Genomic DNA, 70,421 nt, shown 5'->3' with positions numbered 1-70,421 from the left:
CTATGAAGAAACCAAATGCCAAATCCACTGTAACTGCACCTCTGATGGCATCCTTTTTCGAAATTTTAATTTTTCCTTCATACGATTATAGGAAAAAAATTAAGCAAAATAATTGAAGCGCTCCATATTTAATCTAAAATTTTTATTCTATCCAATTTTTAATGTTGTGTGGTATATAGGCAATAATCAAATTGATATGTTTGAACATGTGAAATGAAGACGTAGGAGTGGCCGCAAATGAAGACCTAGGAGTGGCCGATTTGAAGATAAGATGAGTGCAAATTGCATAAAGTGGTTTGGAGCCTCCAATTAAATTATTCTTGTGTCAACCTTCTCAGTCTTTATTGGCTCGAGGCTCTTGATTTTTTGTTCTATACACATATTTGTCATGTGAAACGAAGACATACAAATGCGCTCGTTAGAAAATGCAATTAAGAGATAGAGACTCAAGGCATAAGGGTAGAGGAAGACCTAGGAAGACATTGGAAAAAAAAAACTTTAAGGAAAGATATGAAATACTTCGAGCCAAGAGCGGATCCACTATTGGACCCGGGTGGTCCCAGGACCACTTGGACGTCCGAAGAAGCGCCTCTGGAAACCTCTGAGGACCACCCAATGGTCTAGACATGTGGTGGAAGAGAGAAGACCACCATCGCTTTGCTCTTGGACATTGGTTACAACGAACAAGAAAGACTTTTCCTCTCCATTTCCCACAGGACCAATGCTCTTTTCTTTTTAATTGTTGTCCAATCAGGTTGTGCCACCCTAACATTTTAATTAGCAAAGGGATGATGTATTAATCAACCAATATTTTTAAACCATATGTTTGACACCATTATTTTTTTTTAAATTCCCTATAAATTCATACGACCCCTGAAAAGTATTTCGTAGAGTATTATGAACTTGTCGTCGCTTGCACTTACATCTCGTACGATCAAATTCACTAAAATACTAAAGCAAAAATTCTGATATTTTTGTATGTTGTATGTTGAATAATAAACCTCAAATTCGGTTAGCCCACTTGAGCCTTTGCCTAGACCCCGTCTAGGCGCATAGGTGCCCCAGTCTGCTGTCAAACTAGCACCTAACGTCCCTTGATTAGGACCACCCGAAGTTATAATCATGGATCCGCCACTGCTTGGAGCTAACGAAAAGCTAAACACAAAACTGAGTGCAATGGCGTTCTAGGATTTGTACAACCAACCATGTACGATAAAGTTTTATTGTTGTTGTTGACCTAGGTGACACGTACAATCGATGAAGAGGTCAAGTCTATTTTATATAGATGAAAACAATACTTTTATACTAACCCAAATGGTTATCGAGACCAAAAGTAGATGTTTACTTGGCCAAATAAGATGATTTTTGTCCCCTAATCTGAAAATTTTGGAGATTAAACTTAAATATACTGAATGCCAAGTGAAAGACAAAGTTGCCTCTTATAGATCATGTATACACAGATCAAGTCGTTTCGTTGTGTGTGTGGCTGTTTTTAAACTTAACCGGGGGATGCTGTAAAATAATTTGGGATCTAAGCTAACCAGTAGTATGTATTTAATCTTATGTGCCAATGATCTTCAGAATTCTAGGGCAGACCGGTGATCCTCAGGATGCAGATCGGTGAAAGAATTCTATAGAAATGGAGATTGCACAATGATGACAGAGAATTTCGCCTCTAATCGCAGGGTTAATTTGGTTTAGTACGATTCCCCACAGAGGAGAGCTTGTAATAATTCAGTTAGACCACCTCAAATTAGACATAAACAACGGGTTAATACAATAGATAACACATACTTTATATTACAACCCTTATTTTGATTCCATTAATAACAAAAGTACACAGTAATACACTGCTGAATACAGACAGACAGTACTTAAATAAGGGATACTACTAAAAAGTAATTAATATTATTTCACTATATACATCCATGCCAGTAGTCTTTAGTAATACCATATATATGTAGAATATTATTAGAAATCGTAGCAATTAAGCTACTAGCTAGGGTTTCTCATTCGTATTGTGAAGGCCAAAGGAAGGCTCCCATGGCAAACTTCCTCTTTTGGTTGACATCCCCAATGACTGGGAGGCCGTACTGCTTCATGAGGCAGTCCAGTTTCCATTCAGGCATGCTCTCATAGTCACTCTTCTGGTACCTTGGGTAGTGTAGAGGCATCTGGAAGTTGCTTGGGGTGTTGTTCTTGCTAGTTTGCTCATTTACTTGGAGACCGCCGGGCATGGTGAAAGCGGGGTTGCTAAAGCCAGTTCCAGCGGTACTCATCTTCTCAAATCTGCTGAGAAAGCTGGTAACTCATGCAGAGTTGCTAACTTGGTAGTTGGTGTTCTAAAGTTGGCCTTTTATAGGCATCCCAAAGAGCATGATAGTGGAAGATTACTCGAGTATGCGCTTGAAGACAAGACAGCAATCAAGAAAACATTTAATGCGATGAAAGCTAAATCACTTTGAAGAATGTGTGGTGATAAACTTTTGAGTGTGACTGTTACACATTTACATTATCATGTGTGTTAGTGAAACACATATTATAATAGTTAAAAAACTAAATTATAATCCCTAAATAAGATCTATTTTTCATTAAAGTTGGGTGTAAGATTAAATACTGATTTTGGTCCTTTGACTTTATATGTCACCTAAAATCTAGCTAATAATTATTAACTTTTGTTTTGTTTTGTTTTTAGTATTATAAATAGAAGATTTTTACTTAATGTGTATTCTATATGGGTACAAAAATTGTTAAGCGGTAACAATACATATATGTTTATATGCATGTGTGTGTGTGCGTGTATATATATATATACATAATTTGTGTACCTATGCAGATGTACATAAATATATATTTATGTACCGAGATATATGCACTTATATATACATTTGTGTACCTATACATATAAACCTATGTATATGTGTACCTATATATATGCATCCATTCATACATTTGTGTACCTATACACATGAACCTATGTATATATGTGTACCTATATATATGCACCTATGTATATATTCATGTACCTTTATAATGTATATTGTTTATTGTGTCTGCATATTAATTTATTTGTTTGGTTTTGTGATTGTCTGTATAAATTTTTATATAGTTTAATTCTCATTAGCAAAATGACTTAAAAAGTCTTCCATTTTAAATTACTAAATTTGATATGTAGAAATAAAAATTCCTATTTTTAATGTCTTATTGATGATTAAATTAGGAATTTTAGGAAAAAAATTGAAAATAATAAAAGTGGGCAGGGGTATTTAATATGATTGATTATGGGTTTGAAAGTTAGGGACTAAAACTAAATTTATAAAAGCATCCCGGTTATAATGAAAAAATAATCTTCTTTAAGTCCTTAAGTCTAAATGCCAAAAATTAGTATCCGGTCCCTAGTTACCAATCTTCATTGACTGAGCCTTTATTAGTTTTCAAAATTTTGATTGAAGTCCCTAGCATTAATGTGATAATGAATTTACATGTTAATTTTTTAAAATAAAAATTAGTAATTGATTTAGGATTTTAATACTCACACCTCTATTAAACTCCTAATTAATTTTCGATTCAAACATTTTCAAAAAAATAATAATAATAAATCAGAATAAGTTTGTACCCATTACTATTTTTTTTTTAATAAAAAAGATTCTCAATTTTTTAATCTTAAATGTACCCATTCACATAATTTTCAATTTTTTTAATCGTAAATGTACTATTCTTAAATATATCAATTTGTTATATGTAAAATGTACTCATTTTTAATATAAAATGTACCCAATTTTTCAATATAAATTATATCGGTACATTCTTTTTCGTTGAATTGAAAATGTATCTATGTCAAGTTTAATCGAAGAAATTTACTAAAGCCTAATATCTTCTTTTTTTCTTGTGGTTTTTGAAGAATGTACCCATGTTTTGGTACAATAATTTTTTTTTGTTTGTTAATTTGATGAATGTACCTATATGTATGTATGTATGTATGTATGTATGTATGTATGTATACACACAATACAATAGAGAGTATAATTTATATTTTATTATTTTTAGTCCCACAAATTATGGGTTTTATTTAAAATCTCATTAATATAAACAAATACACATTTCAATTTTTAATTTAAAAATTATAGTAACTTACATTATTACATTAATATCAGAGACTTCAATAAAAAACTAAAAATCGACAAGGTTTCAATCAAAGAATATTGATAGTTAAGGACCGCATCCAAAGTATCCCATTATAAATCATAGATAAAAATTCATATTTTATGACTCATGAAAATAGAATTAACAAATAATATATGTTATGTACAATATAAGTAAATTAAATGAATGTTGAACGAAAATAGGGATAAATGAATGTACAATATAATTCATGATGAAGGTAAACTTGGATAAATTTGGATTCTAGGCCTCGTTTGATATTTAGGATTGGCTAATTAGTTTGCACAATCCATTTCAATGAATGTTGATCGAAAATAGGGATGCCAACTTGCATATTTTGTTAAATTAAGGTAGAAGATGGAGAAATCATGAAGAAATCATGAAGAAAATTTATCCTTCAAAATTCCCATGAAAATGGTAGAATTGAGAGGGCCAAATTTTCTTCTTGACTTTTCCATCTTCGACCTAGTAGGCGGACGTGGTTGGGTTTGAGAAGATGAGTTTTTGGAAGAAAATATTTAAGGGATAAATTTGGGATTTTCTGCATCAAATATTTTAGTTTGGTGTATTAATTTATTTAAAAATTGGGTGCCAATAAAGGCACCTGAAAAATATACTTAGCAAATAAATTATTGGACCAAAATACTTTATGGAACCGTTGAATACATGGTAATATTGTCATTTGCCAAGGTGGAAGGAATTAGTTGTGATATATCTAGTGTTCTAATAAAATTGATATTGAGGAGGGAGTAATTGTTGGAATCAAATTTGTGCACTAGCTTGGATGGCAGAGGCACAAATTCGAGTAACATTTAAAACAAAAAAAAAACTGTGAGCAAGCCTAAGACAGGGCTAGGTGTGTGTGCCAGCCAAAGGCTCTCTGACGATCAGGTTAGTAAGCAAGTATAAGACTAAAGTAGTGGGTAAAAGAATTAGAGAGCGATGATTGTGCTACCAAAGACGAACCCTGCTGGGTGTATTTATATCGGTTGAGAAAGAGACATTTTTAGGATAGAATCTTTGTGCTAAGCCGAGAGAATCTTAGAGGATATCTATGAGTAAATATTGCTATCTTCTTAGAAGTGTGATTACTTGTAGCCCAGGCTAATTCCTAGATTGTAGGAACTCAAGACATATAGAGGATATGGTTGATTTCGTGCTGGATCATATCCTCTTATCATGCAAAACAAGTATGGTCATTCTCAACGAAGTCGCTCAAACTTCGCTCACTACTCTGGAATAAGATGATGGTGGTACCACTGCTCCATTTGATTCAGCTTCGCTCAGAGCTATTGAGTCCATGACCGGACTCCTGAAGTAATTGTATTCTAATTAGCCTTACTTCAGCCCTGGAAAATTAAAAGTAAAAAATAAATAAATAAATAAAAAATAAATAAATAAACCTCAAGAATAAGAGCAAGCAGATGATCTCAATCACTTGAGTAATTGGTCCTTGCTGAAATGTATGTAGTTGTAATACTGAAATATGCTAATAATGCCAAAATATCCTGATAATGCTACTAAATGCCAACAAAATGCTTTTCCGAACAATTCTAATATATTTTCTTCCCTGATATCATAGCAACTTGATCAATGTCCCTCCTTCAATAAATCCCTGGCCTTGGCCAGTTGGTCGTCTATGCCAAAATTGGAATAAGTCCTCACAACTATTCAATGATCAAGTGAAAATGTTGAGCATATGTTGTCCAATGACAAGGATGCCAAAGCTCCAGTCCTTTTTTAATGACATATAATTGTTATAGCTAGTTATACATATGCATCACTTCATGAATTCAGATAAACAACAGCCAATCAATCTCACTCGAATCGTTAATTTTTCTATCCGAAAATCAATGAAGCGCAACAACAACTAAAACTACAGTACATAATCCGTCCCATTCATCTGCCTTCATTTCAAATATTCAATCACGTTATCGCATTGCATTGCAACCAGAAGAATCGATCTGCCATCTTTTTCTCAACCCTAGCAACTTGAATCGGTCAAGTGGATAAACTGTGTGCGTGTTTGCTGACCCTAGAAAATGATCTATAATCTACGATCTATCCTTGTCTCTAGCAAACCGAAGCGATTAAGGAAAAGGAACCCGAAATACAAGTGGGATTAACTAGTTATAAGAAAGTCAAAGTATTCGGATGTTCACAACGATCACCAGATCATGAAAAGACAGATTTCATGCTCATTAGGGCAGCTGGAGCATTCTAGTACTACCAGTGAGATGATACAAGGTTATGATTGATCCACTTCAATCTCAGGTTGTGGAGTTGAAACGTCATGCATGCATGGTGGTATGGTATTGCCGGAAGATGACCGACTGGATCAAAAATAAATAGAAGGGAATTGATTATTTGAAGGGCTGAAAAAATTGATGATTCCTGCTAAATATTTGAGCTTGATCGGCAAGTTACTCCTACTACTCACTTTTCAACTTGTTCCTATCTTAAACCAATAAAAACTAGGGTTAACTAATCAATTGGTTTTCTAAGATAGGAGTCAGTAATATCAACTGTACACGAACAAATGAGATGCATACATAATCAGCTTGCAATAATTATGTTTAATCATTATAATTAAACAGAAACTTAAAGATTTATCCTGTGTCAGAATTTGTGTGCCGTGGATGAGAGGTCATGTGTTGTTTTCATATTTATTGAGAAAACCTACTGTGAAGAAACTTCATGCCGAACCCACTTCACCTCTGATGGCATCCTTTACCAGATTTTTTAGTTCTCCTGTTCCTTAAAATGAGGAAGCAATCCATTATCTCTTTAACTTAAATAGTTAAGAGCGTTTCCTCCTTTTACCCAACAACGTCAATTCTTTCATTCTTTTAATGTAATTTTGGCATTGATCAAACTGATTTAACAGCCGATATAGAGGGTCGAGAATTTTTTATTTTATTTTAATATATGGATAAAACCAATTGCAATGTTGTCACCCAAATTATATCCATGAGCAAAAGTTCTTTTGGTTTACAATAATTATTGTGGATTATGCACAAACGAATTGTTGAATGTAAGTCTCACATCGGATAATTAAGAAAATAATATACAAAACATATGTTTTCACTCCTAAAATCAATGCCTTTTCGACAAAACCTAATACCTAGTAATAGGTGATTAAATTGGGACAATGTATAAAACTAACTTCTGTATCGAAGTGATGTAGAGCTAACTTGGTTGAATTAGTAATATGCCTGTAGTTGCTTGCATTTCGTTTTATTTGAAGAGAGGGATTTCGATTGTGAGATCAATCTCTTCTAAAAAAATGGATATCACTATACTAATAGCTATTAGTTACTAGAATAACTTTTTGCCACATGATCCGTCACAGATCGATGTACACCAACAAGGAAGCAAAAGGGTTCTAGCTATGGAGACTACAAGCCAGATAGACTGATAACACAGAAAATTTTCACCTCAAGTTGAAGAACTACTTCGGTATTTTGTACTATTCATTCCCATCCGACCTCGGAGAAGTTTCTAAAATGTCAATAGAAGTATGTGCAAATGCTGTTCCAAATGTTAATCAAAAGCAGAACCGGAGACAATTTTTTTACCAGTAAAATTAACGTAACCATTAAAAAACAAAAGGTCATACTCCGAGAACAACCTGAAGAAACTGTCGGTGTAGTCATTCACAATGAGCACCCCCTGGTAGTCGTGAAGGCACCATTGGGTTACATATGCCTGCGGCCAACAACGCCCAGTACACTAATTGTGGAACCACATCATCGTAACCATTCTTCTCAAACTTACGGCCTATTTCCTCATAAGTAGCCAGCCAGTCCTTCATGTTAAAGTCATCGTGGGTGACAACCAACACCTTCTTGATCATCTGCTCTGGCTTCAATATCTTATTCACAGCTTCTTGGAGAATCAAATCAAACACCTTGTTCAAATTAATAGGTAATGAGAAGCAGTCGTCGTCTTGTCCCCAAAAGGGAGATGCGTTTAGACTTGAGAGCGTGGCCTTTTGTCTTATGGAGCTTAAGAGGTGTACGAGTACTCAAAGGGATGAATTTTCCCTTCTAGGGTTCATCTTTGAGTTGAGACAACAACATCCCAAAGCTGCCGATAGATCCCTGTCCTGGTCAGCCATGTCAATCAAGAGGTTACATACAGGCAAGCAATTCTTCAACTTGCCTTTGTCGGACAAGTCCTCCAAAAGTGTCTTCCATGAAGTTCAGCCACTTGGCCCACGTTGGGATCGTCGTCATCATCCACTTATCAGATGATCTCACATGGAAGCAGCGGCATTGTATTTTTCACTCTATCTGTTCCATTAACGACAAAGACTGCAAGGTGATTGTGGACGATGAGAGTTGCAAAAATTTTGTGGTAAAGAAGTGGTGAAGCGCTCTACCTACTGACCCAACCCGAAATCTCATTATAGGGAGACAGGTCGCTAACGATCGTGGATGTCTGCAAAGATACAATCTGGGTGTTCTCACATTGAGTGTAATATTGCCAATGGCAATAGAGGAGTGGCCATTGAATTCGATAAAAACCTCTGCTCGACGTCTCCTGCCTTCCAGGTCCATATTCTGAATTACTGAAAGCTGAAGGAGGTTGACTATGACACCATTATCCACCATCATCCGGTCAACTATGGCGTGAGCCAGTTGGACAGATATCACCAGAGCATTGTTGTAGGGGAAATCTACTCCTTCAGCGTCCTACTCAGTGAAGTCGATGATTGGTGCTTACTGCCTGAACCTGGAAGACCAATCTCCTCTGCTAGATGTTGCCCTTCTTGAAATTGTTGGTGGCCCTAAGTACTCAGATTCAACGAAAATATCGTTGATTCGAATATTCTTGGCAGGTGGTCCTGCGTCCACATTTGTGTATTTCTGGGTTGTGCAATTGGCTTGTCCAGGTATATGTCGCACTTGCCATCTTTTACCAACTTCTCAAGGTAGTTTTCCCTGTAAAGTAGATTTCGGTCTTGTGACCAAGAACTCGGTGGAGCGTTCAGTATTTAGTGTGATCCAACTTGGTGGTATCTTATTTTGTTGGTCTGTTTGACTAATCTAGACCTAGGCTGCAATCGGTCTAGGAACACAGAGCCAGGTCGATTGAATAGGCCTAGGACCGGTCTGAAGTGGAGTCTAAGTCGCTGAAGCTAGCTGGGTCTAGTCACAGGCGTATGGCTGCTAGGCTTGGGCCCTAGCAGCTGCAGGGATTGGATTTAGCGCCCCCTTTGCACAGGCTAGGACAAGCGGGCCTTAGGCTGCACATTGGGCCTCACTTGGGGTTGCACCCTAGGCTTACTGCTCTATAGTTCCTTCATCCGGTCCATATTCTTGAGCATAGAATGCTCCATTCATCGTGGTTTTAGAATTTCCCCCATTGTATTTCTTCCCCATGGCTATTCAAAGAACTTATAAAACAAATCTAGAAATAGGAACGTGTAGGAAAATTTACGTATATAACAGAAAAATTCGGAACGTGAATGCAAGAGCCTTTTTCGAGTGTTTGAATCAAGCTGTCGATGAAAGCACCAATTTGTGGTAGCAAGAATCCGTCATCTTCAGTCTTCATGAATTTGTACGTACAAAACAATTATCCAAGTCAGTAACTCTGAAAACAGTGAGCATTTAGAGTTTGTATGCGTAGCCAAAACCTACAAAAGTTTCGTGGAGATGAGGTATTTATAGGGAGATGGCTAGCCTAGGTGTAGGGTTTTGCCCTACACATGGCAACTTCCCATAGATATTAATTAGGAGATAATATCTTAGGATAATGATGGAGGTATCCCTGATTGATTGTGATGATGATTCCTTACTTGTTTGAGTTGATCTTTAATTGAGAATGTAGCAAACAAAGGATTTATTAATTAATCTTATCTTAAATGCCTTTGACTTTTCCATGTCACGAGCAGGGGAGACTAAGCATTCGTAGTTCGCTGCTTAAACTTCCAGGGATGTTGAGTTGTACGTGAGAATATTTGTGTGCCCTATCTATTTAATGAAGGCAATCTAATCTTCTTAGGGATAAAATAAATGTGTTCTCTCCAGGATTTGTGAGATTATTTTTGGTTCCACAGGTGGCAATATGACAGTCAGATAAAAAAAATTACAATGCAAAACTTCTCAAATTGCAAACTTTAGATTGAAACATATCTATTTTTAGATAAATGCACAAAGATAGAATGATTAGTAGTATCCTATCCACCGCCCCTATTTTCTAGATCTTTCAACATTGCACTGCAAAGTGGAGAAAATAATGTCCAGCCCAACTTGTTACTTTTATGTTCATGCGATACTGTGTACGTATCGAGTTTGCAGTTCATTGCTGTAGCAAAAGTCTTGAGCTCAATGTTGTAGGCTTGTACCAAAAGTCTTCATGTTCAATCTTTTAGTAGTGTAACTGGTGTTGCCAAAACATGGACCAGAGTTATTACTTTTTGTTTATTTTGTAGCGATATCTGGAAAGAGAATTCGAATTTGAGACTCATTTCAAAGTCGGAAGTAAGCTTCTATTTTTTGGATTGAACAATATAATTATACTTTCTTTTAAACAAAATAGGGGATTTGAACTTTGTTCCAATAAAGTTGAGAAATATATCTATATGACTTCTTTAGTGCAAAAAACGCAAAATTAGTCTAAGGGGCTCTCTTTCTAATTATTTATTAAAATGTCCAATATACTGTAACTGATAAAATGTTAGTGTATGAAGTATAAGTGGAGATGGACAAAAATATAGCAAGGGCTATCATTGAAAATGATATTTTGAAGCACTAAGCATCCCAAATTCACATAAAGTTGAGAGTCATCTCAACACCTAGGGATTTTCTATTATGCTCAACTATTTCTTATACAATAGGATTTTTGGCTCTTTTTTTTTTTTTTTTGGTGAAAGAAACGATTCATAGAAACAGAAAGGCACAAAGCTAAACAACGGACAAAAAGCTTCCCTGCAAGCCTAAGGAGCAGAAACCAAGATAAACAAGACACCAACGTTATCCCATTTACCTGTTCAAAAAGACTCCCCATCCTTACAATGGAGGACATAGAAGACCGTCTTTGTTCAAAATACCTACAAGTGAAGATGGAGGTTTTACAACCCAGCCGAAGCCGCACATCTCCGGTGATATATTCCTCGCGATGAAATCTGCTGCCCTATTTGTTGCTCGTGGAACCCACAACCAGGAGCATGGTTGAAAACTTCTCCCAATCTCCAAAACACGGCTAAGAATTAGGAGTAGGTCCCAATCACAACTCAGAGAAGGAGAATTAAAGGACCGCATAATAACTTACGCATCTGATTCAATCACTACCTCCTGCAGTTGCAAATTTTTTGCCAGTAAACACCCTTCCAGAACAGCAAGAGCCTCCGCCATCTCAACAGTAGATGCATGCACCCTTACACTCCACATCGCGTTACAACCCGAGGAGCTGTCTCTGACCACAACCCCGACATTACCGCATATAGAGTTTCTCCTCCAACAAACATTAACATTTACCTTCCTCCAATTAACTGGGGGAGGAGACCACTGAGAAGGTCGATGGACACCACAGGCAAGGCTAATTCAATCAACAGCCGACAATCGCATAGATGAAGAGGCCAACTTAAAAGATTCCATGGCAATGACCATAGCCCGAATAGTTCTTAAAGGAGAAGGATGTACCTCATTAAAAATTGTGTCACATCTGGCCATTCAAATAAACCAACACAAAAAAACCAAATAGGACAGAGTACGGTTGAGGTCCACCTTACAGCCTAAATTTTGATTGACAACCGAGCATAACCAATCACCCAAAGTTATGATAGAGCATCGATCAATCTGAAGGTGCAAATGACCTTTCTTCCACACCCTAGATGCCCACGGGCAAAGCAGAAGAATATGTTCTATAGTCTCATCACGTTTTGCACAAATGGGGCAAAGTGGGGATATAGCACATCGACGTCGATACAGGTTAAGTTTAGTGGTGCAAGCATCATGGAGAGCACTCCACAAAAAGTTTCTCAATTTTGGAGGGGCTTTACAACTCCAAACCCAATCTCACACCCAGGGATAATACTTCGAGAAGTGGAATGACAAATGAGGTTCACAGTAGGGTGGCGGTTGTAGCACCACCTATATCCAGACTTCACTATGAATGAACCATTCCTTTTGAACGACCAAACAAGTTTATCCAGTCCCGTAGCTGGCCTCACATGAATGTGAGAGATGGCTACCCACTCTTCCTCTGATACAAGATTGGAAAGGAGATCAATATTCCATTCCCTCGATACCGGGTCAATGAACTCCACAACTTTACACTCCCTGTTTATATTCGTGAAAGGGGAAGGGGTAGGATGCCCCTATGGGATGCCCGGGACCTAATTATCCGCCCAAAACCTAACCTCCTGTCCTCCCAAAACCTGTCATCTAACACCCTATAAAATGAGATCCCTCCCTTCTAACAGACTCTCCCATGCCCAAGAGGCTCTTCCGCCTTTCTTTGCTTCCAGGAAAGAAACATTTGGGAAATACCTCTCCTTCAGAACACGCGCCCATAGAGAGTCGGGATCATGTATCAGTCGCCAACATTGCTTCGCGAGCAAAGCAATGTTAAAGTCTTTGAAATTATGAAACCCCATACCTCCCTTTCTTTTTGAGCAACCCAAATCCTTCCAATTAATCCAGTGTATCCCACGATCCTTGTCTATCCCCGCCCACCAAAACCTTGACACAACCGTGTCAATTTCATTGCATAAAGTAACTGGCAGTCAAAAGAAACACTTTGATACATAGGAATAGCCTGTACAACCGCTTTGATAAGAACTTCCTTCCCCGCTTGAGTTAAAAATCGTCGCTTCCAACCTTCAATTTTAGCCAAAACCCGGTCCTTGATATACTGTAAGGTCTCCTACTTCGATATCCCCCAAATTGTTAGGATTCCCAAATACTTACCTGGATCATCCACCTTGGGCATATTTAAAGTAACACAAAGCTCCAACGCCAACTGGGGCATAATATTTGCTCCAAAATACACAACCGATTTCTAAAGGCTAACCTGTTGTCCAGAAGCTCGGCAATACACGTGCATAAAGGAAGATAAGTTTATGCAATTCTGCTTGGTAGCCATAAGGAACATTAAAGTATCATCAACAAACAAAAGATGTGAGAGCACAAGTCTCAAAGCCAAAATCCTAATCCCTTCCAAATAACCCTATTGTACTGCCTTATTAATCACCAATGAGAGAACCTCACTGATAATGAAGAACAAATAAGGGGATAAGGGATCCCCCTGTCGAAGACCCCTGGTTGGTTTAAAAGCTTTCCCCGGCCTCCCATTAATAAGAATAGAAAACTCCACCTTTTTGACGCATCGCATAACCATATCAATCTACCTTCGCTGGAACCTAAGGTGTCCCATGACTGCCTTAAGGAAATCTCACTCAACCTGATCATAAGCTTTGTTCATATCAAGTTTGATCCCCATTTCGAACTTCTGCTTGGTTTTCCTTAACTTAAGGAAGTGAAAATTTTCATAGGCCAAGATAATATTATCTTGGATTTGCCGACCATGGATAAGCGCATTTTAACTTGGCGAAATTATCTTTTCCAACATAGGTTTCAATCGATTCACCAAAATCTTAGACAGGACCTTATAAGAATAGTTACAAAGACTAATTGGCCTAAACTGACTGACATTTTCCAGGTTGAAGACCATATGGATCAAAGCAATATTGGTGGAATTAATCACAAAAGGGCAGCCATCGCCCACAAGACACTCTGCGACAATTCCATGGACCTCAACCTCAATAATATCCCAATATGATTGGAAGAAAATGCCTTGGAACCCATCTAGACCAGGCGCCTTAGACCCTCCCATATTGAACACTGCATCTTTTATCTCCATGTCTAAGATAGGACTACATAACGCCTCATTCATGTCATTAGTTAATACCGAGTCCAAACAACCAAAAATGTCACCCCAATTGCGATTACCATCAGACGTAAATAATTTTTTAAAATGATCTTCCACCGCCAACCTAACCCCGGTAAGGTTCTCCTTCCAAGTACCCTCATCATTCCAGATTCAAGCAAATTTGTTCTAACGGTGCCTTAGGACAGTAGACTGATGAAAAAAGGTAGTGTTCGAGTCACCAGCTTGCAACCACCAGATTCTTGATCTAGCAACCCAATATGCTTCCTCTTGAGCCTCCAGAAGGTTGATGGTTTCCATGAGCTCTCCAATTTATGTACTATTTTCCACCCAATTCTGTTGGAGATGCCCCAAATGCGAATTCAACTTTTCAAGCTCATACTTTCTATTTTTGAATTTATCAAAGCTCCATCTTGTCAGACCTCTTCTAGTGCAGTTTAACTTCGATTGCCACTTTTTCACCCTCCTCTCTCGTCCTTTTCCACATTCCAACACCTTTCTACCGTCTCTCTACATCCCTCCCCTTTGCACCAAAAGGCCTTGAAACGAAATAGAGATTTACATTTAGGAACCAAAGGGTCAGTATTAAGAATGAAAGGGAAATGATCTGAGGCCCTAACATTTTCATGGATGATCACCGAATTTGTACATCGAATTTGTCAACCTCCATTAATCAACCTAAGATCCAACCTTTCTTGCACCAAACTACCGTTTCTAGTTCCTCTCCACATAAATTTAGGCCCCGAAAACCCTAGATCCACCAACTCCAAATTGTTTATAACAGATTGTAGAAATGTTGTTGTCGTCCGGTGTCGTTGGTTCCCTCCAGATTTCTCATCATCTTATAATATCTCATTAAAGTCTCGAGCGCAAATCCATGGGACATCCGTCAGTCTCAGCTCCTCTGAAATCCATTGCCAAAAATCATTTTTCTCATTTTTGTATGGTGTACCATAAATCCACCAAGCATAAAACCACTCATCACCTGTGATCCTTATCTCGGTATGAATCAGATGCTTATTAGACGACACCATTTTGACTTCCAAACTATCATCCCACCATAGACTCAACCCTCCTGCTGCTTCAATTGAAGGCACATCATACCCATTTACAAACCCCAACCGCCTACGAACTCCAATAATTATGTGGTTCTTCATTTTTGTTTCAAATAAAAAAAAAACCACAGAGGGTCTATATCGTCTAATGAGCCCATGTAAGGCTCAAACTACCGTGTCCGACCCAAAATCACAGCAGTTCCAAACCAGGTGTATCATTGCTGATTTGTGGCTGTTTCGGGCTAGCTACCACCACTACCACATTTGTTTGCTAACCTCTGTCCCCTCTTTGCTGCCTCCTCATCCATAATGTCCTCAAGGTGAGGCAACTAGGACCTCCAACAAATTGTCCTCTAACAAGGCGCTTGCGTCCCGCACCTGATCTCATTCGAACCACTAGTCACAGCAGCATCTCCTCTACGCCCTTCCTTCCTAGCACGTACACTGGGCCCAGTTAGTCTCCTTGTCCTTTTAGTCGGCCTTTAGGCTCTACAGCTACTCACATTCTACTTTAGGCTCATCCTTTGAAATAGGCCTTCACCCTCCGTTTAACCCACAAAAAGATTGTACTGTTGTTGCACCACAGCCAGATGCTGGCTCATCCCCTGCTCTGTTTGATATTGCTACCTCTCATTTTATATTCTCACTAATGGGTTTTGTGAGGTAGACCCCACAATGTTGTCCCTCACCACAGCCTTCTTCCCGATCCCCTACTTTTTCTACCACCCACCCGGTTTATACCAACCATCTCACCTATCTGCTTCCCTTCACCTTTATTTCCCCTGCCCGTCAGCTGCAAGCCATCAGTGTTAAGATCACCTAACCCTCCACTCGAAGCATGAATAGGGACGCTTGCCGAAGTCCTTGCCACTACAATTGATTGATGATTATCCCTCAATCTACACAGAGCAGTTATTTCTCTCAATTCCGATGATGACCCTATTCTTCCACTTCCAACTGTCACTCTATCATCCTCTCCTAGAGTATTGTTTCCTTTCCTAATCTGAGCCAGATTCCCTCCCTTTCTACTAACCCCCGCTTGTCCCTTCCTTCCCTAAATAACATTTATCATCCTCGGGGCCTCCAGAACATCTCTAATCATCCTAGTTCTAGTCTAATCACCATAGCCTGCCACATCTCCACTACCGTCAGGTGCTTCGCACTCAAGGCTAGCATGTCCAATTCTTCCACACTTATAGTCGAAATCCTAAAGTCATTCGTACTGAAACTCCACCCAAGACTCCTTATTCCTTTCCCTTATAACCCAGCACCCCATAACCAATGGTTTAGTGGTATCCACCATGATTCGAATCCTTACGAATCCCCTAGCCTTGGTTAGATCCTCCACCTCCAGCAGCTCCCCAACTTTATCGGCCAGGCAATTTATATTTCTTCCTGAGCATAAATACAGTGGAATCATCTTCGTTTACACCCAGAAAGGAACCAAGTGCATGGGAACTTCTTCCATCGCAAAATCCTCTGTCCATCTTTTCACAGGTAGGTTTTGCTTCATTACAGCCCAAGGCACCTGCTCTAAGATACAATTTGCTCTCATCCCTTACTAGCACCACATACAGATTTTCTTGAACCCAATTGATCTAAAGCTCCCCAAACTCTTTCCAGGCACTCTTCAGAATGTTCCTTACACCTCATTTATTAAGTTGTTGATCCACCAGTACCTTCGCAATAAGCTTCACTCCTAGTTCAATGTTTGAGAGCTCCATTCCACCTTCCAACTGAATAGCCAACTCTTCCACTTCGTTCGCCATATTCTCTCTGAAGTTTGTTTTCTGTTTTCGCTTCCTGTATAGTTCACCATTTTGCTTTCTTAGTCTCACAACCCAGTGGAAAAACCTATATTCTTGATTTCGACTGTATAAAATAAAGAAAGAATACCAATTGTTTTTCTGGTTGGTAAAGGCATAGTAAATGCGCTCCCTTTCCTTAATTTCAAATCCACCCCCAAACTTATCAAAACCCACAAATATGCACCAGATCCGGACTTTAACCCTAACATCTACCCACTGATCTGTTGTAGCCATTTGAGCTCTCATTAATGTTGCCATAAACCCCATAGTTTCTATCCGTTCCCCATTGAAATACCCATTGATAACCCTCATCAATGCAGAGATGGAGTAACCATCCGAGTTGTCGACAAAAGCAGACTGTTGAACAGGTGTTTGATCTTCTAATAGCAAAAATATACAGAATCCCAGACCCTAACTACATCCATACCTGTTATCAGTTACCTTAGTTGAGAACGTACCTCGATCCATGGTCCCAATTAGTAAAGAAGTCAAGCGATATAGATTGCACTCGACCTGACAGAGTGTGACCATCCTCGATCTGACTACATCCTCATAAGAGAGTAATTGTCGATTGGCCAGAACACCAGCCAACAAATAGGAATAGGTGAAAACACCCAGGCCGCAAAGAGATTTTACCAAAGGAACGAAGTAAAGAGCAACCACTTCATCAAGTTCCCAACTAGAGAACTAATTTAAAAGGCCCAGAAAAGTTGGTAAAGTAAAGGAAAGTACAAATTTCAAGGGAGTCGAACAACTCTCACCAGGAAAAGTCGCAATCAAAGGTCATCTCGTTAACAAGGAGTTGTTAAATCAGAATCTGAGAACCAACCATTTCTTCTGGTCACAGTTTAGATGAATAACAATTAAGAATTTCAATAAATCAATCTCCTCATCATGCTTCAACAAGTCACAATTACATATAAACTTTGAACAGGCAAAGCGAGCACATACATACAGGAAAAATGAAATTACAACCGCGTGCAAAGCAGTCAATCTGTTCAAGTACATGATCGAATCAGTTTCTCTCCAACGTCAAGAAGAGTAATCCCAGCGAGGCTTAAGGGCTGGTTTGGTATTGATGTGCTTTGAAAAAAAGATGCTTCTGCTGTGCTGTGAGAATAAGCAGCTGTGAAATAAAGCAGCAGAGTGTTTGGTAAACTTTTTTGTAAAAGTGCTTTTGAAAAAAAAAAGCAGTATTAGAGTGTTTGGTAAACTTTTATGTAAAACAGATGTGAAAAAAAGCCAGTTTTTCAAAGCTAGGTTTTGCAGCTTCTTGTTTTTGGCTTTTTTTCATCCAAAACTGTGAAAAAAAGCTGAAGCTGAGGGTTTACCAAACACAAAAACAGCTCACAGCTTTTTTTGACAGTAGCTTTTTTCAGAATCACCTCAGTACCAAACCAGGTTTAAGTGTTCTCTTTGGCAGAAACTGCTGGTCCAAAGAAGAATTGAGATGCATAAAGAATGTTTCTGATTCAAGCTAACCTAACTATATTATCCTCCTGTTTGTGCAATTCAGTGCAACTTCCAAAAGTATTATCTGCCTTGAAGAAAGAGACCATCACGAATCTGATTTTTGTTCGACTGAAACTTCTTTCAGACTTTCAGTGGTTGCTTTTACAGGCAACGGTAAGTTTATCAGCATGTTTGGAGGGGCAAAGTACATGTGTAGTGACATCATACAGATAATAATACCCAAGAAAAGCTGCAACAACAAAACGAACGAGAACCAAAGTTTATTAATAACCTAATCGTAGTTTCCAGAGAGAGAGTGAGAGGGCAGTCGGTGCATGGAACATACCTGCAATGTGGGCTTAAAAGTGAAAAGGTATACTGACAAAACCATTGTCAGCAGCATTGCCATTGAGGTGGAATACACCTGAAAGAAGCAAATAAATGAACAAAGAGAGTAAGTTGGAAGGGCTAAACAAACTCAGGTCAGCAGCCGGTGGTAATTGATTTTAAACCAAAGAACACAGAAAATTTTATGCTCTATAAAAGGGAAAAAAGGAAATTACTTAAAAGGATGCTAAACTCTATATTTGATCTTGCCACACAGATCGCTTTACACTAGTATAATACAATGTTGCATTGATCTAAAATGAAAATAACACTTATTATATGAGAACGATGGAAATTATGCCAAAGGTTCAACTAATTACCTTCACTATGTTGTCAGCATACTTCATCAACCACGAAACAAGCAAGCCAGTAGATCCAAGATTAAGCACGACCAACCAAGTTGTAAGACTGTATCCATTGAAAAGGCGTTGCCACCAAGGTCCATTCTCAAATTCACCCCTGAAATCATCGAATCCAAGCCGTGCTATGTTGAAAATCACACCAAACCTGTAAAACGATTGTCATTGGACTGATATAGTGTGTATCCTCAGAAGAACAGACGGTTAATCTTTTTTTCCCCACTCTAAATAAACAGTTAATCATGCTGTAAATAAAACTCATGCACATATCTCAAACAAAGAAAGTTTATATGCTAATCACAAGACAACACACTATAATGAGTTCGCAAATGATGCTATATTTTCTATGTCGTGATCCTAAAAAGTGCATAAAGAGGCCTGACTTGTAGTTGTAATATATAAGAAAGTCCACACAAAAATTCTTATTGAACTAAATGGAAAATGAATCGCTGAGCTTTCAGATAGTAACAATCATGTAACTGAAATTAGTCACAGAAAGCAAGGCATGGTGGGGAAAAAAGATACCTACGTATACAATTGTACATTCTGCCAGTACAAGCTATCATTGTTCTTCTTCATGAGAAACTCTGTATAAACACCTGCTAATGCTGACATACAAGCAGATAGAATGCCAAGCATGTATCCTTGGATTGGTGCTGAGAACAAAGAATCACATGACGCTTCTCCACAACCTTTAACCTACAACATTAATTAAAAGTAAACCAACAAATAAGCAGCCGGTCGTTCTAATGCACAAATTTCATCAACTTTAGAGCTTATTAAAACTGCATCACTCAAGAAATTCCTGAATCACATTTTCTTTTATCAGACAATAGTAAACAAGAACTTAAGTTAAGCATATACGCTTCTCAAATAATTTCACTTTAATCTTAGGAGGTCGGACAAAAAGATCATATTTCTGAATTCTACCAAGAACATAATAGAAAGGTCAGATGATAATAGACAACAATATATCTTTAACATGCTCCATCAAACAGCAGGTAACACTACAAACATCTATCTTTGAAACAGCTCTGAAAATGAATATTCGACAAAAGAAAACCCAATGCAATAACCAAAAAAAAACAAACAGCTTCTGTTATCACCTGGCTCGTGGTTGTTCCAACAGCTAACAAAACAATTGCTATCCATTGCAGATTAGACAACTTCTTTCTCAGGAATAGCCTGAAGTATCATATGATACAGATGAATCAATCAATTAATAACGAAGATATAAATGGAACAAGTAAAATTACAAAGAGAAATTAAATAAAAACAAAAAGGAAAACCATTCAGATTATGTGACCAGGAAATCTAATAAAGTGGGCACCTGAACAATATTCCAGTAGTAACAATCTTCAGATTACCCAATATCTGATATGTGGAAGTATCTACATAAACAAGAGTGGCAAACTGAACATTGTTATGAATTAGATATATGACTGACGGAATAGGATATAAGCGCACACTCCTCCAATCGGTAGTTATTCGCACGGAAGGTGATATGCGACACTCTCTCCAAAGAAGTAAACTGGAAACTATTAGCTGTAATTTAAAGAACCGCAATGAAACATATCAGTACAACTAGAAAACGCATCAAATATTTGAGGAAAGGAAATGAGTCATTGTGTAGTGGAAAACTATCTCTAATTTGGTGGCTTAAAGAGGAAAGCACAGTGACTTTACAAGCAAAATGCTGCAATGAGTACCTTGAATACTTCAGCAAGAAACGGAACAGTTGCATAGTCATACTTATATTTTCCATTGCTTTGAGAGAGAGTTGTCAAGATTCCCTGACGTTAATAAAATTATAAATGAATGAAAACTCATTTATCACAGAACGAAAAATGAAATAAATGTTTATAACTAAATTTTTAAACCAATACTGTCAACCTCTGCCAACACAACACAAAAAGAAAGGCTTGAGCCAAAAGTTCTCTCAGTCCTGATATTCCAGATATAAAAAGTTAAGAACAATATTCTGTTGGAAAATGTCTATAAAAGTTTATCTAGACAGCGCTGCCGCTGATTGCTATAATGCCAAAAAGGCAATGAAACCACTTTCAGAAAATAAAAGCGTATAACTATCCGCTCAGCACGGGAAGTCGCAAAATTGATTTCCGTGTGTCAAAAACTGAAGAAACCTTTTCTTTAACAACACTCAGCAATCCATAATCAACAAAAACAACAACAACAACAACAACAACAAAGCCTTATCCCACTAAGTGGGGTTGGCTGTATGAATCCTAAAGCGCCACTATGCTCGGTTTGTGCCAAGCCTTCCATTAGATCTAAGTACTCCAAGTCTTTTCTTAGAGTCTCTTTCAAATCTTCCTAGGCCTTTCTCTACCCCTTTGACCCTGAGTCTCTGTCTCATAACCGCATCTTCTAACCCTGAGCGTTTATAAGTCTTTGTTTCACATGTCCAAACCACCTTAACCGATTTTCTCTCATCTTATCCTTAATTTCAACTCCTCTTACTTTACCTCGGATATCCTTGTTCTTAATCCTGTCCTTTCTCGTGTGCCCATGCATCCAACTAAGAATTCTCATCAAACACCCACCATTCCATGCCATAAAGCATTGCTAGCCTTTCTACAGTCCTATAAAAAATTTCCTTGAGCTTTAGTAGTATACGACGGTCGCACAACATACACAATGCATTCTTCCACTTCATAATCTAACTTGTATTCTATGGTTGAAGTCTCCATTCAATTCTCCCTTCTTTTGCAAGATAGACCCAAGATAGTGTAAGCATTCGCTCTTTGGTACTTCTTGATCTGCAATCCTCACCCCTAACTCATTTGAACCTGATTTCCCACTAGACTTGCACTTCATACACTCTATCTTGACCTACTTAGGGGAAGATCTTTAGATTCCAACACCTCCAACCAAAAGTTAAGCTTCACATTTACTCCCTCCTCAGTCCTGAGTTTCATCTATCAACCCTATATCGTCTGTGAAAAGCATACACCAAGGAATATCATCTTGAATATGTCCCGTTAACTCATCCATTACCAATGCAAAAAGGTAAGGACTTAACGATGAGCCTCGATGTAACCCTACAGTTATAGGAAAGCTTTTAGTTTGTCCTTCATGAGTTCTTACGATAATCCTTACTTCATCATACGTATCTTTTATATGCTACTCGTACTCCTTTCTTTCTCTAAAATCCTCCACAAAATCTCTCTTGGGACCCTATCATACGCTTTTCCAAATCTATAAAGACCATGTGCAAATCCTTTTTCATATCTCCTATATCGTTCCATCGATCTTTAGAAGAGATACGTTGCCTCTATGGTCGAGCGCCCTAACATGAACCCGAATTGATTGTTTGAGACCCATGTCTCTTAACTCAATCTATGCCTAATCCATGCTAAAATAAAATACCAACTTGACTGCTGTCGAATGATTCATACAGAAAAATGAGCATTTCCTCGAGTTGTAACTAACTGATTCAAATTTGTAAATAAAAAACAAATAATTCTGGTATAATCTCACTCTCTTGCAAATGAATGTTAGTTTGTACTCCAATGTGGTTCATAGGATTCTTCCGGGTCAGAAACAGCAAATTGATCCAAAACCAGCACTTACATCACAAATCCTTTACGACATTTCCTAAAACATACAAATTATGAATTGTTGAAGTTCCATTTGACCCCTTACCGTGAGTGCTACAAAACTACATGCGAGTTCATCCATCCTAAGATCTCAAGAAACAACTCATATCGTGTACAAGTTTCGAGCATTTTCACTTGAATTACTCAATGCTCAGAAACTTGGAATTGGAAAAAAAAAAAAAAAAAAAAAAAAAAAACAAAAAAAAAAAACACAAAACTGATTTCCTTTCATATTCATTTTGTTCTTTAAACAGCTCGAGAAATGTAGCGCCCGCAGTTGTACTTTTCAGTGCTCAAATATTAGCCAAAGTTTAGATGATATAATTCCATCAGCACCTCTTTCAGTCAACATAAGCAGGCCAAACTACACAATAATAACAATTCAAAGCCCCATTTCAAAAATAAATAATAAAAAATAAAATCAGTCGGAAACGGGAATCAATTCGCCATTGTCACTAATAAATTCACATTTCAAGTATTGGGTAAGACGTAATTACACAAACAGAAAGCTGCATATTAAATAAAATGTAATAAAAAAAAAACTCCAAAATAATTATTTCGGTGAGAATTAAATTACAGCCACACTGAATCGATTTGGGCTGAACTGGAACAAAAATTTCTCAAATTTCGTAACTCGGTCCAAAAACCAAACATTGTAGAACCCAGATTCAGAGGATTGAGAGCGAATAGAGATCCAGAAAACAGTGAAACGCAAAGGGTAGTAACAAAACGACCAGAAATCGTAGAGTCTGAAGGTTTACTGACCTGAGAGCTGGTGAGCACGGTGAGCAGCGCGGCAACGAAATACCACTGCATCGTCTTCTTCCAAATGACCAGCGGTTGCTCGCGTAAAGTTTGGGGCTTTGCTAAGAAAATGTACGAACTGATTCGGGCATTGGACTTTCCGGTTACATGTGTACGGCGATGATAAAATCAGCGTCGATTTGGGTGCGAAACTTGTCGGCTGAGAGATTGGCAGTCTGGCGGCATTGCTGATTAAGACCGGTTTGTTACTGAGGTGATTCTGAAAAAAAGTTGCTATAAAAAAAAAAACTGGGAGTTATTTTTGTGTTTTGTAAACACTCAGCTTCAGCTTTTTTTTCACAGTTTTAGGTGAAAAAAAGCCAAAAACAAGAAGCTGCAAAACCCAGCTTTGAAAAACCGGCTTTTTTTCACATCTGTTTTACATAAAAGTTTACCAAACACTCTAATACTGCTTTTTTTTTTCAAAAGCACTTTTACAAAAAAGTTTACCAAACACTCTGCTGCTTTATTTCACAGCTGCTTATTCTTACAGCACAGCAGAAACAGCTTTTTTTTCAAAGCACAGCAATACCAAATCAGCTCTAAATCTCCTTCCACTCCAACCTAGAACTGGCAATCGTGTCGCCTTTACCATGTTTTTGTTGATTTCATGACATATGTCGTATCTTAAATGAAAATAGTTCGTAACGATGTGAACTTGACCCATTAATCTAAGACTTATTATCGGTTAAAAAAAATATATTTTAATAAATAATTAAATGAAAAATATCATACTAAATTTACACAATAACGAGAGATTTTAGATTCAAATAATGCTCATTGTGTGACTTCTTCAAATTCTTTATCTTCTTAGTATAAAAATATCAATATACTCATAAAAAATATATACAACAATGGTGTCATTCACACACTTTTTTTACGAATCAGAATCATCTCCGAATCTGTTCTTTGGAGATCCGGAGGACCACATCATCCTCGCCTCAAAATCGTGCGGCCAAGATTAAATTTACTTTTTAAAACTTGAAGCAAAACCGGGGTCGATGCACCCTGTTTTCCTCCTCTTTCCTTATATCTCAGATCCCGGCAATCGACAAAGCACGAACATGAGTTCTTTCATGTCAAAATTTCACTGATTAATTACTGAATCAACACTAAATTTTGAGTCCTTTCTCAGTTTCTCTATTTGCTTGGTCGAATTTCCGAGCACGAGAAGAGGAGATGCAAGTGTTTTCACTTCAGCCATGGAGTGGATCACCTGAGGAACCACTTCAGCGGCCGGAACACGGTGGTGTTGCTTGCGATTGAGTGGCCATTTCTTTTGAGAGAGCACCAGGAAAGGAGCAGGCTTGAAGCGGCAAGGAAAAGAGAAAGGGAGACTAAAGTCTTTTGTGATTGTTGCTTCATTTTTTTCATCGGGGAGGGATGGCGTGAAGAGGAAAGAATGAAGAAGGTTCATCTGGAAGAAGAATAAGTCTTTCATTTTGGGTGAAAGAGTCGAGAAAATTAAAAAAGAGTGAAATTACTCTTTCGTCGCAAGATCTAAATCAAGGGCCAGGGTGAATTGGTCCGCCGGATCCGCAGTGAACGATCCGGAGATGATCTGAATTTTCTTTTTATCTCTCATATACTCTTATCCTTTCATCTTTTTCAATTCATTCGATTTGACGGTCAAAAATTGAGAAGAATGTGTAAGAAATGACAATAGATGTGTGCACAGCACCCCCTATTTACAAATCATGTTATCACTAAATTAGTATCCACATATCCTAAACACTAAACCATAAAAATCCAAATGACGATGTAATCATCGTCAAAGCTAGAGGATGAGATGACGGCCATTGGTATACTTTTTTTCACATTTTTCGCACTTATATATGAATTATTATACATTTTCAACTCCACATAAAAATGCTATTCACGAGGGTTTGGAGGATTTTAAAAAATGAAAACTAATGAAAATGACTTGAAAACTTTGAGTTTTAATGATAAGGACAAAATAAAAGGTAAATTGAATAGTATCAGGATTGACTTTTTAGTGTAAAAATATGGTTTTTTGTTAAATAAACAGTACCGGGAGCTTTTCGTTAAAGTTCATTTTTTAAAATGCAAATGACGATGTACCTATAGTCAAAGCGCAGAGGATGATCACAAACGTATCAAACTTTCACACATGTAAATTATTATTATTAACTACTTTGGTATTTTGTAGGAAAAATCAAATTACATTATAAAATAAAAAATAATCCATAATAATTAACGTACTAGTGTGAAAAATGTGGAAAAAAATATGCAACACTCGTGTTTACATCCTCTACACTTGAATGATGGTTACATCGTCGTTTGGACTTTTAAAGTCCTTCAAACCCTCATGAATAGTATTATTCGTTTGAGTGCAAAACTTATAAACATTCATAATAATGATGTGTAAGTGTGAAAAAAGTAAAAAACAAAAACTCGTAATAACAAGTTTTACAACTTTTATGAAGAGGCCAACTGCAAGATTTGACATCATAATTCATAATCCCTAGATTTTTATTTAATCGTTGATTGTCGTTTACGTTTACGGTTTATTCTTTTCATCAGATTTCATTTTTCAAATTTTTTTTTTAACATGAACTTTTAACGGTTGCAAAAAGATGAACGGTTTGGATCGTTGATATCACTTTCAGATTTTTACGATTAGTGAAAATGTTGCTCAGAATTTATAGTCAATGATCCGAACTGTTTATCTCTGCATCTGCTATAAAAATCATGTTTTAAAAAAAGAAAACATGTAAAAACGAAATTTGGTGAGAATAATGGAGCATAAATGTAAACGATAATCAAGTTGACCCCTTCGCGAAAGTTGTAGAGCTTATCATTATGTGCATTTGTATATTTTTGTTTACATTTTTCACACTTATACATCAATCATTATGAATTTTTATTAATTTTGCACTAGATGATTCCTTACTGGATTAGGTTTCCGTGTCTTGTGGAATAAGTATGGTTAATTTCAGCGAAGTCGTCGTTCTTCGCCTATTGCTCTGGAACAGGATGATGGTGGTGTTGTTACTTCGTATGTGCAACTTCGCTACAGATGTTGTTAAGTCCAAGACTAGACTTCTGAGATATTCATATTTCAATCCCCCTAAATTCGGAAGGAAAATTATGGTCCCAAAGAATATCTTTTTAAAAAAATCTTTAAATGATGATAAATAGAAATAAACAAGGGTGCTGTTAAATTCACCTCATTGTCTTATTTCTCCATCGACATTTTAATGCAAATGTTAATGACTTATTGAAACCTCCACCAAATTTTGACAAATCTAATTATTAATATTATTTTCATACTTTCTTCAAAAAAAAAAAAAAAAAAAAAATTAGACAGTTTTATTTTTGACTTATCATTTTGAAGGTGTTCATGATAAGTCAAATATTATAGCAAATTAAGGTAAGTAGGCCCCATGAATAAAGGAAATAGATGACAAAAAACAAATATAGCATGTACTTCGTAAAACAAATATAGCATGTACTATGTAACAAAAACGAAAAAAACTATCAAATAATTTCAATACTTAAGAATGAAGACATATATTCATACACACACGCACATAATTATATCATTCGGGATGAATTTAGAAATAGATACGGATCGGAAACCAATGTAATCATATTCAAAATTGTAATCGAATAATATTCATAATTTAGAAATGATTATCTACAGTCATAAATTTAACGGGTTGGATTGCTATCTCCATATTAGATAAAGTTTATGCCTTGTCGTTGACTTGTACCAACCGGTGGACTTGGTGTTATTAGTTTTGTCTTTTGATTGGACCGTGATTTAGGGCATGATGCACCCACGGGATTTTCGCGGAAACATCCAAAACATTCTTTCCCTCTTCATTTGGTCACTACTCTCTCTCTCTCTCTCTCTCTCTCTCTCTCTCAAGTCCTAAAACCGCCATTACCGACGGCAACCCCGGCACTACAGCCACCTTCTTGAAAACCCCCAAATCCCCAAATCCAAAACCCTAAAATCGAGTATAAACATCCCCCCACCTTCTTCAATTCTTTGCAATTTCAGACGAATCCGTTCTCCCTTTTCAAGCTCGGAACTCAAATTTAAGGTAATATCATTATATGAGGTCAACTTTCAGTTTTTAGAGTTAGGGTTTTTGTTTAATTTCAATATCAGTGAGGGGTTTTGTAGAGGGGTTTGAATTCAGTTGGGGGTTCAATTGCAATTTCCTTTTCAGGTTGCAGTTAGGGTTTTGAAGGGTTTCAGTTTAAATTTTGGCTTCAATTTTATTAGTGTAATTGTACAAGAACAACAACAACAAAAAGCCTTTTCCCACTAAGTGGGGTTTATTAGTGTAATTGTAATCTCTCTAAATTTGTGTAACGTAGGTAGGGGTTCTTGTGTTGGAGAAGGAGTTGACCATTGAATTGGGGGCTGTTGCTTGCTTTTGCTGCACCTGCAGGTTAAAATCTCAACCTTTTGCCTTCTGTGAATGTATTGGTTGCTCGCTGTGAATGTTCTGGTTGCTTGCTGTTACTGTGAAATGGTGAATTGAACTTTGAACTAACAAAATTAGAATGTAATTTATTAGATTTGCACACTAACAGGATTACTTTACTCATAAATTTATTAATATATGCAGTGGAAAAGGTCGTGAAAACATTTAAAACAAATTCAAGGTATACTGTATTCAGTTTCAAAATTTGGACTTGGAGTAATAGAAAAATCTTACATGAGGTGGACATGGTTGAGAGAAGGGGAGAGAAGGAAAACATAAAGAAACTAAGGGGCAATTATGGTTTGAAGTGTACTTCTATTGAGTCATCAGTTGACGGCAAAGAAATCTCCCTCCAACATTATAGGTGGTTGGCCTTCATCTCTATGTATTCATTTCGAGAGTTCTTAGCAAATGAAGAGATGTCAGAGGGGCTTACCAGAGACAGCTTAGAACCATTAGGCCTTTTCCTTATATACTGAACCAGTGTTCTATAACTTGAATTTCATAAAGATTAGTCAGTCTTCCAATAATTTGAGTTAAGATCACAATTAAAATTTTGCTGGAATGAGCATTTCATTGGTATTGATTAAGCGATAGAAGCACTGATTCACAGAAGCCTGTGGTTACATAGGGGTAGACATAACAGTCCTTGCCTAATGGTTTTGAGGAGGACACTTTTTGTCTCCTACAACCTTTGTTAAACAATCTATGAAAGTTGAAACAATAGGAAGGACTCGGTCGTTGCCTTCTACAAATAAAACCAAAAAAATACAAAGTTAGTTTAGCATTCAATGTCAAACCTAGATTAACCATATTGGACCCAACACAAAATGAACGCAATGAAACATTGGCATCACAGATTTCAAACTGAAATTGGGACAAATGTTGATGGAGCACCACTAACTAATCAAAGTTGTTCCAATACTTGAGTGTTGAGTGACTTCTTGTGAGTCCTGCAAGTTCCTATATTTCAACACAAATCAGAAGAGAGAAGGGGGATTTTGGTTGAATTTTTTAAAACCCCACATGTTCCCTTGGTCAATTAACTACCCTAAAACAGTAGAATTTCATTTATAAATGGAAATCAAGTTTTAATTCCCTTTACACATACAAATCCATTTTTTTTTTTTCCGTCTCAAGTAGTTAAGTCCCTTTTCACATGCGAATCCATCTCTTTTCATTTCAAGCAGTTACTCTTTTGTGTCATTCACAAACTGTATCAGCATATACCTTTTTCTACTCCAGTATTTTATCTGCACTTTCCCATTACCCCATCGCATTTTAAATTTGCTATACTCTCCTTCATAACCTTTGGGTTATTTATTGTAGTTTTTGAATTCCAATTCTTTATGTTGGTCTTAGGACTTCTAACCTTTCTGTTGATAAGGGTTCAGTTTTTGAATTTCAGATTGGATATTAGATATTTGTTTTAAGTTCATTTTGGAGGGATTTACTTGACCTTCGGTTTTTAGCATGCAGGTTGCCAAAACTGAATTGAATTGTTCTTCCATTTATAGTATGCAACACTGAATAATGTTTAGCCAAATACGTATATTTTCTCTGGCCTAGTTGAGACTGAGATTCAGGCAGCTGGGAAGTGCTGTTTAAGCTTCAATTTCAAGTTTTGGCTACAGTTTCAAAGTTTATCAGAATGGTTTAACTTTGTGAGACACTGTCAAAGTTAAATTGGTAGCTGGTGTGAGTTTGTTGGAGTTTTGTTCAAGATGGATAACTCTGCAAACATGCATAATGATCATTTGGGTGTGAACAAAATGGGGAAAAATATAAGGAAGAGTCCTTTGCACCAACCCAAATTTGGTAATAATGACGCCCGGCAACAACCTCAACCTCAGGTGTACAATATAAGCAAGAATGATTTCCGGAACATTGTTCAGCAGCTTACTGGTTCGCCATCGCAAGAACCTTTGCCTAGACCTCCCCAAAATCCACCAAAGCCCCAAAGTATGCGGTTGCAGAGAATTCGACCTCCCCCATTAGCACCTATCAACAACAGACCCTTAAACACACCTCCAGCTCCTCTTCCTGCAGGCCCACCACAGGTTCCGTACAATAATAACTTCATTAGGCCTCCTCAGTTTGGACATCCATCACCTACACCAATGCCACCATTTCCACATGGAGATTCAATGTGGCAAAATACAGCTGAATCTCCTATCTCGGCATATATGCGGTACCTTCAGAGTTCAATGTTAGATCCAACTCCAAGGGGCAACCAACCTCAGCCTCAACCGCAAGTTCCAGGTCAAATGCAGTCTCAGCCACCATCAACCGGTTTACTTCCTAACCCATCCGTATCTACTCACCCACCCCCGAGAATGAATGCCCCTGGGGCACATGTGCCTAATCTACAGCACCCACAGATGAATGGTCCTCCCCTCTTACCGTCACCAACTTCACAGTTTTTATTGCCATCCCCAACGGGTTACATGAACTTGTTGTCTCCACGGTCACCTTATCCATTGCTTTCACCTGGGATGCAGTTTCCTCCACCCTGGACCCCCAATTTTCAGTTCTCTCCAATGGGCCAATCAGGGCTATTAGGTCCAGGGCCTCAACCCCCACCTTCTCCTGGCGTTTTGTTTCCATTATCTCCTTCAGGGTTTTTCCCCATTTCAAGTCCAAGATGGAGGGATCATCACTAGTTGGCACAACATTGTTAAACATGTGAGTCCATACATTCCCTTGTCCTCTTTCTTAATGTGGACTCGTCGACTACTTCTAGGAGCTTCTTTTGTGAAAAACATACTGTATTCTGGTAGCGTAAGTGGCTTTTTGGGCTACCTGTAATGTTCGCTTCTCTTTTCTTTATTTTTCTTTTGGTGACACCTTCTCTGCAGCTTTTTTGAATCTTGAATCTGTATCAGCTCATATCTTTTCTTCTAATTTTGTTATCTTTTGATTAAATTGTAGTTTGTTGTCAATTTTCTTCTTCAGTTAACTGGCAAATGGAAGGAATTTCGCATTAGCAATTATAGATTCGTTGTACCTTGTCACGTTCAATCATGAAATCATTGTTGTGTTGATCTTAGGTTAATGAATTGCAGAATTGATTCTCTTTAGGAAAATATATAATGTAATATTTTTGTGAAACACGAATGTTGTTCACGCATTATTGTGTTTTCTAGCTTTGTCTTGAATGTTCTTCACTTTGTTCAAGTATTTTACTACTTGTCTAAACTCTAGGGAAGAAAAATGGTGCTGGGTTGTGTATTTATTTGTTCAAACATTCGATGACCTTCCGATGACCTACTTTGTTACCGTAGAACAACGAACATCGATCTTTTATAGCTTGAGTAGAAGTAATCCTTACATTTGAGACTCAACTTACACGAAAATGTCAACTACAATCGATATGCACTAACAGCTGGAAAGCATGGACTTGATGGAAGAAAGTGTTGGACAGGTCCTATTCATTACCCTCAACTCCTTATCATCTTTCCAGCAGACCCTCCGCCACTAATCTCGCATATTGGTCCGGCTCCATCGTCGCAAATCTAATTGACGCAGAACCAATTGACCACCACCACCACAGCAGATCCGTTCCGCCAACGCCGCTAATACGTTGGAGAGAGGGAGACAATTTGTACCTTAAGTTTAGCGAGCCAGCTACTTTCTCTCTCCTCTAGCGAGGAACTGTGCACAGTGCTAAACTCCCGGTTAAAATAACTAGCTTATTGAACTTGTGTTTTTGTGAGTTTTGCTCAATTTTTAGTTTAAATAGCCAAAATTCCTCTTTCAACTAGTCTCATCGGAGATGCTCTTACCGTCGAAATCAAGCACTTAATATGATCTTTACAACGTGCCGCGCATCTCATGGCACTTGGATGCTGCCCCCTGCCACATCCAAGCTAATTTCACGTAATAATTCGGCTTGAAAGACAAAATTGCCATCGTTTAAGTTATTTTGATTGAAAGCTTTAAAAATGTGAGCACATGGAATGCTGATCACATCCTGATGTGGAAAGAAAGACGGATAGATATTTAACCAAGACTTATGTTGTAAAATGGAAAATCCAACGAGAGACTTTAGATGCAAAAGTAGATGCTCTTAACAAACTGAACTTCAAATTTTATACTAATTCGTTTCTAATTATATTAGAACTTTGCATTCATTTACCAATAAAATTTAAATTACTATTTTTTTAAATCTCTTACCGCTTGAGCTAGCTCAAGCATTTCATATGGTTACCCAATTACAACTCATTGTTCAAAGTCAAAGCCTAAATAACACCTTTGAGTCTTTCGCTGGGCAATCGGTCCCGATACGATGTCGTACCTATTCGGGCAGGAATTTCACTGGGAAAGATCCCTGGCTCGGGCACACAGCTCCCTGAGGAGTTGGCACTTTGGTTGGTTGTCAAGTTCCTTCTTGCTGAGAGGTTGCAAGAGGAGAGCAAAGTTAATTCTGAAAGGTGCCTTTGTAGGGTCTTAGGTGTAGGCATTAAAGCTCACAATCAAAACTAGCTAAGTGCTTAGGCGTGCCACTGCCATCTCAGTATGGCAAATGTAGAACAAGTGTGTTTAAGTCGATTACTTGCGCTTCAAGTTATTATAACTTCTTGTTATCAAAGGATTGTTGTGGATGGGTTAAGTCTACATTAAGTTATTTTCTGTACCTTGAGACCAATGACTTTTAGTTTATTATCTTGTATGCTTTAAAGGGTGAAATCCAGATCTGGCTTAAGCCATCGGTCTAATTCCCATTCATCTTTTATGATAGTAAAACCACTAAGTGAACCAGATCTGAGGACCAATGGAGCTTCTGATCACCAAAAGATTGGAAATAACTTGAATATATACTGTAGAATACATCATAATGCCAGATCTACTAATGGAAAGACGAAACAAAGAGAGTCTGGCAAGATTTCACCTTGTCGGGCAAGGTTGAACATCTTGCAGTCTTTTTCTCTTTGTGATTACAAAGGGTTGTGTGTTTGGAATGGATGGATGGTAAACAAGTTTACATGAGAGAATCGATACTACGCCACTAGGGGTGATAGAAAAGCTTTAAACTAGACAAAAGATGGCTTTTGTAGGGAATGATCCTGAAATTGATTGAGATCTGGGCTAATTACAACTTTAGATGCAAATTTGGCTTGAGAGCAGAGTTTGTATGTTTGTTTGTTTGATTGGTTGAGCGTCCTTGTCTCTGGGCCCTGTTTTCCCTTTTATAGGAATGATCTTGGCTATTGCAAGCTTTGCCCGAAAGCACTTCAGTGAGTCATCACCTTTTTTACATGTTCTACAATTCAGAAAGTGTTTTTGGGCTGAGAGTAGGTTGATTTCCATCAGTTGTCACTTCCCTTGTAAGCACCTAACCTTTGCATTAATGAGGGGCCGTCATATTGTCTTTGAGATGGATGGATGGGCTTGGTGCTGGGCTTCGAGCAAGTCTCATTACTTTTCTTTTGGGCTTTCTTTCCTTTAAGTCAAAAGTCTAAATATTAACCCAAACATTGCCCCCTTCAATCGTTGTCAAGCCTGCAACTCAATGCGTAAATAATGATTGAACAGCCGTGATGCGAGATTTATACGCACACAAATTAAACCCTCTTTTTATCAATTGTAGTAAGTATGTAAGTAGGGATCGTTCTTAACCGGGGATTAGGAGGGATTGCAAATCACTTGGAAACTGACTCAAAAACGTAAAAACACAATATAAAACACTAAACTAAACTCAAAGAATGCAAAACTAAACACTTAAAACACTAAAACAAATCAAATGACTAAGACTTAACAAAATATGGGGGGGGGGGATTGAGTTTTTGACGAAATTAACTAAAATGCACAAATTGTAATTAAAGGCAGAATGTAAATATGAATGTGATGAAAATATGGATGGAATGCTAGCTAGAAGGTTCTTCTCCACACATGTTACACTTGCATACAAGATTGATTTTCAGTTGGTCTTTCGATAAATTATGAAACTCAACACCCTGGGTTAATTAGGTCCGCTTAAATTAACCGTCAAGTTCTCCTTTAAGTTAATGAATTGGATGGGTTTGCGCAATGCAATTCACAACATTCTCCAAAAGTCCTTTACGTGAAAAGCACAATAAAGATACAATCAAAGATCATTAAGCATCATGAAAACTATAAGTGTTGACGAGGCCTTCGTTACTATGATGAGCATGAAACTAGTGCCAAGAATTCATTTAACGCGATTGTTTATAAGCAACCTCCACTACTTGTGAATATAAGTTCATAACTATTAGGTGAAATTCACTTATATTCTAGCGTCGTATTCATGCATGAAAATTAAGCGTGCACTCTCAATAAACATACATAAATAAGTTATCAATCAAACGGTTAAACAAATTGAATCCACAACTTATGAAATTCCAACCAAAGGTAATCAATTCATATTGCAAGCATAAACATGGTTTCGAATCACCCCTAGCTAAAGGGGGTTTAGTTCCTCATACGTACAAGACAAAGAGAATTGAAATTAAACATTGAAATCAAAGAAACACCTAAACATTCCAACAACTCAAACTTGAATTGTATGAACGTTTAGGCCCTCTTCTCTTCCTCTTTGTTATGGCACAAGGTCTAAGGAAATGTTTAGGGCTTTAGGTGTATGTGGAATGGAGTAGGGAATGGTTGGAGTTAGGGGTGAATGTGCACGGCACAAAGGGATGTTTTTTATGGTGTTTGGATTAGTAGGGAACTCACGGCAATGGATGTTGTTGGTGTGTGGCTGAAATGTGTATGAATGAATGAATTTCTGAATCTTGAAGAGTGAATGCATTGCATGGTTTTATAGGGAGAGAAAGGGGTGAATGTGCATGTGGCTGCAAGGTGTGAATGATTATGGGTGCATGTGGCTTAAAGGGGGAATGCTAGGTTGGAAATGCATGTGGCTGCAATGAAGGAAAGCTGGAATGGTGTGTGGTTGGCACGGCAAAGGGGGGGAGAAATGGGCTGGAATATGTGGTGGATGATTAAGAGTGCATGTGGGTGAATGTGTGGCTGCATGGGTGAATGATTAAAGGGTGCATGTGGGTGAATATGTGGCTGCAATGATGAAGTGAATGCATGTGCAAAACAGCTAGGAAAAGTTGTGGAAAGCTAGAAATGGGATGGGAGTGTGCACGGCAAGGGTTTGTGTTTGATTGAATGTGCATGTGGCTGAATGGATTAAAGAATGGGAGTGCATGTGGCTTGGCTGAATTAATGATGGAAAAACAGCTAGGATGAATGATTAAAGGGGCTGCTAGGTTGGAAATGCATGTGGAGTGGCTGGAAATGAAGGAGTAATGCACGGCACAAAGGAATGGGTGAATGTGCATGTGCTGATTTATTTGAAGATGCATGTGGATTAGAGGGGGAATGCATGTGCAATGATGGATTTGATTGCTGGAATGAAGTGTGTATGCACGGGTTGATATGTGTGTGAAAGGTTTTTGGGAGAGAATGTGTGTTGGATGCGTGGCAAGGTGTTAGAATGGGCTAGGGTTTAAGTACATAGAATGGGCCTAAAATAGGGTGGTTTGCATGGCAAGGGAAGGGGAGCAGGGATAAGCCACGGCAAGGTTATGTAATTGGGCTAGGGCCATTGTTTTGTGTCCTAAAGTGACTCAATTTCGTCCAACACCTTGGCTCCAAACATAAGCTATCCATCCTTAGCCCAAAAGTGCTCCAAAATGCTCCAAACTGCATCTTTTTGCTTCCTTAGCCATATGAACCTAAAAACACACGAAAGAAGCATAAAGGACTAAAATAACTAAAGAAACATAACGTAAATGTACGAGAACAAGCCATTTAAGTCGCATGAATATGCTCCTATCAAGCCGCCATCGTCACACGCCCTTACTTGGAACTTGTGCCATTTTAATGCAACCGTTTGTGAACTAGACCCTTATACTAACCCACGATCTCTGTTATTACATAATCCCTTTTTAATCCTTTGGTAAAATACCTTAAGTCATTTCAAACCTTCAATTTCTCAAAACTTCCCATAATTCCCAGAATTCCTAAAAACCTTTCTTGTTTTCGGCTTCCTCATTCCTTCTGACTTCAATTTTTCTTATCCCTTTTCTTTTCAAACTCAATCAATGGCCCCGAAAACCACCCAATCTTGACCAACCACTCAACCTCGATCCTTTTATGAATCTGGTGAAGGTATTACCATCTTGAGCCGTTTGCTCAATAGCTTTTATCGTCCTCGGACAGGCTTGCATTCTGAACTTTTCTTTGAAGAGAGGGAGTACACTCACTAGGACCTGCATGGACTTCTCAAATTCCAATTGCAGTAGAGACCAACATGCCTAAGGTCAATTGGTTTACTCCGAACCCGTTTATGGCTTAGTCAGGCAATTCCTCTTCTAAGTGGTCAAACCACCGCAGCGGCTTTCCTTTAATGAATGATGATGTCTGGGTTAAGTGGATAAATAAGCTCGAGCCTATCTTCAAAAGGAAATGGATGAACAATGGCATCTATGAACTAATAATGCACTCAAAGACCACTATGATTGCTAAGCCAAAGTTACTGACCACCGTTCTCCTCTTCTGGAACTTGGGCACCAACACCTTTGATTTCAAGATGGGCCTCATGTCGCTAACTATCCTAGATATGGCCTAAGTATTTGGGCTAAGACCATCGAGCAGAATTGTGGATGTGACTAATGACTGGGCTCCACCTTCTCGTCCGACCGCTGAGAGTTCGGGCACTTCAGCTTCCCCACTTCAACTAGAATATAACTCTGCAACTTTTAAGAGTTATGGGACCTCTTTCAAGGGTTTCATCCCTTTTGTGAAAAAGAATTTTGGTGCAGACTCCTCCAATGCCAACTTAGATCAAGAGCACATGTATTTCCTTTTGTACTGGCTCAACAAGCACGTCTTCCCTAACAAATCTAAAAGAGTGAAGGTTGAGTGGATCCCTTTAGTAGAAGCTCTTCATAATTTTGACGATGTCGCCATGGGCCCTTTCCTTCTCTCTTATCTCTACCATCTCCTTTTTGAGATGACTCAGGGCGAACCATTTAAGACCAACCTTAATGGACCAATCTAAATGGTCCAATTATGGTTACAATGGTATTTCCCAAAGTTTCGGGCAGCTAACCTGGAGTTCCCAGAAGGTGTAGTCCTTGCCCGAATTCTGGCCAAGCTTTTCCCACCAACCATTCCACGTTTGCCTGCTTTTATTTCTTCAGAGTCTGCAAGACTCAGGCAGACTTAGAGTGGGGAGCATCTGTTCTTAGGAGGTATCCCTAGTTTTCTGATCAAGCCTTCCAATATGCCTTTGGAAAAGATGTTAATCCTTTTTGCAGAGAGAAATTTATTAGCTGCATTCAACCACGGGACTTAGCTTGGGGAGTTCACAACGATCGTTATGAACGCAGGCTGGAAGTTTATCACCCTAACTTCTGCAGTAAGCAGTTAGGCTTTAGGCAAGCCGTTCTAATCATATTCTTTGACTATGTTCACTGTGGTACCTCTTATCGCCTCCATTCTCAAGAAGTCACTTTTTCGAGCTACCCGACGTAGCCTTGAGGTTATGAGTAAGGTCGTTTGAAAGCCTTAAGCCCTTAATTTTGAGTGTTCTTCAATTTTCTCTACTTGGTAGGAGGCTAAGTGTATCAAGAAGTACGGAGGAGATCTGCGGGAAGCTCACGACTGTCTCATCAGCCAACTCTATCTCAGATCTTATCCTAGCTTGGATGAGCTTGAAAATTGGAAGGAAATGATCAATCAAAAGAACCAGCTTCTCCTGATAGTTACTTCTTGTTTCTTCAATTTGTATTTTATTTCTAACCTCAAGAATATGTCATCTTTTTTATCCCTTATTCATTTTTTAAACTTGTAGCTCAAGGGAATGCTGAGACAACAAGCATTAGCTCAGATGAAGAAGCTGCCAACGCGCTGATTCTTCAGGAAGCTGTAGCTGAGGCTAAGAGGTAAGAGGCTAGAGAAGGTGGAGATACCTCTGAGTTATTTGGAGGCTTAAAGCCTGAGGAAGAGCCCAAGGCAAGAATTCAAGTATCTCGTCGAGCAAGGGTAACAATGGTGGAAACTTCTGAATTAGAGCCCGAGAAACAGCCTGAGCCAGAACGGACAACTCTTATTAGGAAAAAAAACAAGAGCCCAAACTTCCAAGATTTCGAAAACCTCCACTACTTCTATTGCTGCTGCACCTGTAGCGAGTGTGAAGAAACAAATGGCTTCTAGTAAGTGAATCATGTGTCCAATCTTCGTCCTGACTTGTGTTATATGTTTTAGGGCTAATAACTTTGTTTTCTTTAAATATAGGACCCCGAGCAACCAAGAAATCCATAACTATTTCAAAGGATGAACCATTGGGCGTAGAAATACAACGGAGGGCCAGAGAGCATCGAAATGATGCCCTTAAAGAATTGGAGGTATAATCTGTTTCTTTAAATTATTTTTTAAATTTACCTTTCTTCTCTTACTTTTCTAACTGTATGAAATAGGATATTCGGGCAGAAAAGATCTCACCGCCCGAGACTTCTTCCCCTTTAACCCGATCAAGGCAAACGCCTCATTCTCAAGAAAAATCCATTCCTTTGGTGGTGACTCCTATTTCTAAATTTGATCCTTCTACTAGGAAAATGATGCATTTCGTGGAGGATGACAATAACTCAGTAAGTACCCCTCTTTAATACTCTTGTGCTGAGAATCTCTTCTCTTTATATTAATTGTTCTCTATTTCTTCCAACTTTCCTCATCTCAGGAATTCCACCAACCACTGGTTTCCACTTTTGAGGAACCTATAGTTCTTGAGTTTCATGTGGTTTTAAAAGTAACTAACCCGCAAGCTTCTCAGGCAACTCCTACTGATGCACCTGAAGCCTTTGAAGTGCCTGCTTCCCAACCTCAAGCACATCATTACTTAAACCTTCTGTTTTTCCTCTTTATAAGTTAATTACTAACTTTTATCCCTACTTCTGTTATTTGTAGGCCTCTGTTGAAGGTTCAGGCACTGCATCTCCTTCCTTAGTAAGCAATGATAATCTCCCCAAGCAATCAAAGGAAGTAACTTTTTCTCCACTTCCTTCCAAGGCTTTGGGCTTAATTCAAGCATATCGACTTTTATTACCTTGTCCTCCCTTCACTTGTGAACTTTTTATATATATATGTCTTGGCTGTAATAGGGTTCTGGAGAAGGCTTGAGCAAATCTTCACCGCATATAGTACACAAGAGAGATCTTGCTCGTCCTCCTTTGGTTCCTGTGATCATAAAGATCTCCGTCCCTGAGCCTGTGAAGAAGCGAGCCAAGACTACTGCAACAACTGCTTTCATTCCTGCACTTGCAATCTTTCTACCCTTCTAACTGAGGCCGCTCCTAGTGCCATGACTGAAGGTGTGAAAGACGCGCCTTCAGCTTCATCAACATCATCATTGCCCGAACTGGTAAAGAAGTTCGGGCAAATCAAAACTAAAATGCAGTCACCTTTAATATTTTATGAGTCTCATATTCTTCAAAATGCTCGTCAAATCTTCAAGGATTGGATGAAAAAGGGGCTTCACATCTTCTTTCAACCTTAAGATTCTCTAAGAAGTAAAGAAGGCCCTTATTGAGCTATACAAAGCTCAGTTGTTGTCCAAGGCTCAGTATAAGTCTTTTCTGAGTTTCTTCGAGAATTTGCGGGTATTAAGGGATCAACATTATAAGGCGGAGCTGGCATCAGATAAAGTGGAGTGCTTTCATGAAAAATATGTGAAGAATACAGCCACTCTTCGACAGTTGGTGGAAAAAAGGGTCAGTGATGGAAGAAAGGATTGCAGTGGTCGATTTTGAAATCCAGCATTTGGAAGAGCAGTTGTCTTTATTCAGAGCCGAGAAAGTGACCCTTACCAACCATCTCTACCAAAAAGTCGAAGAAATGGAGAAGATTTCTTAAGAGGTTGAGGATTCTAATGACCAACTTGTGAATAGCAGCATGTATTTAGGAGAACCAAGCTGAATTTTCATTATTATGCAAATTTATTTCTCTGGAATAGTTCCTCTGGCCAAAGATGTAAAGTTGTTAGACTAAGATTTCTGTAATCCCTTCATGAAATGAATTCTTCTTCTTTAACTCCATTTTTCTGAACTTTTAATAGTATAAGTTTATCTCACCTTTTTTGTCTTGGTTTGATCTCTAAATTTGCCCGATCTCATCTCTAATAAGCCACTGATCTGGATAGGCCTTGGATCTTCCTTAGTTCCCAAATCGATGGTCTCCAAAAGGTCTTCTACTTCTAATGGTGGCGTATCAGGTTCTATGCACAAGAATTCAACTGACTCTAGATTCTCGGGCAAGTCTTCTGGTCCGTCCATGTCATATACACATTCAGCCATTTGTATGACCGCTTCCAACTCCTTTCCGAAAAGCTCATCTTCGCTCTGACTGCTTGAGGCTTCCTCCTGGTGCTCTTCGACCCAGCTCTCCCTTTCTTGTTTTCTCTCTCTTCTATACACCAACAGTCTTTTGATTAAGGACCTAACTGCAACTACCTGGTCATTCTTTCTTTGTTCTGACATCACTGATGTTGAGGAGTTGGGATATATATGGGGTCGATCTCATTCTTCCCTTGTAAGGAACAACCTTTGTTCCAAAAGCTTTTGGGCCGTCACCTTAGTCAGGTCGTCGTTCTCATCATCTCCTAAACACTGGAGAATCCCAATACTAGGATTATAAAAATTGGTTTCTGCTACATTGGCAGTGGGAATGAATGGTCGTGACTCGGCCTCTACCATCTCCCAAAGTCCAGGTCTTGCTTCTCTCTCTTCATGATAGATAACTACTTGTTGATGTAAAGTAGATGACACACAGAGACTTTGATGAATCCAATCTCTACCAATAAAGCTCCATAAGTGGAAGTACTATCTGCAACAAAGAAGGCCAACATGATTTGTTTAGAACCCAAATCAACTTCTAATGGTAGTATCCTATGGGTCTTAATGATGGTTCATGAGAAACTGGAAACTGTAAGATCTGTGAGGATGAGATCCTCCTCATTTTTGCACATTTTCTTCATCTGCTTGTATGGCAGCACATTGATCGCTGCTCCACCATCAATCAAGACCCTTTTGAAGGGTACTCCCTCCAAATGAGCAATCATATATATGGGTTTGAGATAGTTGGCCCATGGTAAAATTCGAGTAACTGAAGACCATCATGTCTGTGTATACCCGGGGTCTCTCTTCGTAGGTTCGGGCAAATCTGTTATGCCTGCTTCTTCTTTTCTGGCCTCTTCAACACTAACATGTGCCATCATAAGTCATATTGCTAAGTAGTCACCCTTCATTATGGCAGGTTGGTCATGCTCAGCACAAAATATGGCAAATAAAACATATGTCATGTTTATGTGGAAGTTGCTCGATCCATATAAGTCCTTCTTGCCCCCAATATGGTTCATGAACTCATCCAACCAGGCTTGCACTACTTCTGGCAGTATCAACTCAGGCACCTTTTCTTCTTAGGTTATGCTAAAGTTTGGCATTTGTTCTGGAACCTCGTAAAGAGTATTAACCAATAATAGTGCGGGCAACCCTTTATCAGGTGAGATTGTTCCAAAGCATATTGGTTCTGGGCTCCATCTTGGGGTTGGCATCATCATCATATCCTCTTGAGCTATCCTCAAGCTTCTGTATTTCCTAAGATGGGGGTTCTGCGACACATGTTCTCTTTCCCCTTCGGTATTACTATTAGCCTTGTCCACCTCCTCCTTGGTCCTCAAATGGAGTTGATTTCTTCCCTCATCGGGTACCCTCTCAAACTTTACATTCTATGAGGTCTCTGAGGTAGTGAGGACTTTCAATGAGTTTATGTAGGCTTTATGTTGCCTCTTGACTTTCCTAATCATGAAGGCTCTTATTTCCTTAATGAGTTTTTCATCCTTTTAGCTTTTCGGGCTTGGGTAGTTTTTTGGTACTGTCGGACACGATCACTCTTTCCCGAACTAGCTCCTCATAGATCTCCACGGCCTTAGTTAAGTCAAAGGAATAACTTTGGTACTTGGAAGGTTTCATGAAGACAAATCCTCCATCGTTCGTGATCACTTTTTGGTCTTTAACCGACTGTACTAACCCCTTTACAATCAATGGTTTGAAAAAGGTAGTCATCTTCGCTGCGTACATGTCTATTCTCTCTCATTCATGGCCATTATTCTCTTCTGGCTCTCCTTTAAACCCCACTTGGTGAATGGCAGCTTTGCTTTTGTATAAGAGAGGCACCTTGGATGAGTGCTTTACTTGTTGCTCCTCTAGTAATAGCTTTTCATACTTGGTGGCCACAATTACTAACTCCTGCAGCTCATTAAGCTGCACGTCATAAAATTTCTTCCTCAAAGGCAATCTCAACGCCTTTTGAGCTATAAATATGAGTTGTGCATGATTTATAAGGAACTGGCACCTCATCCTCGTTCTCTCAAACCTCATCATGAAGTCTTCTGTAGATTCATGCTTATACTGCTTCACCTCCACAAGGTCATTGATACACATTTCGGGCTCGACCCTGTAAAACTGCTTATACAAGGCCATCTCCAGTTGCCCCTAGTTGGCAATGGAATTAGAGGGTAATAAAGAATACCCCTGAGATGTTAAGCCTACCAAGGAGTTCCCAAACAATCTTAACTTGTAGTTGGGATTATCTTCAAATGCTATACAGTGATTAGAGAACTTGAAATTGTGATCTCTAGAAGACACATTACTATCTTCTTCGTTGATTGTTGGGAATGTGGGCATCTTGAAGTTGACTGGAAAAGGGTCATGCTTGTCAACGTGCTCAGTATAAGGTTTTTGATAAGTGATCCTAAACAGCGGACGAGCTTGTGGCTGAGCATTCCGGACCATCATCCTCCTCAATTTGGCTAACTTATCCCTGAGTTGTTGGTGAGCTGTATTATCAGGAAGAGTATGAGGAGGTTCCCATTTCGGGCTACGATCATTGCCCGACAAAGTCTCTTTTCTTGGCTCGGGCTTCCTCCACTTGGCATCTCATCCCTTACTGGCCAATGGTGAGGGCCTATAACGAAAAGGCTTATCTGCCTTGGTAGGCTCGCCTTTCCCACTAGATTCCTCGATCAATTGGGGTATCCCATACTTTGTTCTTTCTGGCCCGCTTTGCCCCTTACCATTAAATGGAAATAGTAAGGGGTCGGCAACTCCGCTTCCAGTATTTCCTCCAGTACTAGTACACTAGCTCTGGATCATTCCTTGTTTTTATTTTTACCATTCTTCTCCTCAAGCAAAGGAAAGAATGGAATAACTGGTTCTTCCTCAGGACTCACTCCCTTCACATAGCCATGTTTTGGAGTAGAATACTCCAGATCTAGCCTTCTTTACAAACTCCCCATTAAGGAACAAAGTTAGCTGACTTCTCCCCTAGTTTCCAGGGAGATCTTCTCCATACTTCTTAATACTTGCACCATGGTGGCTTGCAAGTCTTCATTGGTTACTATTCCCCTCGACTTCTCAGATGAGGTCGGGCTTCTCAAGACACCTGGTATTTGTGAGGAGGGAACGTTCTCTGGGCTGTCTCCCATGCTTGATTTTGGTAGAGCTTGGGGTAGCTTGTACTTCATGTTCCACCTGAAGGTTTTTTTCCTTCCTTCTTCTTTTTGGCATACAAGACTAAAGTAATCCCACCGGGCGTGCCAAAACTATGTTCAGGTAGGAATTTCACTGGGAAAGGTCCCTGGCTCGAGCACATAGCTCCCTGAGGAGTTGGCACTTTGGTTGGTTGTCGAGTTCCTTCTTGCTGAGAGGCTGCGAGAGGAGAGCAAAGTTAGTTCTGAAAGGCGCCTTTGTAGAGCCTCAGGTGTAGGCCTTGAGACTCACAATCAAAACTAGCTAAGTGCTTAGGCATGCCATTGCCATCTCAGTATGGCAAATGTAGAACAAGTGTGTTTAAGTCAATTACTTGCGCCTCAAGTTATTCTGACTTCTTGTTATCAAATGATTGTCGTAGATGAGTTAAGTCTACATTAAGTTCTTTTCTATGCCTTGAGACGAAGGACTTTTAGTTTATTATCTTGTATGCTTTAAAGGGTGAAAGTCTAGATCTGGCTTAAGCCATCGGTCTAATTCTCATTCATCTTTTATGATAGTAAAACCACTAAGTGAACTAGATCTGAGGACCAATGGAGTTTCTGATCACCAAAAGACTGGAAATAACTTGAATATATATTGTAGAATACATCATAATGCCAGATCTACTAATGGAAAGACAAAACGAAAAGAGTCGAGCAAGATTTCACTTTGTCGGGCAAGGTTGAACGTCTTGCAGTCTCTTCTCTGTGTGATTACAAAGGGTTGTGTGTTTGGAATGGATGGATGGTAAACAAGTTTACACAAGAGAATCGATATTATGCCACTAGGGGTGATAGCAGAGCTTTAAACTAGACAAAATATGGCTTTTGTAGGGAATGATCCTAAAAAGGATTGAGATCTGGCTGATTACAGCTTTTAGATGCAAATCTAGCTTGAGAGCAGAGTTTGTATGTTTGTTTGTTTGATTGGTTGAGTGTCCTTGTCTTTGGGCCCTGTTTTCCCTTTTATAGGCAATGATCTTGGCTGTTGCAAGCTTTGCCTGAAAGCACTTCAGTGAGTCATCACCTTTTTTTTACATATTCTGCCATTCAGAAAGTGCTTTTGGGTTGAGAGTAGGTTGATTTCCATCGGTTGTCACTTCCTTTGTAAGCACCTAACATTTGCATTAATGAGGGGTCGTTATATTGTCTTTGAGATTGATGGATGAGCTTGGTGCTAGGCCTCGAGCAAATCTCATTTCTTTAATTCTTTAAGGCATTCTTTCCTTTAAATCCAAAGTCAAAATATTAATCCAAACAGCATCGTTTTCCCGCTAAAACAAGCGAGTACATGCAGAGGGGACAGGGCAACAGCTGAAGCAGCAGCTGAACATTCTTTTTTTACGTAAAATTTTGACAGAGAATAATAAAACGTTGTTTTTCATCACTTCAAGGAACGCCAAAAACGCGGGTCCCACAGAAAACGGACCTGTTCCAACACACCCAACCCAAACCCCTCAAAACGGACCTGTTCTTGTTCCTCCTCTTGGGTCATCACTCATCAGGTGTTCCAATTTCTTTTTCCAAATATTAATAAAAAATTCGTTACACAAGTTGACCAACGGCCGCCCCCCAAAACCCGTTATTTGTTTTTTATTTTGTTTTTGCTCGTCAACCTTTGTTTCTTCACTTTTCTGGTTCTGGTTCTGGTTCGGTTTTGTCTAATGACCACCAAACCGCCTGATCGGCAGGCGGTTCAGATGGATGCTTGTCCGACCACGACTTCCTTCTTCCTTGGAGGGACAACGTTGAATCTTTTAGTTTGATTCCGACTAGACACCAGACAATACCAGAAACTCAAACGGTCTGTAATTTTTTCTTTTTTTTTTGTCTTCTTTTTGTCTGGTTTTTCTTTTCCTTTCCTTATTCTTTTCAGTTTCCTTAATCTTTGATTTGTTTCCTGTTGATGTTGGATTGATCAGATTCTTGGGTCAGGGACAGAATTCGACGTGTAGTGGTGTTCTTCTTGGAATTCCAGCCAGCTCAGTTTGAATTTTGACTCGAGGTACGCCTTTTTTTTATTAATTTCATGAAAACCCTTTCATTATTTTCAATTTTCTTGATCTATTTTCCTAATCTCAAATAAAATGGAACAATTTTGGAGTATTCGAGAATTTTTTTTTTTTTGTTAAACGATAGATTTTGTTAGTTTAGGTGTTAGATTAGCCACCGACGGACAGTTCGAAACATGTTTTCATGCAATCGCACACTTTTCCAAAGGCACACTTGCGAGGGTTTGGGATTTTGGGTTTTGATGCATGTATGGTTATAAAGTTGTAATTTTGATGATCAAATGTAATTAAACCCCTTGTGTTCGTTTCGTGTTTTGATCGTTGTATTGGCAGAGGATCTTGAGATTTCGATTGGAGTTTGTTTGCTTGATTTCTGTCGGGAAATTTTTTGCCGTGCGAGCCGGAATGGAACAATTCCGGCATATTGGGGAGGTTTTGGGAAGTATGAAGGCTCTGATGATGTTAAGAGATGAGATTCTGATCAATCAATGCCAGTGCTGTTTGTTGCATGATGTGTTCACGTTGGCGTTTGACACGATCGGAGAGGAGATCCTACTGAACCTGAAACTCGAAGAGAAGAAGACGAAATGGAAAGCGCTCGAGCAGCCTCTGAGGGAGCTGCACAGAGTTTTCAAGGAAGGGGAGCTGTACATTCGGCATTGCATGGACGCAAAAAACTGGTGGGGGAAAACAATCCTCCTCCATCAGAACAAGGACTGCGTCGAATTTCACATTCATAACTTGTTCTGCTACTACGCAGCCGTGATTGAGGTGATTGAGAATGCTGGAGAGATTGCAGGGCTCGATCAGGAGGAGATGCACAAGAAGAGGATTCTGCTCACAAGGAAGTATGATAGAGAGTGGAATGACCCCAAACTTTTCCAATGGAGATTTGGGAAGCAGTATTTGGTCCCGAAGGCGATCTGCAACAGGTTGGAGAGTGCTTGGAGGGAAGATAGATGGCGGCTTGTCGAAACTCTGAAGGTGAAAAAGATTTCAGGATCCTTTGGTTTGATGAGGAATGAGCAGCAACTTGGAGACTTGCTGCTCAAGAAACTCGGTGGGTCGGAAACCTTAAATGGGAAGCTCTTTCCGAGCTCAATCTTACTGGAATCTGAGTACTACAGCGTTAGGCGGTGGTTAGGAGGAGGAACGCAGTACAAGGAGATCCAGTGGTTGGGGCAGAACTTTGCCATGAGACACTTCTTTGGGGATATTGAGCCGTTGAATTCGGAGATTTCAACTCTCCTCGCACTTTCCCACCCCAATGTGCTGCAGTACCTTTCGGGGTTTTATGATGAGGAGAAGAAGGAATGCTTTCTTGTTATGGAGTTGATGAACAAGGATCTGCGCTGCTACATGAAGGAAAACTGCGGCGCGAGAAGGCAGGTATTGTTTTCAATCCCGGTAGTGGTTGATATCATGCTTCAGATTGCAAGAGGCATGGAATATCTGCACTCTAGGAAGATCTACCATGGGGAGTTGAACCCATTGAATGTCTTTCTCAAGGCAAGGAGCTGCACAGAAGGCTATTTTCAAGTAAAAGTCTCAGGTTACGGTTTATCATCCGTGCACAAATCTACTTATCGAAAATCACAGCAGAAGAACGAAATCAACCCTTTGATTTGGTGTGCCCCGGAAGTCCTAGCTGAGCAAGAGCAACCAGGAAACAAAGGTCTTACCAAATACACGGAGAAAGCGGATGTATACAGCTTCGCAATGCTTTGCTTTGAGATCTTGACAGGGAAGGTTCCTTTCGAAGATTCACATCTCCAAGGGGACAAGATGAGCAACACTATAAGAGCAGGAGGGAGGCCTCTCTTCCCCTACCCTTCACCAAAATACCTCGTCAATTTAACCAAGAGATGCTGGCACAGTGACCCCTCTCAGCGCCTGAGCTTCTCATCCATCTGTCGCGTTTTGCGCTACATAAAGAAGTTCCTTACTCTGAACCCCTATGACGATCAGCCTTTACTTCAATCCCCTCCTATGGATTACTGCGAGATAGAGTCATGGTTCCTGAAGAATAGTTCAGCTGCCGAATACGCCGATTTATCCTCAATATCGCAACTTCCATTCCAAATGTTCTCTTACCGGCTAGGGGAGAAGGAAAAGACTAGCCCAGACATCGTGAGGGTTAGTAGTCTGGATTCCTTAAGTGATACAGCATCAGCGATTTGCAAGCAAAAGTCTCCGAACGGCAAAGTTGACACTGTGTCCATTGCAGAAGATCCATTCGTACCACTAAGCGAATCGAGGTCCATTTGCTCTGATGTGAGGTCTGTTTATGATCTGAGGTCAGTTTGTTCCGAGGCTCCAATGCAGAGAACTCTCACTGCCAAGAAACGTCAAGACGCGACAGCTAGAAAAGCCGCAGGTCAGCCAATAATTTCACCTTAATCCATTTCTGTACAATCAGCTGATTACTTTTTTAAGCCAGGGGCTTCTGTACTTTCTCCGTTAACAATCTTGACTGGGAAAATGTTGATCAGGTTACACTCGGACATCAAAAACACCAACCACAGCAAGGAAGTCAACACCAAGACTTGCGTCGCCAAGATTTCCCTCGCCAAAACTTGCTTCACCGAAACTTCCGCCTGCAAAACCATGTCAACGCAGTATGAAGACAAACCAAAGCCCTCCACCGCCAAGTCCTATGAACACAAAGAGTAGTGCGAGCCGAAGCAGGGACAGAACGAGGGGGCACGTTTCGGACTCAGAGATACATTAGGCTTTCTTTTGTTTCACATCACATATATGACACCAGAAACTTGCGGGCGTCGAATAGAGTTTAGCAAACAGTAAAAAAAAAAAAATCCACGATACATATTGTCAAGTACAGATCAGTTTTTGTTCCCTTCCATTTAACTAAAAATCTCTGTAAATTTAAATTTCTTACTGTTATAGGTCCATTAGGTTTGAAGATCTCATAGTAAAGTTTTTTCGTTTTCAGTTTTTATGTTCTCGCATGGCATTTGTATGAACGTAATTCCGCATATAGTCTTTCATGCAACTTGTTCTCTATTTATTTTTCTCTTTTTGCACACCCCTGTTTATTTCCCATTCCGCTTTCATTTATTCTCTCAAAACCCGGAAATAAACAAGGGTGTGAAGGGGAAAAAGGGTCGTGCGGAAATCACGACATGAAGAATGTGGTTTCTAATTCAAGTTACAATTCAGCGTATCATAGATGCAAGATAAAATTAAAAGGACACAATCCATACCTTTATCAAGATGTTTGGCTATGGTTCACAGATGACATAAATTTAAACTGCAAGATAAAATCGCGCACTCGCATATGAGATACAAACTCAATTCTGTGGTCTCCCAAAAACGACTGTCCTACAAATCTGGTCGCCGAAGAGTTCACGATAGATGAACCCTATTTTCTACACTCTACTGAAAACAACTCAACTGAGATCGTCTTCGTTGGAAGTGCTACAAATGCTTTTCGGATGTTTTTCTCAACAAGCAGCTATGACTCTAAATGAATAGCGTAATATTGAACATATATTCTGACCTAAATAGCTGACCACATTATATGATAGCTAGTGTGAAAATGATTGACAAAGCTGTTCCAAGAATATATGTTAATCTGCAACCTGCTTCCCCTGAGTTCACATTCGGTCAAAATTTAAAAGTTTTGAAGCCGAGTACCCCAAACAAATCCTCAAATCTCCTTTATTCATTGCAATACGACACTGTTTAAACCTTGTCAGCTCTCGTGCTGGTATGACAATCTTCAGATTTGAAGATTCAAAATGTTTTCATAACCATTTGTACAACATCAGTCATTCAGTCGGTTTGGCACCTATCAAACAAGGATGTGGCTAGAACCCAAGGTTTCTCCGTTCCATCTTACTTTCTAAGGTTTCTCCGTATGAACTTACAATTTCAACTTTATAGTGGGCCACCAGAAGAAAACTCAAGAAGGTTTCAAAAGGATAATAACTTCTTAATTGATGTGAAAGGAGTTACCTTTTCCTTAAACAATCTGCAACACTTTTATACACCTGTCTGAATTGGCAGCAACCACCATGTCTGATTTCCCTCTCCAGAAGACACTCGAAACCCATTGTGCACCATAATCATCAGTCTCCTTTCCAGAAATAGGATCAATGGAGCCAAACTTGTGTGAAGTGATCGGCATAGGAAGAGATCTATGGTAAGCATAAACCTGGAAGATATCAGCACAAAAGGTTAAAGCAGTTGATTAGATTATGATTAGACTGTATATCTCGCACAAGCACTGTCTAGAAGTTACTAGCTCATCTTCAATATTTCCTTTTACCTTTTTTTTTATTTTTGGTTTAATATTTCCCTATAACTCAACTAGAAGCCCATTCGTTCTTCATTTTATTAATACAAGTACCATGTAGCATGGGAATTAAATATGCACCTCATTTGTTTCTGAACCACAAGCTATGTAACCATCTGAAACGGATAACCCGACAAAGTTCTGGGTGAGTAAGCATCCAAAGTGTGACCAACAGAGAAAAAGAAACATAAACTTGGTCAGACAGTTACAATGTAGTTAGAGCAAGTGTTATCTAGATCTCAAAATCGCACAGAAATAGAAATAGGTTCTAGCATAAAGAGCCAATAAAAAAATTAGTGGGGTAGCCAACCTTCTCATTGGTGTGCCCACCAAGGCTTAGGCTGCAAGCATCGGTGGATGGATCACTCATACTGGTTTTGCTAAGATCCCATAGCTTTAATGTGTTGTCAGTGGATGCAGAAACAAGGGTCTCTGAGTCCAAAAATTTCACATAGCTTACAGCTTTCTTATGCCCATTCAATACGCACCACGGAATTTTAGTATTACGAAGATCATAGCAGTAGGTGTAGTAGTCCGCACTCCCGAAGGCCAGCAAATGAGAGGAGTGAGAAGAGAATTGTACACAGCATACATTTGCAGCGTGCTTGATGGTATCTAAACTGTTTCTCTGAAAGGAACCATCCCCCCAAAAAAGGGATTTCAGAAGCATCACAGAAAATCTTAAGCAGTAATCAGTACCAAAATGAAGAAGTTCCAAAGTGAAACACAAATATGTCTGGCATCATTTGGCCACAATACCTTTACGGAGATAGTGCTAAATTTTGAGCACCAAAAGCCCCATCAGCACTTGTGATAAGGCACTGATGCAGATAATATGGAACATTTCATTGGGGTTGGTTATGTCAACTGAGGATATCATATTGTACTTTAACTTTAGAATTTTTATATTGTGTCGGCCTTGCTTGATTGTAATTGAGATTTATTAACTATTAGGAGTTGTCTTCCCCTAACTACAGTCTCCGTATTAGCTGGGTTTGGACTGCCTATCAATAATACGCCTTATTGTTATTGGCAATCCCAACGCAGTTACAAATAAAGCTAATGAGGAAACCCCGATAATAATGAAAATCAAATCCTAGCTAAAAAAATCCCAACAAAAATTAAGCAAGGCCTACATAACACAAATGTAAGACATAAAACATAATGTGAAATCCCAAATGACATAAATGTATAAAAATGTCCATGTTATCTGGCCGTGGAGACCCTTAGTGCTCTTAGGGGTTTCTCAAATATGCTGAATTACTTTCGGTCAGCAAGATTTGTAGATCAGCAGCAAACATAACTCATTTAAATAAGAATCATAAGAAATCAAAGAAAGAGTTTCTTGAATAGTAAATTTGCATCTTAAAGTGAGCAAATCCTATGATTTATATACAATGGAAAAGGACAGAAACACACACACAAAATAGTAAATTTGAGTCTTAATATGAGCAAATCCTGTGGTTCATGAGAGAGAAAGAGAGAGAGCATGCCTCGTTGATGCTCCACAATTTCACACAACCATCATCACTTCTAGTGGCTAATTTTGTAGGATATACTTGAGAAAAGTCTACAGACCAAGCCCTCATTGCATGCTCAGTGTATTGAGCAAACTCTTGACCAGTGCTGGCATCCCATAACTGCATATCAATCAAGTATATATTACGTTATATGCAATGCAAGTATTAATTAAAAATAAGTGCAAGCAATAGTCACTTATTAGACAATATATTGGAGAAAAATGAGCCACGAACAAATCCATGAGAAAAGACAAGGATAGACAAAGCTTAAATAGTCATAGATCTCTATTAGACTAATTCTGTGACACATATATCAAAAGGATGAACATGCAGACGCTATCAGGTCAACATTCGGACAGCACTATTTTTTTTCAGGTGAGGATGGAAGGGGGTGGAGTCGTGGAGGGGTGGAGGGGATGGAAGGGTGCTCGGTGGGGAAGACAAAGTGGGCTTCTGTGTTTTTTTTATTTTTCTTTAATTAATTATTTTAATATTTTAAAATTTTATATTAAGTGTTTAACCACGTGGCACAAATGTGGTAGCCACGTTAACTCTTAACGAACCAATGGATGGAAAATGTAACGGAGATATTATATTGAAATAAAATAGTAAGTGAGGTATGAAAGTGAAATTTTTTAAAGATGTTGTATGAGGTTGCAATAGATTTCAAACCTAAGATGGTAAAGTGTAATTTACCCTTCATTATTTATTGTGATCAGATTAAATGGGGTTTAGGGTTTCGGCACCTCCATAACTAATGAGAAGTTTCCCTTTACATTTATTTGCTACGGTAATTCATCCTTAGAGTTCACATTGAAAAAAAGTAACAAAGTTCTCCAAATTCACTACTATAAATTAGGTAGATTTCTTCATTGATAATTTATTCTTCTACGAAGGTAATCTATACTTAGTACTCTAAATTATGTGGATTTCTTCATTAATATCACACTAGTGCCGTTTTTTTAATTGCAAATCCTCAAAACTTTCCATTGATCTATTTTTGGTATTGACAAAGTAATTATCTTTTTGTACTCCTGTCTAACCTCCAAATGCGAGATTCCAAAGCACTTAAATTTCTCTCCCGTTTTAGTGAGAGTCCTCTCTTACTGAGAGATTTTCTCACTGCTTGTGGGAAGGTTTTCCAAATTTGACTTTTCGTTCTCCTGGTTGTTGGAGCCAAATTCCCGCAACACCATGTGTGGAGGAAGATGCACAAATTCATTAATCTGTAAAAACAAACAACCCTAAGTAGCCAAGGACTAGGGGGCGCGGGGCTGCAGGGAGGGGGAATAGTGTTGGCCAAAAGCCATTTTACGGTCAAGTTAGTAAGCAAATATTTGTGACTCCAGCATTAGGTAAGAGAATAAGTGTGCAATAAATGTGTTACTAGATATGAACCATAGAAGAATGTATTTGTACCAATCAAGATGGAGTCCTTTAGGACAGGGAATCCATAATAATCGGAAGATTCACAGAGGATATCTAGGAATAGAAAATTGCATCCTTTTAGGAGTATGATTACTTATGACGCATGTCAATCTTTATATTGTGAAGATCCAGAATATAGGAAACTTGACTCATTCCTTACTAAATCACATTTATGTGTCTTGCAGAACAAGTATGGTCAATCTCAGCGAAATCATCGAAATTCCCCCGCAACTCCAAAATAGGATGATGGTGGCATTGCTACTCCGTCTATGCAGCTCCATTGCGAAAGTTTTCGAGTCCATGAGCAAACTTCTAACGTTTTTGTATTCAGATCTGCCTTACTATGATCTTGGAAAATCATGATCCCTCAATTGCCCATAACTATGTGTCTAAAATGATTGTTCCTCTTGAGGATGAATAGTTATCCAAAGACCATGTCGTTTGGAGTAAATTGGAATACATTATCGTTTTCAAATATTTATGACGTTCTGGATTCCTCTTAAGGTTTTGGACCTGCTTAGACACACGGTGCTAAAGAATGTATTTGACTTAGTATGCTGGTCCAGAATGGTACTAATCATATTCAAGGTCAAAGTTCAAATTCAACCCTCGGATGATTTCGATTGCCCTTTCAGTTATCCCAAAAAACGGAGTAGATCCCACTATTATAACTCACAACCCTTAGGTTGTATAAACTTTTTGAAGGCCAGATGGTGCATTGGACTTCTGGATTATGGGTCATGCCCCCGAGTCCGGAGCTTGCCTATTGTGATCGCGTATAATATGGCTCGAGTCTCCCAAGCTTCTAATTGAACCCTATGAAATGTGCTAAAAGAGACTCATCTGGCACTATCACTTTGAGTTTTTAGACTTGCAACTATGCGAAGTTTCAAAGTTGTGTGTTATTTGAAATTTTGGGCAGAGTTCACGTGATGACGAGGATTTCTGACAAAAGCTGACATGTAGGAGTTTTCTTCGTTCGATATAATTAATATACCATTTTTACTAAACTTATTCTTATGCTCTGACATCACGTGTAAAATGGTTTCAATCATGTTCACATACACACTCTTGTAATAGTCACTTTTAGGTTTTAATTTATTCACATATTTCCACATTACTGCATTTTTTGGCTTCGTCACCTCAGGTACCAACCAACACAGCTTAATTGGATGTGCAAGTGGACATTCCAAATTTGAGTGTGTCATATTGGCCTAGAATATGGACAAGCACATAGCAAATGATATTTACAATGCAAATTGCAACTTTGCCATCGATTTACTACCATTTGTCAATAAATGTCAATGGTTAGTAAAAAGAGTAATGCTATTCATACCATGTTTTTGTACCACATTTTCTTACCACCTTAAATGACATTTGATTTGGACAGACACATCATTTGAAATAATCAGATTTTTAAATTTAGTTCATTATTTAATAAACTAATAATTAAGAAAAACTAATTAATTAAATGATGATTGTGGTATATGAAGAGTCTTTCTACTTCATTTCCTTGGGTTTTGCAAATTTTTCAAATGATGTGGCTGTCCACATCAGATGCAACTTAAAGTGGTATAGAAATGTGGTATAAAAACATGGTATGAATAGTATTTCTCCAGTAAAAATGTGCATATTACTCAAGGGCCAAGTAGCATGAGTTTTTCTCTTCCAAGTGGATTCTATTAGGTACAATTTTTGTTTTTTGTTTTTCCTTCTTTGTAGCATGTGTTTTTCTCTTCCAAGTGGATTCTATTAGGTACAATTTTTGTACCCAAACTTATATAGGGTTGTTAATTTTCACTAGGAACTTTAATTTTAGCAGATTACTCTCTGAAATTTTATAAATAACTAATTTTCTCAACTCTAGATTTTGAAATTCTTTATCTTGGTCATGCAGGCAATACATGACAACTGTTTTAGGTCAAAAACGTAATTTTGTTTTGGTAAATTATGTGCAAGGGCAATACTTTGTAGCTTCTAGTATATGGAGTCAACAAGCGGGAAGAGAAGAAGAAAAAAGTAACATGATGTCCACATTAGGGTTAAATTATTGTACTGCCCTTGAATATTTGTCATGTGATCAAAATAGAGAGAAAATTAGATAAAAAACTCAACAATCTAACATCTGGAAAACTGGCTAATTATATAAATTAGAAGAATAATCGGTTAAAATTAAAGTTAAAAGTTTAGAAGATAAATTAGCAACTCCTTAATCCTTAAACATGCCTCTTGTTACAAAGATAATTTTATCCTGAAAAGCTGATGTAGACCATGACATATAAATTCAGTCTCAAATTTGATACCTGAAAGAGTCGAACTAAAATTTTACGAATTATGTGTCGAACTGAATATCTTATGATTGAGCTAGCATTAACCTCGTTGCCCACCAAAGCGGAGGTAAAAGAATTAAAAACCAAACCGTGATGCTAATAGCGAAACTTTATGCGCGCATCTCCTCCAATCCCCTTCGGGTCCTCCACGAGCCCCTCTACGAGCGCTCCATTCCCCCTATTTTCCAAACCCTAAATTCCCAATTCCTCTAGTTTCAAAACCCTAACGGCTATTCCCTCTCGTCTCTCCGGCGACCCCGCGCTCTGAAACTGCGAGATTTCTTCTCCGAAATCCAGGTAAAACTTCAATCCGTGATAAAATTCTCTGATTTCAGTTTGTTCTAAAATATCAAGTTTCAGTAATTCCATGTTAAAACTTTGAAATTACTTTTTTCCAGGCGAGAAAAACCTAGCCATGGGCTCCTACAAGGATGCAGACCCATCCCTAGGGTTCCTAACCCGAAAGGACACCGAGGTCAAGCTCCCACGACCCACTAGGGTTAAGAACAAAACCCCAGCCCCTGTACAAATCACCGCAGAGCAAATTCTTCGGGAGGCTCGTGAGCGTCAGGAGGCTGAAATCCGACCTCCCAAACAGAAGATCACTGATCCCACTGAGCTTGCTGATTACCGCCTCCGTAAGCGCAAGGAATTTGAGGACCTAATCCGGCGTGTGAGGTGGAATGTCAGTGTATGGATCAAGTATGCGCAATGGGAGGAGTCCCAGAAGGACTTCAAGCGTGCTCGCTCTGTTTGGGAGCGTGCTCTTGAGGTCGATTATCGGAACCACACCCTGTGGCTTAAGTATGCTGAGGTGGAGATGAAGAACAAGTTCATTAACCATGCGAGAAACGTGTGGGACCGCGCGGTCACACTCTTGCCCAGAGTTGACCAGCTCTGGTACAAGTACATTCACATGGAAGAGATTATAGGGAATGTGGCTGGTGCTCGACAGATATACGAGAGGTGGATGAATTGGATGCCGGACCAGCAAGGTTGGCTCTCCTTCATCAAGTTTGAGCTTCGCTATAATGAAGTGGAGCGTGCTAGAGCAATTTTTGAGCGGTTTGTGCAATGTCATCCAAAAGTTGGTGCGTGGATTCGGTTTGCCAAATTTGAGATGAAGAATGGTGAGGTTGCGAGGGCGAGAAATGTGTATGAGAGAGCAGTGGAGATTCTAGCCGATGACGAGGAGGCTGAGCAGTTATTTGTGGCTTTCGCTGAATTCGAAGAGCGGTGCAAAGAAACTGATCGAGCAAGGTGTATTTATAAGTTTGCACTTGATCATATTCCCAAAGGAAGGGCCGATGACTTGTATAAGAAGTTTGTGGGTTTCGAGAAGCAGTATGGAGATAGACAAGGCATTGAGGATGCAATTGTGGGAAAGAGGAGGTTTCAGTATGAGGATGAGGTTCGGAAGAACCCTCTTAATTATGATGCGTGGTTTGATTATATAAGGCTAGAAGAGAGTGCAGGGAATAAGGATAGAATTAGAGAAGTTTATGAGCGAGCAATTGCTAATGTTCCTCCGGCTCAGGAGAAGCGATATTGGCAACGATACATTTATTTATGGTATGTGGTACACATACTAAGCCTCGGTTAATTAGCGACTCTGCTTATGCTTTGACTTTGATGTAGCTTCATTTGTTTGAATAATTATTGCTGATTGTTTGTTTCTTTTGCAATTTTAGGATTAACTATGCACTCTACGAGGAGCTTGATGCTTCAGACATGGAGCGTACACGAGATGTGTATAAGTATGCCTCATTTTGTTAGCCTATGGTTTTGTTAATGTACCTGAAGATTGTTTTGTTCTTGCCATATTTTACCTTAACTACTATTCTAGTCAATAATGATACGTGACTACTTACGTGTAAAATTGAAAATAAATCTTGTTCAGCTTTCTCGGTACATGAATTGCTATAGTGCACTGGGACTAATTTTTTATTTATTTTTTATAACTGAATGTATATGAGGTTATGCTTGAAAACTATTACCTGTAGAAAACCAATGTTTTATTTGAGCAATTTGGGTATAAAGTTGTATTTTTGGTGTTCTTATATTATATGTACCATTTTAGTTTATCATGACAGTGGACTGATGAGCTTTCAGTTTTTTCTTTGTAAGGCATGATTTGTTGTAGTTAGTTTTTTAGACATTTTTTGTTGCACAACTAATTTGATGGTTTACAATTTGGAGTTTTTGCAATGCATATTGCCATTATTTGGTGAAAATATTCGTGCAAATTAAAACACAGGTTCACTGTATAAGTTTACATTTGTTACCTTTGACATAGTTGGCACATGGACACGTCCTAAATACTTTGAACAGATTTCTCACTATACTAGAAATTTTTCCAGGGAGTGCCTTAATCTGATTCCTCACCAGAAGTTTTCGTTTGCAAAAATATGGCTCCTTGCTGCCCAGTTTGAAATACGGCAGCTGAATCTCAAGGGTGCACGAATGATCCTTGGCAATGCAATAGGCAAGGCACCTAAAGATAAGGTAAGGTATATTTGGCAAATACATATACTCATTTTAACAATGCCCATTCAACAAGTCAAAATGTATAGTTAATATTTATAATATGCTTCCTTAAAACAGATATTTAAGAAGTATATTGAGATCGAGCTGAACCTTGGGAATATGGATCGATGTCGGAAGTTGTACGAAAAGTATCTGGAGTGGTCCCCAGAAAATTGTTATGCGTGGACCAAGTATGCAGAGTTAGAGCAATCTTTATGTGAGACAGAACGAACCAGGTCGCTTTTTGAACTTGCGATTGCCCAACCATCACTTGACATGCCTGAGTTGTTGTGGAAGGTAAGACATGGGGACATCCTTCTTTCTAATACACCTTTTGTTGTTTGAATTTTGATAGTTGTGGAATATATTAATCTTTCTTGCACTTTTATGTTCTTCTATGATGTTTCATTACATATAACATAATATGTCATGGATGTTAGTTGCACCAGTGCCTAGTTATAGTTCTTGACTTGCAAAACTTGAATTGGAAGAAATAACAGAAGCAACACCTTGCAAAATACCTATTATTCTCAGTTGTATCGAAGTTTTTTTTGTCCTTTATAACCTATCTACTGATTGATTTGTGTCTAAAGCTTAGTTTTTGATGCAGAGAACATGTTCCTAGCTTCTCAACGTAGCAACTGTGACCCTGTTCTAGAAAATCTTTGAAAAATATTAATTTGTTGGCTAAGGTTGATGTTACTAGTTTATGCAGTGCAGGTTCAGATGACAACATAACATTTGTTACTAATTTGATTGATAATTGACAACAGGCATACATTGACTTTGAAATATCAGAGGGTGAATTTGAGAGAACTAGAGAACTTTACAAGAGACTCCTAGACCGAACAAAACACCTAAAGGTGTGGATCAGTTATGCGAAATTTGAGGCATCTGCTATAGTGGAAGATGGTGTGGATTCAGATATGGCCGAAGACCAAGCCCAGGATTATCTTCTTGAACAGAAGAAACAATGTCTTCTCCGTGCTCGAAGTAAGCAGTTAATGGATAGAATAGTAATTGAGAGTTAGCTAATCTATATTCTTTTACAGTAGAAAATATCTCACCCTTGTTTTTTTTTTTTTTTTTTTTTTCCCCTCTCTGTACATCAGGGGTTTTTGAGAAAGCTGTTAACTACTTTAGAACTTCAGCACCTGAGTTGAAGGAAGAAAGAGGTATGTTGCTCGAAGAGTGGTTGAACATGGAGGCGAGCTTTGGAGATTTGGGTGATGTTAGCTTAGTTCAATCTAAGCTTCCAAAGAAACTGAAGAAGAGGAGGCCAATAATGACTGAAGACGGCCCTGCTGGGTATGTGATCAACTCTCATGTCATTTTATGTTCTTAACTTTTTATATTCGTTTCTCATTTATTCATCTCGGTGTAGAGAATCTTTTATACTGAGAAATGGAGTTTAGCTTTGATCTTCTTGTGTTGGTTCCATTTGGTGAGTTCATTTAGTTTTCCATATGTTAACCGATCTTTGTTGAGACTTCGGCAGGTACGAGGAATATATTGATTACATGTTCCCGGAGGAAGCTCAGACGACAAATCTCAAGATATTGGAAGCTGCCTACAAGTGGAAGAGGCAAAAGGTGTCTTCTGATGAGGACTAGTAAGTTTTTGCACCTTGTAGTTTCCTCTACTGTGTAAATACAGAGAAAAGTGTTGTATTGCTTGGCTAATGATCATCTTGATTTTGAGAAACCATGCTCGATGGTAATGTCTAACGAAACTTGTTTTAATAGACAAATATGTCCTCGTGGCTTGAGATTTTGCAATTCATTTCGGGATACAAGTAATTGTTCTTAGGCTATACCCTTGCACACATTGTTTTCTACTTTGGCCGGATAGTTTGCAATTCCTTTCGTGTTCCAAGCTCCTTGGTAATTTTCCTGCTGTGGTGTTATCTGTGCACTTGAAGAAAAGCGATCTTCCATTATTCGCTCATGGTATAACACGTGGATTATTAACATCAATTGTATCTTTGTAACTTTCTGAATTTTGTAAACCGAACCCAGCCTTAGTAGCTTTTCTATTGTCGGTAACAGCAATTTTTATTTTTATTTTTTAAATAACACTTTTTATTTGTTTTACCAAACACATTTGATTTTTTAAATTTTTTAAGGTTTTTTATATTAGCACCCCACAAAATATTAAATGCACTCCACATTAAAATTGAATAGTAAATGAATTATTTACCCCTTTTCTACGGCCCATAATGATGCGCCATTGGCATTCTATGGTTGTCGTGCTTCTTGGGTTTTGATCCAGTGTGGTGTGTCCATTTACATTTTTTAATTCAACAGCTCAAATTCAATTTAATTAATTTCTTATAATAAAATAATCAAGCAGTCAAAATAATATTATTAATTAATCCAAATCAGATCCAACACTAAAACTCCTCTTGTACACTGCAAATACACACTCATTTACCTTAAAAGTTTTTAATGTCTGTAAAAATAAATTAAGATAGATGATATAAAAACTAATTCAAAATTATTAGCCAAAAAAAAAAAAAGAAAAAAAAAAAGTCAAATACAAAAGTTGAACAAACTATAAAGTTTGGGGTGAGAATTATAGGCCCCTTACTGTTGAAAGAAAAAACTGCCTAACCTCATACGTATAGATGGATAGTTGAAAATACAGAACTAAACTTTGATATTTTTCACCATTGGTTTGAAGATGGTTTAACAGATATTCTCCTTTTCTGGAATTTTCTTTTTCTTTTAATTGGCACTTAATTCTTGCTAAGGTCTTTGATCAAGGCATTTGACGCAAGGAATAAATTTGGGAATTTAACAAAAAGCTCCTGGTGCTGTTCATTTTAACGAAAAATCACATTTTTACACTAAAAAGTCAATCCTGATACTATTCACTCTATCCTTTATTTTGTCTTTATCGTTAAAATTCAAAAAATATATTTCTTTTTGCTGATAGAAATAAATAAATGACTTGAATTTTAGAAAAGTTGAAGAAAGGATTTTTAGGCAGCAAGATAAGGTTACAGTTGAGATTTAAATATAGAAATGGCTTTGAGTTTTGCTAATTTAGGATTTTTCTTTATGCCTTTGTGCTGACGGTGGAAAATAGTTGCAGAGGGGGAGGGAGAAGAGAGGCTGTGAACAAAATAAAGGGAAGAAATGCAATTTTCGACTCACACATGAGAGTTACGTGCATGCTATTAATAGAGGGTCTTCGATACGGTCGATATTTTCATGGAAATATCTAAAAAATGGAGAAAAGATATGGAAATAGGGGGTGAAGTCACCTCATATAAGAGAAACTCTTAAGTTCTGGCTAAAATCAGCAGATATCGTCGATATTTCTGACTCATATGTAAATATCAGAGAAACTCTTGTATTTCGTCTAAACCAATATTTAACAACTCCTAAAATTTCATTTTAAATTTCCTTCATTTCCATTGAAGGCAACCGATATCGATATTGATATTCAATACATCTACCGATATTTCTCCAAATTTACACATTAATATTTCCACCAATACCGATATTTTAAACATTGCGTGTACCTCATAATGCAAAGTGTTAGCATCTTGCTCTTTTTGTTCCCGAGATAGCGCGAATCTGAGACGTTGATTTCCATTGGCTTATTATTGTAATATTTAGAAAATCAAAAGGTATTTCCATTACCAGAAGTGCCAATTTTTGGTTCTCCAGGTAGGCAGGACACCCGAATGACCAGTAAAGAAAACCAAGGAAATTACAGTTATTTCCCTTTTTCAAGTTTCACCTCCCAAAATCCTGCTTTTCTTTTTCTTTATTTTTTGGTTTTTGAGAAAAAAAGATCTTAAATTCTGCTCCAGTTGTAATCAAATATTTCTTTTGGATCATCTGAGCTCATATAAAAATTGATCGGCTTGGTGAAAATGGCATTCGATTTGCAGGTAATTTTTTTGGGTAAATTCTTGAAGATAATTTTTTTTTACTGCATGATTTGCTTTAAAGATTTACTAGTTCCAATTCCATAAATTTTTTTATTTAGTTTTATTTTACATTCTGAGATGAGCTAAGAAATATTATTCAATTATTCAAATACATCAAAGCTTGCGCCTTATTGATCCAATAATTGTTTATAAAATAGGAGATTTCAAAAGAAGAAGAAAAAAAATTCCATTTCTTATTTCTCTCTGATGTGTTTCCATCATTTACTTATTGTTTTTCTCTGTTTACGTAATTCAGATAAATTTAGTATAATTATCGTAGCATTTGTCTTATAAAAACAAATGAAATGTAACATCAACAAATAAGGTTCCTCATAGTCTAATTTGAAAAAAAAAAAAAAAAAAAAAAAAAACTTAAAATTTGGCAAATTTAAGAGCAAGTAGGAAGTGGTAAGCAACCAACCCTACATTTAATTGAAGCCTTTATGAAAAAGGGGTTTAAGCCCTTTTGGTATGGCAATAGCTAGGTAAGAGGTCACCTTTCTATATGTAAATTAAGGGAAATGCGATCTTGAATTAGTGGCCAAATCCTTAGGAGCAACTCTTTCTTTCTTTCTTTGTTTTTTGTTGGGCAATGTAAAGGTTGTTCTCAAATGTCATTTTAGTAAAGGTTATTCTCAAATGTCATTCTATGGTTTATGTATGTACATAATGTTTTTTTTTTTTGCAAAACGAAGACGCGTTGAGAAAATCTCACTTCTACCTAATTTCCTTCAACTTTGCTTGTTTCAGGGGATAGAAGGATAATTTCAAGCTTAGACAATAGGTTTTGAGACTTGAATTGGTTAATCGCTTCAATTTTAGGTTTGAATGCAAAAGTATCAAAGTTGAAGAAAATTGAGTATAGATTTCTAGTTTTGGATTGTTGAATCGCTTCGAATTTAGGTTTACGATATAAAGGACCTCCTATGCCCTAAATAATCAACTTTGCAATTTAAAGATGGAATCGAAGTTGAAGAAAATTGAGTAGCAGTGAGGTTTTCCAATGCGCTCTACTCCGAAAATCTCTGTATGTATCTTAAACTAGGGCATATACATTGTCAAGAAAAGTTTAATGTGATTTTATTCTTGTTTCCGTCTTTAGTCTTTAGTTTATTTTTTACTTACTAAATTTTCAGTCCAACCTTTTCATTACGATTGCCGGCACCACTTGATGAAATTGATGCTACAACTTTCATTCAATAAAAGAAATAACTAATGAAAACTTGACGAATCGCCAACCGATAGAATGCTTGTCATGGTAATGAAATAATTATTCATAAATATTTCTCTGTCAGTCTTACTTTCTAATCACAACGTACACTTTTTGCAAGAGAATTCTATTTCTTGGATTTTCGATACGGAGTATGAATTTTTCTTTCCCTTTTTGACTTGATGAGATTTTTTATTTCTTGTTAATCTTGTTCTTGTTTGATTTTCAGGTCTTCGATATGCCTCGCTCAAGACGAATGCAGGCTTGTGTTTATGTGTGGTGATTTATGAGTATTTACTGAAATATTCAAAATCGAGATGATAAAGCATCGCTGGAGGGAGATAGCTAAGTCCTTTAACAATCATGTTGATCCTGAAAAAACTGAGCAGCTGAAGAGGACTAAAACAGGTCCAAATTTCTCTCCTCTCAACCCTTGATCTTCGATTAAAATGCCAGTCACTCATTCGATCGGTGAATCTTGAAACAATAGCCTTTATTTTCATGGCATTCATAAATTTCAGTTTCTGCAATACCATGAAAAGGATCAATAGCTGAGTACAATTTATAAAATTGATTGTCTTCTTTTTGTGCTTATGTGATCTTGCAAGCCTTGTTAATTGTTAGTATTTCTTGTTCAAATGTATGGCATCAGTTCTTTTGTAAATTTCCAAAACTGCATTCTAGCATATAAATTTATGTCATTTTGCTTGTTGCCCAAGGAAACCATTAAAAATTGTTACCCTAAATATTTTGCGGTAATATGTTATTCTTTACCGTTGCCACTTCATTTGATGTTAGAGTTATTTTTCTTAGAGAATTTGTGTTATCTGCAGAAATTGAAAATAATGTGACGAGGATCTTCAAGCTTATAAAAAACGAAGACCTAGGGAAGAAAGATGGAAACCGTAAAGATTTGAAGAAAGAGTCAGAACTTGTTGCGCTCATTGAGAACTTTTACGAACAGTACCAGTCACTATATGCTTTGTATGATCATCTTGTAGGAGAGTCTGGGAGAATCGTTCGTGGCAAGAAAGAGCGAAAAGGTTTTTCCATGTCTCCCTCCAGCTCAGATTCCGAATACTATTCTTCAGAAGACATTGAAGGTAACAATGCCAGATTGGAAAGATCTAACAGCATCAAGCATGAACTCAAAAATGAACATTCGGAAGGCTCTGGTGATCTAAAGCGAAAGTCGGTATCTGGAAATGGAGAAAAGGAAGCAATAAATTCAGAATATTTGGCAGCATTGAGAAAACTAAAACAAGCAGAGATTGTAGACAATGATTTGAAGGATGAAGTTGATGAAAAAGTAAAGGAACCTTCAGCTCTTGTCGAAGCTCACGAGGCTCATGGGAATCATTCGTCAGCTCGAGTAAAAGAGTTGGAGGGACAGTTAACTGGTTTTAAAATGGAGTTGGAATCCTTGTGCAGCCAGAAACGAGATTTGGAAGCATGGAAGGAAGGTAAATCTGCTGAAGCTAAACAGCTAGGAGATAAAAATATTGGATTACATGCGCGCATTTTGGAACTTGAGTTAGTTTTAAAAGAAAGAGATGATGAAATATCTGATCTCAAGAACAAACTCAAGGGAAATGAGGAGAGCTCAGTATCAAAAATTTCAGAATTGATGACACGAGCCGAAAATATGCAACAGGAAGTTGATTCGTTGTGTTTGCAAAAAGGTGAACTGGAGAAAAAGATGGTGAGTAAAAAGAATGAATCACTAGCGCAAGTCAAGGGCTTAAGCGAGCAGGTCAATGCAATGCAGAAGGAATTGAAGATCATTCGCCAGCAAAAAACTGAATTAGAAACGCAACTGGATAAGAAGAACAAAGAAATCTCCAAGCATCTGCAACAAATGGAAAATCTAAAACACGAGTTAACAAAAAGGGACACAGTTGAGAAGAAAATGACGGAAGAAAAAGAATATTTTCTCGCGAAGGTGAAGGACTTGGAATCAGAAGTGAACTCTCTACGCAATAAAAAGAAGAATTTGGAAAAGCAGATTAAAAACAGAAACCATGAGAACAACAGGTTGAGACAAGAAAATGAGATTCTCATTTCTAGAATTTTTGGGTTGGAGGGAACGTTGACTGAGAGAGGGGATGAGATTTACGCTCTTCGTGAAGAATGCGAGAATGGAAATATTGAAGCTTCTGCTCAACTTATGAAATTCACGACGCAGGTAAGCAATTTGAAACAAGAAATGGATTCCTTGCAGGCTCAGAAAGGCCAGTTGGATTTGCAGATTGAGATACAAAACAAGCACTATTTGAACAAACTGACTGAAATGGAAAATCGAAACGATAACTTGACAGACACGATTGGCCGGATTGAGAGAGAGAACCAAAAGTATTTGGAAATACTGAGTGAGAAGGAAAATCAAAACCATAACTTGACAGTCAAGATTTCCGATCAGCAGAAGATTATTAAGGAACATGAAGAAACTATCAAGAAGTTCAACAAGGAGCATAAACAAGCTAAAATTTGGTTTTCGGAATCCAAGTTAAATGTACGATTTGTTGAAAGGAAGCTGGAAGAATTGGCAGAGAAGTATAGAATCAATCTTGAAGATAGCGTGCGCCTCTTATATCAGAGAATCAGGGTAGCAGAACAAATACACAATGAAAACAAGGAAAGCCACAAGAAGTTCAAAGAGATGTACGAGAAAGAAAACGAAGATCTTAAAGAAAAGCTAGCAACGTATCAAGATCCGGACACAAAGTTGAAGCAAATATCGAAAATAGCAAAAAGTACACTGCTTGAATTGGACTTAGTGATGCTTAAATTTGAGGAGGGACACAAGAACTTTGAAAATCGGATTGTGAAAATGACGGAGGAGCTTGAGTCCGCAAAAACTTGGGTTAGCGAGAATGCTGGCGAGATCAAACGTTTAAAGCACAATGTAGATTTCTTAACCACACAAATGAATGAAAAGGAAGAGCAGGAGAGTGTGTTGAGAGAAAAAGTTTGGAAGTTGGAAGCGTCCGTGGGCAAGGAAGCTGGGGAGAGGCTGAACTTAGTTAAAGGGTTAAGCCAACTAGAGAGTCAGGTGGCAAATCTTGAGAAAGAAGTAAAGGACAAGGATGAAGACTTGCTGAGTCTTGGGGAGGAGAAGAGGGAGGCCATACGGCAGCTCTGCGTGTTGATCGATCATCACCGGAGTCGCTACGATGATCTGAAGGAAGCAGTGTCAAAGAGGTCAGCTGCAACAGCTGCCAGAGGCAGGATTGCAATTTAGACCTCTGTTATGGCCATTGATTTGATAAAGTTTGTTTCACATTATAGACTCTTTTCGATTATTTCTTCTTTCTTTTTGTATAGGACAAGTGATGTGTTGCTCAAAAGGGCATTTCATCATCCATGATATACATTAAATTCCTGGGGTGTATACACGTAAATATAATTTTGCATCGTTTTTTAGGTAATTAAAAATGAAAAGAAATGCTAAGACTACATAAATGTAAGAGAGAAGAGAGATGAACACTTTTAGAGAGAGAAATTAGAATCTGATCTTTATATTCGATTTAGTACAAATGAATTACAATCTGTCATTTTATATCTCAAGTTAGTCAGCTACAGTGCTAACTAACTCTCGACAGATTCTAACAATCCTAACAGACTCTGTTGATATAGCAATGCTGATGTGGCTGCTGACATGTCATTCTAACATCCCCCCTCAATCTTAGCTGTGATTTCCAAGCTAGAGATTGTAGCAATGTCGAATAAATGCAGGACTGTGAAGACCTTTGGTTAAAACATCAGCAGTTTGCTCATCTGTAGGAATGTATCTTACTTCCAAATCACCTCTTTGAACTCTCTCACGAACAAAATGATAATCCGTATCTAAATGTTTAATCTATGAATGGAAGACAGGAATAGCACTCAAAACTATAGGGGACATGTTATCACAGTGAATCACTGGGGCTGTGAACAAACCAACACCTAATCCTTCAAAATATTTCTCACCCAAGCAACATTTGCTGCAGTATATGCTAAAGCTTTATATTCAGCTTCAGTAGAATTTTTGGAAACTGAATTTTGTTGTTTTGATTGCCAAGATATCAGATTGTTACCCAAGAACACAACATACCCAGTAGCTGATCTTCTAGTATTAAGATCAGCAGTCCAATCCGAGTCTGAAAAGGCATTAATGTCAAGTACAGTGACTGAAGAATACAAAACCCCATGTTGACTTGTGCCCTGAAGATATCTTAGTATTCATTTAACAGATGCAAAGTGCAATTATGTTGGGGAAGACATAAATTGGCGCACTGAGTTAACTGCATATGCAATATTTGGCCTTGTGAAGGTCAGATATTGTAATGAACCAACCAGACTTCTATATAGAGTAGGATCCGTCAAAACAGTACCTTCTGCATCAAGTAATTGTTGATGTGGCTTACATGGAGTTGTTGTAGGTTTGCAAGAGTCCTTACCTGCCTTGTGAATCAAGTCTTTAATATATTTAGAATGATTCACAAATATATCTCTATTGTTCTTGTAGTGAATTTGCAATCCTAAGAAATAGATCAATTTACCCAAATCTTTGAGATCAAAGACAGAAGACAACTCTTGAATAACTTGTTGAACTTTTGAAGGATTTATACCTGTGAGAATAATGTCATCCACATAAAGCAACAGAACTATCATATTTGAGCCATCTATTTTGACAAAGAAGCTTGTATCAGATGGTGAAGCAACAAATTGTAGGGCTTCCAAATAACTAGTAAACTTGGAATTCCATGCTCGTGGGGCTTGCTTCAATCCATATAAGGATTTGATTAACTTGCATACATAGGAAGGATAAGATGCATCTACAAAACCCTGAGGTTGTTTCATAAACACCTCTTCTTGTAAGTCACCATCCAGAAATGCATTCTTGATATCAAGTTGTCTCAAGTCCCAATGCTTTATTGCAGCCAAGGCTAGAATCATCTAACAGTGGTATGCCTTACCACAAGACTGAAAGTGTCAAAATAGTCAATACCATGCTCATGTGTAAACCCCTGAGCCACAAGCCCGACTTTATAACTGGCAATACTCCCATCTAGATTCTTTTTAACCTTATACACCCATTTACTTCCAACAATAGCCCCATTTTCTGGAGATGGTACTAAAATCCAAGTGCCCTGTGCTTGAAGTGAGTCATATTCCTCTTGCATTGCTACTTGCCATTGAGGCAATGTTGTAGCTTTTCGAAATGATGAAAGTTCTGAAGTATCAATAATCTCAGATAGAAAGGAATACCCTCCAACAAATGGTTCATCCTCAGTAAGTTGAAGAAAATGCAATTCAGGACATGATGCAATCAATGATGCATAATTCTTTCTAGGTATAGTGCCACTCTTTAATCTAGTGGTCATCGAATGTGGAATTAACTCATTGGCTGAAGATGAATTGGATTGAGGAGAAACAAGAAAAATTACCTCAAGCTGTGTAGATGAATGGACAAGCAACATTGATGATGTACTAGAGTGATGATGGGGTGAATGATGATGGTGTTGTATCTCTGAAGATTCTGCATTAATACTTGAAGTACATTGTTGTGAATCTGGTGTCTGCTCAGCATCGTTCAGATCAGAAATATGATTATTTGGCACTAAAGTGTTGGTGGAGTCACTATGAATCACTATACAAACCTCTTGCAAACTCTATCTAGCCTGTTGAACTTCCAACCGCAATAGGCAAATGAATTATAACATGAGAATGCGGTGCTGGTGTATGCCTGGAAATACTTTTGGAACTAGATTGACATAAGAGTTGGAAAGGAAACACATCTTCATCATGTATCACATGTCTAGAGATAATGAATTTTCTAAACTTGATATCATAGTAGATAACAACCTTATACCCCATAGCAAAACCCAGAAACACACATTGAATGGCTCTAGGTTGCAGTTTATTTGCATTAAAAGGTCTAATTAGTGGATAGACAGCAGTTCCAAAGATCTTAAGATTATATACTTCTGGTTCTTGATCAAACAAAACTTGATAAGGAGACTTCATCTCCAAAATTCTTGAAGGTATTCTGTTAATAAAAAAGTGGCATGTAATCAAGAATGAAACTAGAAAGATGTAGGAATTTGTGCTTCTGTCATCAAAGTCAAAGCTGTCTTAACTAAGTGTCTATGCTTCCTTTCAGCAATTCCATTCTGCTAAGGGGAGTGTGGACAAGATACCTGATGAATAATGCCCTTATCTGCCAAAAAATTATGGAACATATTACTCATGTATTCCCCCCCACCATTAGGTTGAAGACATTTAATATTGGTATTGAACTGATTAAACACAAAGCTGTGAAACTTGACAAATACAGAAAAAAGTATCTAATTCATTCATCATAGGGTAAATCCATACAAACCTAGAGAAATCATCTATAAAACTGATGTAGTATCTATAGCCTTCTACATATTTCTAAGGTGAAGGACCCCAAACATCTGAATGTATCTTCTGAAATATAAATTTTGATCTCTCTTGTTTTACATGGAAATGCAGTTTACTCATCTTGCCTTGAATACAAGCAGAACATATAGAACTAGATGAATCACTACTCACTAGCAACTGTGCATTCTACAACATTGAATTCAATACTTCTTCTGAAAGATGTCCCAATCTCTTATGCCATACTGATGTCTTCACTTTCTTCCCTATGGATGTAGCACACTTCCCCAACCTTGCGGCCAATCAATTAGAGAACACACTAACTGGTATCTTGAACAGCTCACCATCATCACTCTCCCTGGTACATGATCATTCTTATTGCCTTGTCTTGTATAAAGAAGACCAAATCATCACACACAAACCAACAACCATTATCTCTACATAACTTTTTAACTAACAACAAATTCATGGTAATTTTAGGAACATGTAAAACATTATGCAGAATAAGAACATTAAATGATGTTTTTATAGATAAGGATCCAATGTGTTGAACTTGCAAACCTTCACCATTTCCTACAGTGATCTTAGCATCATCATTGCAAGGAACAACCTGATTGATGATATCTAAATTAGCTGTCATGTGGTGAGTGGCACCTGTGTCTACTACCCATGTATCAGCTGTAGAGAACTCATGAACATTAGGATTGGAACCAATACCATTTGATCATTGAGCAGTCATACCAGCAAGTGATGGAGGTGGTAGAGGGTTGCCTTGATATGAGTAGTTGTTCCTGTGATAGCAGTCTAGTGCTATATGATCCCTTTTTCCAAATTTGACACGCATTATTATTCCCAAAAGATTGATTCTGGTGATAAAATTGATTCTCGTGACACTAATGATCTGTAGTTTTTATTACCTTACCAACCACTTCCTTGTCTTGGACCATTTCCAGAGAAGAACCCATTTGAACCATTCCCACCAAAACTATTTTGATTGCCTTTAGTATATGAACCATCACTTCTGTCAGAATTAGATTGTCTGAAACTGTTGTTAGGATGTCCAGAGTATCTTCTGTTATTATAATTGTTGTAAGTATTCCTCTGCTGTGTCTGAAATGACTTTCCCCCATTTCCAGCATAGCCAGATCCTCCATCAAAATTTACTTCTCCCTGAGACCT

The 70,421-nt window shown here is 38.1% G+C and overlaps 6 protein-coding genes and 1 pseudogene across 11 annotated transcripts; 5 read left to right on the top strand and 2 right to left on the bottom strand.

Moving 5' to 3' along the window:
• Positions 1 to 17,771: 17,771 nt before the first annotated feature.
• Positions 17,772 to 24,186, bottom strand: LOC137712260 (CMP-sialic acid transporter 1). Of its 2 annotated transcripts, XM_088684580.1 has the most exons (10): positions 24,079 to 24,186; positions 23,508 to 23,734; positions 20,832 to 20,915; positions 20,453 to 20,667; positions 20,229 to 20,307; positions 19,652 to 19,821; positions 19,084 to 19,270; positions 18,723 to 18,800; positions 18,323 to 18,626; positions 17,772 to 17,980 (listed from the first exon to the last, which is right to left on the bottom strand). In XM_088684580.1, the coding sequence occupies exons 2-9, from the start codon at positions 23,556 to 23,558 to the stop codon at positions 18,483 to 18,485; spliced, it is 1,008 nt and encodes a 335-aa protein (XP_088540706.1). In that variant the 5' UTR covers positions 23,559 to 23,734; positions 24,079 to 24,186; the 3' UTR covers positions 17,772 to 17,980; positions 18,323 to 18,482. The 2 variants fall into 2 exon arrangements, with proteins under 2 accessions (XP_088540706.1, XP_088540705.1); XM_088684579.1 differs by lacking the exon at positions 24,079 to 24,186 and having other exon boundaries at positions 23,508 to 23,742.
• A 3,098-nt stretch (positions 24,187 to 27,284) lies between these two features.
• Positions 27,285 to 31,142, top strand: LOC137713012 (protein HAIKU1). Of its 4 annotated transcripts, none has more exons than XM_088684674.1 (4): positions 27,285 to 27,619; positions 27,900 to 27,973; positions 29,489 to 30,694; positions 30,965 to 31,142. In XM_088684674.1, exon 3 carries the CDS (start codon positions 29,734 to 29,736, stop codon positions 30,670 to 30,672), a length of 939 nt encoding a protein of 312 aa, XP_088540800.1. In that variant the 5' UTR covers positions 27,285 to 27,619; positions 27,900 to 27,973; positions 29,489 to 29,733; the 3' UTR covers positions 30,673 to 30,694; positions 30,965 to 31,142. The 4 variants fall into 4 exon arrangements, with proteins under 4 accessions (XP_088540800.1, XP_088540801.1, XP_068308341.1 ...); XM_088684675.1 differs by having other exon boundaries at positions 30,941 to 31,142; XM_068452240.2 differs by lacking the exon at positions 30,965 to 31,142 and having other exon boundaries at positions 29,489 to 30,913.
• Positions 31,143 to 36,138: 4,996 nt separating this feature from the next.
• Positions 36,139 to 39,327, top strand: LOC148691200 (uncharacterized; annotated as a pseudogene).
• A 5,606-nt stretch (positions 39,328 to 44,933) lies between these two features.
• On the top strand, positions 44,934 to 48,605 carry LOC137713300 (uncharacterized). Its single transcript, XM_068452584.2, has 4 exons — positions 44,934 to 45,375; positions 45,494 to 45,576; positions 45,917 to 47,960; positions 48,076 to 48,605. Exons 3-4 carry the CDS (start codon positions 45,989 to 45,991, stop codon positions 48,312 to 48,314), a joined length of 2,211 nt encoding a protein of 736 aa, XP_068308685.2. The 5' UTR covers positions 44,934 to 45,375; positions 45,494 to 45,576; positions 45,917 to 45,988; the 3' UTR covers positions 48,315 to 48,605.
• Positions 48,606 to 49,364: 759 nt separating this feature from the next.
• Positions 49,365 to 51,547, bottom strand: LOC148691199 (protein SPA1-RELATED 2-like). The gene is made up of 4 exons (XM_088684809.1): positions 51,395 to 51,547; positions 50,212 to 50,529; positions 49,983 to 50,042; positions 49,365 to 49,760 (listed from the first exon to the last, which is right to left on the bottom strand). The coding sequence occupies exons 1-4, from the start codon at positions 51,545 to 51,547 to the stop codon at positions 49,569 to 49,571; spliced, it is 723 nt and encodes a 240-aa protein (XP_088540935.1). The 3' UTR covers positions 49,365 to 49,568.
• Positions 51,548 to 55,125: 3,578 nt separating this feature from the next.
• Positions 55,126 to 59,487, top strand: LOC137712694 (uncharacterized). The gene is made up of 8 exons (XM_068451826.2): positions 55,126 to 55,476; positions 55,578 to 56,751; positions 56,871 to 56,936; positions 57,540 to 57,684; positions 57,784 to 58,002; positions 58,479 to 58,698; positions 58,818 to 59,013; positions 59,204 to 59,487. The coding sequence occupies exons 2-8, from the start codon at positions 55,595 to 55,597 to the stop codon at positions 59,316 to 59,318; spliced, it is 2,118 nt and encodes a 705-aa protein (XP_068307927.2). The 5' UTR covers positions 55,126 to 55,476; positions 55,578 to 55,594; the 3' UTR covers positions 59,319 to 59,487.
• A 1,888-nt stretch (positions 59,488 to 61,375) lies between these two features.
• Positions 61,376 to 66,259, top strand: LOC137712261 (myosin heavy chain-like protein). 2 transcript variants are annotated; one of them, XM_088684302.1, is made up of 3 exons: positions 61,376 to 61,609; positions 63,088 to 63,266; positions 63,692 to 66,259. In XM_088684302.1, the coding sequence occupies exons 2-3, from the start codon at positions 63,176 to 63,178 to the stop codon at positions 66,097 to 66,099; spliced, it is 2,499 nt and encodes an 832-aa protein (XP_088540428.1). In that variant the 5' UTR covers positions 61,376 to 61,609; positions 63,088 to 63,175; the 3' UTR covers positions 66,100 to 66,259. The 2 variants fall into 2 exon arrangements, with proteins under 2 accessions (XP_088540428.1, XP_088540429.1); XM_088684303.1 differs by lacking the exon at positions 61,376 to 61,609 and adding an exon at positions 62,944 to 63,010.
• The last annotated feature ends 4,162 nt before the right edge of the window (positions 66,260 to 70,421 follow it).

The sequence above is a fragment of the Pyrus communis genome, chromosome 14, assembly GCF_041283825.1.
Source record: "Pyrus communis isolate YQ-2024b chromosome 14, ASM4128382v1, whole genome shotgun sequence".
Taxonomy (NCBI): Eukaryota; Viridiplantae; Streptophyta; class Magnoliopsida; order Rosales; family Rosaceae; genus Pyrus; species Pyrus communis.
The sequence above is the reverse complement of the archived record's forward strand: the minus strand, read 5'-3'. Positions and strand labels throughout refer to the sequence as shown.

Excerpts from the sequence above, each read along its gene's own strand:
- LOC137712694 (XM_068451826.2), top strand. The coding sequence starts at position 55,595 with ATGGGCTCCTACAAGGATGCAGACCCATCCCTAGGGTTCCTAACCCGA. Across the intron at positions 56,937-57,539 it reads CGTACACGAGATGTGTATAA|GGAGTGCCTTAATCTGATTC; the intron begins GTATGCCTCATT and ends AAATTTTTCCAG. Across the intron at positions 58,699-58,817 it reads ATGTCTTCTCCGTGCTCGAA|GGGTTTTTGAGAAAGCTGTT; the intron begins GTAAGCAGTTAA and ends TCTGTACATCAG.
- LOC148691199 (XM_088684809.1), bottom strand. The coding sequence starts at position 51,547 with ATGCAGTTATGGGATGCCAGCACTGGTCAAGAGTTTGCTCAATACACT. Across the intron at positions 50,043-50,211 it reads GTGGGCACACCAATGAGAAG|AACTTTGTCGGGTTATCCGT; the intron begins GTTGGCTACCCC and ends TTACTCACCCAG. Across the intron at positions 49,761-49,982 it reads GTGGTTCAGAAACAAATGAG|GTTTATGCTTACCATAGATC; the intron begins GTGCATATTTAA and ends GATATCTTCCAG.
- LOC137712261 (XM_088684302.1), top strand. The coding sequence starts at position 63,176 with ATGATAAAGCATCGCTGGAGGGAGATAGCTAAGTCCTTTAACAATCAT. Across the intron at positions 63,267-63,691 it reads GCTGAAGAGGACTAAAACAG|AAATTGAAAATAATGTGACG; the intron begins GTCCAAATTTCT and ends TGTTATCTGCAG.
- LOC137713012 (XM_088684674.1), top strand. The coding sequence starts at position 29,734 with ATGGATAACTCTGCAAACATGCATAATGATCATTTGGGTGTGAACAAA.
- LOC137713300 (XM_068452584.2), top strand. The coding sequence starts at position 45,989 with ATGGAACAATTCCGGCATATTGGGGAGGTTTTGGGAAGTATGAAGGCT. Across the intron at positions 47,961-48,075 it reads GACAGCTAGAAAAGCCGCAG|GTTACACTCGGACATCAAAA; the intron begins GTCAGCCAATAA and ends AATGTTGATCAG.
- LOC137712260 (XM_088684580.1), bottom strand. The coding sequence starts at position 23,558 with ATGCAGTGGTATTTCGTTGCCGCGCTGCTCACCGTGCTCACCAGCTCT. Across the intron at positions 19,822-20,228 it reads TTGGAACAACCACGAGCCAG|GTTAAAGGTTGTGGAGAAGC; the intron begins GTGATAACAGAA and ends TTAATGTTGTAG. Across the intron at positions 19,271-19,651 it reads CAGAATGTACAATTGTATAC|GTTTGGTGTGATTTTCAACA; the intron begins GTAGGTATCTTT and ends ATCGTTTTACAG.